Source organism: Arachis hypogaea, chromosome 20 (genome assembly GCF_003086295.3).
Source record: "Arachis hypogaea cultivar Tifrunner chromosome 20, arahy.Tifrunner.gnm2.J5K5, whole genome shotgun sequence".
Lineage (NCBI taxonomy): Eukaryota > Viridiplantae > Streptophyta > Magnoliopsida > Fabales > Fabaceae > Arachis > Arachis hypogaea.
The window spans coordinates 16,294,040-16,362,546 of record NC_092055.1 but is presented as its reverse complement, the minus strand read 5'-3'; the positions used below and the strand labels follow the sequence as shown (position 1 = coordinate 16,362,546).

General features: G+C 30.8%; 3 protein-coding genes and 1 pseudogene across 7 annotated transcripts; 1 reads left to right on the top strand and 3 right to left on the bottom strand.

Moving 5' to 3' along the window:
• Positions 1-11,461: 11,461 nt before the first annotated feature.
• On the bottom strand, positions 11,462-13,401 carry LOC112785514 (rhodanese-like domain-containing protein 10; annotated as a pseudogene).
• A 14,915-nt stretch (positions 13,402-28,316) lies between these two features.
• Positions 28,317-31,331, top strand: LOC112784117 (GDSL esterase/lipase At5g14450). Its single transcript, XM_025827235.3, has 5 exons — positions 28,317-28,708; positions 28,939-29,145; positions 29,228-29,403; positions 29,890-30,163; positions 30,919-31,331. Exons 1-5 carry the CDS (start codon positions 28,462-28,464, stop codon positions 31,164-31,166), a joined length of 1,152 nt encoding a protein of 383 aa, XP_025683020.1. The 5' UTR covers positions 28,317-28,461; the 3' UTR covers positions 31,167-31,331.
• Positions 31,332-33,654: 2,323 nt separating this feature from the next.
• On the bottom strand, positions 33,655-49,291 carry LOC140182969 (uncharacterized). The gene is made up of 6 exons (XM_072230955.1): positions 48,518-49,291; positions 47,772-48,422; positions 46,392-47,210; positions 36,237-36,293; positions 36,130-36,137; positions 33,655-33,745 (listed from the first exon to the last, which is right to left on the bottom strand). The coding sequence occupies exons 1-6, from the start codon at positions 49,289-49,291 to the stop codon at positions 33,655-33,657; spliced, it is 2,400 nt and encodes a 799-aa protein (XP_072087056.1).
• An 8,802-nt stretch (positions 49,292-58,093) lies between these two features.
• On the bottom strand, positions 58,094-62,381 carry LOC112784508 (ultraviolet-B receptor UVR8). Of its 5 annotated transcripts, none has more exons than XR_011879224.1 (7): positions 62,052-62,381; positions 61,128-61,167; positions 60,710-61,006; positions 59,910-60,259; positions 59,401-59,802; positions 58,698-59,260; positions 58,094-58,598 (listed from the first exon to the last, which is right to left on the bottom strand). XR_011879224.1 is itself a non-coding variant. In XM_025827745.3 (7 exons), the coding sequence occupies exons 3-7, from the start codon at positions 60,941-60,943 to the stop codon at positions 58,356-58,358; spliced, it is 1,614 nt and encodes a 537-aa protein (XP_025683530.1). In that variant the 5' UTR covers positions 60,944-61,006; positions 61,128-61,167; positions 62,052-62,381; the 3' UTR covers positions 58,094-58,355. The 5 variants fall into 5 exon arrangements, 2 of the variants coding, with proteins under 2 accessions (XP_025683530.1, XP_025683529.1); XM_025827745.3 differs by having other exon boundaries at positions 58,876-59,260; XR_011879225.1 differs by having other exon boundaries at positions 61,128-62,381.
• Positions 62,382-68,507: the final 6,126 nt, after the last annotated feature.

Genomic DNA, 68,507 nt, shown 5'->3' with positions numbered 1-68,507 from the left:
AGAAGGAACAACAACAAATAGAGTTAGCCTATTGACAGAACCAACCTCAATTGACAGCAGAACCACGCCTCTAACAGAAAAAGTCCTTCCATTAAAATTTGTTACCCAATGCTACTTTTAATCAGATATTTTTCAGTCTTTCCAAGCCTTCCCATCATTCTTTCAGGCGTGAGATTGACAGCAGCTCCCGCGTCGACCAAAATCTTATTGACTATCCTTCCATCAACACGAGCCTTGATATGCAGTGGACGCAAGTGTTCCTTGTCATTTTCAGCAGGCTTCTCAAACAATCCTCCACCACACATATTGTCATCTAGCAATAAGTATTCGCTTCCAGGAAAGACATCATAATAATCATCTTCTAATGACTCTACTTCCCGGACTTGACTATACTCCTCAGGCAGTATTGACACCACAGCTATAGGTTGCTTAATACCAAATATTACTTCTAAGCTGTCATCAAAACCAGTGTCAAAATTATCAATAATTAAATCTTCATCATTTTCTCCCTTGTTTTCAACCATTACCTTCTTTCTAGCAAGATTCTTCTTTACATTTTTATTGCATTTAGGGTGATTAGAAGAATTGCTTATTTTTGCAGACTTGGCCATGGTTGGCTAAGGAGAAAAATCTACACCGTGTCCCTTGTATGGATTTAAAGGAACATACTCAGGTATATTCTCTTTTTGCTCAAAAGTTGTAAAAGGAGAATACTTTGGAATATTTTGACAATTTGGCCAAGGAGAATAATTAGGAACCTGCTGCATGTTAGGAACTTAGGATTATAACAAGAATAAATTGGCTTTGAGAGAATAGGCACATTTTTTGGAATATATATACTACCTCCATCTTGTGCATGATTCAAGTTCCATAACTGAGACTCGTAGTACCTAGACCTAAAAGGTCTAGGCTTCACGCAATTGTTTTTTTCTCTTGCAAAAGCAGTAGGCTGATTCTGCATATTTCTCACATTCTGGACCCATTTATTGTTTGAAATTTTGGCGGGAGGAACTCATGTCTTTTAAGAAAATCCATCAGGTTTTCCAATCATGACTACCATCTTCATTTTCTGGTTGACAGGTTGTATCCCAGTATTGTTGACACACTTGTTCAAAGGAGCCTGAATGCCAACTTTTGTTTTTCCTCAGCTATCTTTCGCTTTAGCTCGTTAGTTTCATTTTCTTTTTCAGCAATCTTCTTTCTCAACTCAGCCTTTTCTTTCTCTTCAACTTTGTACTTTTCAAACTCTTTTGCAGCTTCCTTATCAAAAACAGCATTGCACTTTGGGCACATGGCGACGGTACTGTCAGATTCTTTAATTCTCAATAAAAAATCTAACAGATCCTCACCAGGATGAGGATAAACTGGCTTCTTGTCTTCCTCAAAGATCCTCAGGTCTTTATTTTCATCTTTAGCACTAACCATTGTGGCATCAACTTCTACCATGTTGACTGACAAATTGAATGGCTCAACATAATTTGAGTTAGCAGCAAATGGTTCAGTGTCCACCTTCATAGTAGTTTTATCCTCAAACTTCAACCTTCCCTCCTCAATTGCTTTTTTTATCAAGTCCCTGAAACGGATGCAATTATTAGTGGTGTGCGAAAATACTTGATGAAACTTAAAAAATTTCTTATTCTTTATTTCATCAGCTGTAGGCATCTTTTTTCCTTCTGGTAAAATAAACTGTTTATCTTTTAATAAAACCTCAAATATTTGATCTGCCTTAGAAATATCAAAAGAATAAGTATTATTTTCAACTTTAGAATAAGAAAAAACTTTTTCTTTTCCTTTAACAGACTTCAAAGATTTACATACATAAGGAGGACCCCTACGTAATTCGGCAATATAAATCTCTTTCTCATCTGAATCACTATTATCGAAAAAATAATCAACATATGCAACCTTTTTTTAACCCTTTTAAAAATTTTCTTTTTCTTTCTTAATTTGCTCTATCTGTCTTACTTTCTCAGCTAATTGGAAAAGATATAAAGTATGTTGATTAACAAGTTTCTTCCTAACTCCAAATTCTAGTCCATTAGTAGCCATTTTGACAACTTCAGATTCTAGAATCGGAGTAAAATATTTATTTCTCATGTTTCTAAACCGTGCTAAATAAGTATCAATGGATTCTCCCTCTACACGTTTGACAGAGAATAAATCTGTAAGACTAACTTTTAATTCACCTCGAAAAAATTGATCATGAAAATTTCTTTCTAACTATGCCCAAGAATGAATAGAATTTGGTCTCAAGTTGGAGAACCATGTAAATGTATTTTTTGTTAAAGAAAGAAAGTATCTCATCTTGAGATATTTATTAGAAGCTGCTTCCCCAATTTTAACAATATATCGAGCAATATGCTCTACTGTAAACTCATTTTCTTCTCCAAAAAATTTTGTAAGGAATTTTAGAATTTTCCAACATCTTGGAAGCTCTGCTTGTTGGACACATTCAGGAAAAGCGGACACGAAATATGGCCTATTTAAGCAACCAACATTAAATCCCAAACGGTTTAACACTTGTTCGACATTTCTAGCTAGATTATAATGCCCCCTAAGTTGTTTTACCTAAGTCTTTCCAACATATCATCAGCACTTTGACCATGTCTAGGCATATGAACATCATATTTAGGAATTGTTCCACCGTTCTGATTGACATTATTAAATCTTAAACCCTAGTTATCATTTTCTTCTAAATTTACCACAGTAGCAATCCTATTAACTTGCCTATTTAATTGTTCAATTCTAGTGTTTGTGTATTCTAAAAGAGGATTTAAAACTGTCACTATTTGATGAGTTACCATGTTTACTAGATCATGGTGGCTTTCATCCATCTGTTGCCTAATATTTGCTAAAGATCCCATGATTTGACTAGGTTGATTAACAGGCATTGCTTTTGACATGTCAGGAAACACAGGTCTGAAATTTTCTACCCTAGTGACAGTTGATGTAGTAGAATTAGATGCACTATTATTTCCTGTATTAATAGCATGTGAAAAATTTTGTTGTGATATGTGTGAACCTGACACCCCAGAAACAGGTACATTTGACATGCCATATGGATTTTGATAAAGAGGATTTTAAAATGTTGAGTAGAAAGGCACGGGCAATCCTTGGGTCACCATGGGGGAGGACATACCCCGGTGGCAAGCCATATGGCGACCACTCTACGGTATTTATGTGAGTTGTATTTAACCCTGTATGGGGATGGCCAACGCCATCATGCCTCACTGACAGCAGGGTAGGCTTTGCATTTGAAATCACAGGAGAATTTTCGAATTCATTTCCTCTAGTCTCATCACTGGAAGTAAAAGAAGATGTTGTAGAAGTATTTGACATGTCAACTGACGCTGATTTCTTTGCGTTTTGGACGCACGAACTTACCATTGCGCAACCACATGCAAATTCAAAACTCCTGATTTTCCTTTTGACAATTACAATCTATTGACAAGGTCCCACTGGGCGTGCCAATTTGTTTTACTCAAATTTTGTTTATGTTTAAAAGAAAACGTGGGTATCTCAATGTCGCAATTGTAACGTCAAATAAAATTAAAAGGAATAAAAGTAACAAATAAACATATAAATGCAAGGTGTCACTGGCGCAGTAAATTGCAGAAATTGAAACAAACAGGAAATTAAAAAGAAGATGAAGGAAGAAACATGAACGTAAAAGAGAAGAAGACGTAAAAGTAAAGGAATTTTATTAATAAAAACTGGGAAAAAGCAAAGTACAAGTGTTTGAGTTCAGAGGAATTACTTAAGATTCCCAATTTTACTCTGTGATGCCAAGGGGCTGAGAGCGTTTTGGGTTTCTAAGTATTTTCCAAGAAGAACTGAACTGCTTACAATGTGTTCCTAAAGCTTTATTTATAGACTAACCTAATGTCAGCTGACAGTTACCATTTGTACACCTGTTGCGGAAAATTTAGATTGGCCCGTAATCATTCCTGCACCTCTTGTAAATTTCAAAAATCAAATAGATAATCAACTATCAAATAATCTAATTTAATTTAAAATAGATATAAATATTATATATGGAGACATCACCATGTAACTAATTATTTTTTTTTTTATAATTTTCTTATAAAAATTTTATGTTGTCTAACAATGGTAAATCAGGTTAAACGGTAAAACTAGAGTACTTAGGGACATATTAGTAATTTTAGGCATAAAATCAAATTAAAAATAATTAATTAACTCAATCAAGGAAAAAAGGTCTATTAGGAAAAAAATATGAGAGTAAAATGGTAAAGTAATAACACTAGTGGTGAAAGCGTCACTAAAAGCCTAAAGAAAAGAAGAAAAACGAAGTTATGTACAAAAAGTGTAAAATTGGAAATGTACCAAAATTCCAAGGATAAGATATTTTAAAAAAAGATCAGACACAAATTTTATTTAAAAAGAAGGACAAAGAAGTCCTTTAGAGATAAAGTTTATTGAGATGTGCCACGGAAAAAGAAATGTAAACCCCAAGGTGCTAGAAGTTGTTTGGAGGCGGGTATTTACCCACTGATTGCTAAAACTATGTTTTTCCTTTGTGCGTAAATTATGGCGTCAAGCTTTGCGACGGTTGCCTATTGTTACAGAGTGGTGGTATGCTTAACCACATCGACATGTATACACGGACGGACGCAATTGGGAAACCATATCTAGGACTAGTTCCTAGGTAACGTCGGGTTGCGGGTAGTCAACCGACGCATGAGCTCATGGCCTGTATAAGACCAGGCATTCATCATACTCGATTGCTGCATTCTCTATGTTTGTGATTGCTTACTTGTACCTGTGTTTGTATTTTGTCTCTGCTTGTTGTATTTCGTGCTTGGTTACTATATACTTGTGCTTGTACTTGTTTGTGTGACTTACCGACCTAACTGCGCGAAATCTTAGACTTAGGCTGCAGAACCCCTTAGGTTTTCCTGTGTAGTACCCTGCTGGGAAGCTTAGGTTCTCACTCCTTACTTCCCCATTCTGCAGATGCAAACTGGCGAGACCTTCTTTGAGTTTCCAGCCTTGGGACTAGCGAGCAACAGTAGCATTACCAGAGGATCAAAGCGACTTCTCTTACTTCCACACAGTACTTCCGTGTTTCTTCAGCTACCAGTGATTGATGACCAGCAGTAGTTATAATAGTAGTAGTTGTCTTTACCCTCGCTTTGTATAGACTTTTAGAGGGCTAGGTGCTTTTGTAAATACCTATATAAACAAGTTAGAATAGGTCCCAGACTAGGGTGACTCTTGTGAGTTGAGGCCTGTTAGTATAAATATGGAGTCTGTAAATATTTTCATGAATAAGCAACGACGTAACTTGGTGTGAATTATGATGTACTAAATGAACCTTCGGGCATATATGTATGATATTACTATATATTATTTATTTATTTATCACCTATTTCGTTATATCTATATATCTGACACGCGATCTCGATTAGCGCTACAGGCTCATATGTATATATATATAATATAAGGTCTAGAGTCTCTAGAAAAACCCGTGTAGTAGCGCCTGGCAGCTAGCTTTAGTCATCACGTGCTAGAAGTTGGGTTGTTACAAGTATTCTTTTAATAAAATTGAAATTTAAATTGTTTGAAATTATATAAATATTGGTAACATTTTTTTTTAAATGTTATCTCACATCGGACAATGTGTTACTTTTTCAAAAATAATGCAATTTCTTATCTTTGGTAAAAAAAATTAAATTATTTGAATATAATAAAATAAAAATATTTTTATTAAATTACAATTATAAACATGGACAGGAGTCATTTCTAAAAATAAAATAGATTTAAAATTTATTAAGGTAAACTTTAAAAAAAATTAATATTTTTTTAGATTGAGATTGAGAGGATGAGAGAGAGAGAACGAGAGGTAGAGAAAATAGAAGAAAGAGACAGATAATAGAAAGAAAAAGAATAAAAAGAGTGAAGAGGAATAAGAGAAAATGAGCCAAGTCTACTGTCAACCCTTTTTATGGACTTGCGTCTTTTTTGTTTTTGTCTTAACTCTGCTGTCGATTGTTAGGAGTGGTTGGGTTACTACCATACTGAGGTAGGTGATGGTAGAAATTAAATAAAAGGTGACATTGGATAAAAAGAGGTACCAGGTGGGATTTGAGTTGTATGGTGATAGTAGCGGCCAGTGAATGTGATGGTGATGAAAACAAAATAGTAAAATCGTAGTTTTTTATCTCGTCCAGAAGACTAAAGTAAAATCGTAATTCGTAAAATCATTAAACAGAACGTAAATGTGTCTCGTAAATCATAAAAAATAAAAATATAAGAAATATAATATGAAATTAGTTTTATAAACAAGTCTCTAAACAAAATTACACATAGTTTAGCATAACACTAATTAGAGTAGATTCATTAAATCATTCGAAGAACATATTTATTTAACAATTCATAATATTATTACAATAGAGCGTATATATTCATAAAAAAAGAAGTTGCAAATTCAATCCCACACATTAACAAATTCACTAATTTAAATATTTCAAAATAAGAAATTTAAATAAAGGCGTAAAGCACTCAAGTTAGAAGTTTACAGCAAATTCAAGTTATGTGCCTTCTTGAACTAATATTCATGTGATGTTAGCACTAACATAGGCACGACTAGAGCAAAGTAGCAAAGAAGAGGCTAAGAGCACCGTTGCAGGTCCTGTCTCAACCAAGATAACCAGCTTTAGAAATGACAAGAGGAGAAGAGAATTGAGAGATTGACCAAGAGACTAAGGTCTCATTGTTTGAGAAAATCAAAGATTTAGAACCATCTCTACCTCTAGAGAGGGAGACTAAATCCTTGAGGGAGAGAAACACATAAATGGAATAACCTGGGGTTCTTTTACAGCTTTCTTCTCCACACGTTGGGCCTGAATTCGTGTCAAATTTCGAATTGGGCTAGGAAACATCGAAATACTGCTTATGAATCGATTTTCTTCCTCTCACACGGAGTTGCTGACAAAATCATGATTTCAGCGATTTTGTGACTTTTCTTGGCGATTCTACACGAACAGCACTGCTCTCACTTGAACAACAAAATCAGAATGGAGAAGGGCTGCAAAATCGCAAAAGCATGCAATTTTTGCGAGTTGAGTCGTGATTTTGACTATCTTGGATGGAAAGGAAAAAAAATAATAGAGAATTTGATGGTAGGATTTGAATAAAAGATGATAAAAATGATGATAAAAATGGGAGGAACAATAATGATATTTTTAACAAAATTAACACACAATTAATGTTTTGTTAGTTTTGTCGAACAAATGTTATTTTTTATGGGTATTTAGTGTTCAAATATTTAATAGTTAGAAATTATTATTTACTCTATATAATATACATAAAAGAATATCACTTTTTTTATAAATTAAATATAAATAATAGTAATAATTTGAGAGTTAAGATGCTAAATACGTTATACTAAAATAAAAAGTTACAAGCAATGTTTTAAAAATTGAACCGATCATTGAACCACTCTAATTACTGATTCATTAATTTAGAGATTAATCAGTTTAACCATAATTCAATCAAAATAATCGATTTATAATATAATAATATATAAAATTATAAATAAATACACAAAAATATAAATACATTCTAATATAAATATTAAAAATACATAAATTAAAAATACAACAGTAACTAAAGACTCATAATAATTCTATGTAAATAAGGTTTTAAAAACTAAATTAGATATTAGACCGTTGGAACTATTGATTGAGAAGTTTAGAGATTCAATTCATTTAACTAGAGTTTAATTGAAATATATTAAAATAAGTAATATATTTAATTTAATCTTTTAGTATACATACAAAAATATTTACATATTATATATTATGGAATAATAAAAAAATAAAAATTAATATTTTTTAATTAACAACAACAATAACAAACGATAGAAGATAGTTACAACAAAAATTAGAGAAAATATTCAGTTTGGTCCCTGAAGTTACACTCGAGTCTCAATTTAATCCTTGAAGTTTCAATTGCCTCAATTTAGTCCCTGAATTTTTCAAATTTTAATTACATTAGTCCCTGCGATAGTTTTCGTCGCAGAGTCAATTAAAAAGTTTAAAGACTAAATTGAGGCAATTGAAATTTTAAGGACTAAATTGAGACTTGAATATAATTTCAGGGACCAAATTAGATATTATTTCCAAAAATTAATATATCCTAGTGATTTTTTTTTTTGGGCCAAAATTATGTAATTTCATTACAAAAATTAGTTCAATTTGGACTAAAAAAAATATAATAAAGAGAATAGAAAATTTTAACTTTAATAAAATAACTTTAACATAAAAAAATAGAAAGGTAGAATAAAAATTAAGGGATTTCTTTTTCTTTCTGGCACATTTTTCCTTGCCATCTCCACCTTAGTTACTCAAAGAGGTAGTTCTACCTTTAAATATTTATGCATTTTTTACTAACTAAATTTGCCATATGAGATTTGCTGCTACTACTCTTTTATTGTTCGGATTTTTTTTTTCAATCTCAACTCTGCATCTAGCTGAATCCACCACTCTCATTGTTCTTGAGCTTGAATCATCCATAGCAAATTTGAGAATCTTCAAGCTTGAGTAACGTTTGAACACTCCCAAAAACAATGAAAATCATCCTAGTGTTTAAATTAATATATTCTAATATTTTGTTTTGTATTAAAAATTATAACTAACTTAACAAATTGTATAATTAAAACCCATTAATTTTGGGCTAGGCCCAATAGCTAACAAATAAGATGATATAGTTGTTCTAATTTCCATTTTTCATTCTTGAGGTTTCACGCCGTTCTCCTTTAAGTTGTACGCTAATCTGCTTTTAAGTATGGGCTCTAAGACTAAAAACCAAGAAAAATGTTATAAGTGATGGTTGTCTTCAATATTTTCACCACGTGCTCATGGAGCACATCCATTGTCTTCCTCAATGGAAGAGTCAACGGAGAAAAGTAGATGCGGAGGGCGCTGTAAGTGAATAAAGTGAGGTAGCATGGTTGACGAACAACACAGAAAAGGAGAGATGACTACACCAGTGTAGGGAAGGTGATGACGGTGGTTAGGTGCGACCAGCAAAACCATGCAGGCTGGGCCTGGCCTTTTAATTCTTTTTTCTTTTCTTTTTTTGTTTTTTATTCTGAATTAATTCTTTTAACAAATATTTTATACAGTAATCATATTTATTATTTTAAACGACTATTCACATTATTCACGTGATCAATAAAATATAATAGTTATTTTTGATAATTTACATTACATAATTGAATATACGTATAAAACTGTTTTATACACTTATCATATATTAAAATTAAATTCTTTTATTTTTTCCTCTGAAGATTCAGTTTGGAGCAAAATTCAAAAACCGGTCAGTTTCAATTCAGTCTTGCAGATCAAATTTTCGTCTGATTTAGTGGTTCACACGCCATTTTTAATTTGACAGTTTTCACTTATCAATCAAACCACAAAAGTAATCGGTTTTTAATTTATATGATTCGACCGGACAATTTAGTTCGGTTTTCAAATATTAGTTACGAGTATAATTTTGAGTTAATAAAATAATTTTTTTATAAATTATATAAGACAAAGGATATTTGGAAATAAAAAATTTTACATAAATTCTCTCACATAATTATATTACTATTACAAAGTTGTAGAGAATTACTTAAAAAAATTAGAGTATCAACTCAATCTTTGTCTTTTTTTTTTTTTTAATGACAATGCGACTTTTGACAAAAAGGTCCTTACAGATTACTGTCTTTGATCTTTATAAGACAACATGGCTCTTCTGTTAGTACTATCTTTATTTGTTAATGAAAGTCGCTGATGTGTCACGTTAAGTGTCAACAAAAAATGGATAAAAATTAATTTATCTCTAAATTTAAATTGATCATGAATATTTTTTTTTGTCCTTATTCATTCAAATAAAAGGATATCATTTTGATGTCAAATTAATCAAGGCTTATTTATTAGAGACATATTTATTTTAAAAAAAAAATTATACAATATTTTTTTAAATTAAGTTTTTTATGTTATAATATTCATCATATTATTATTTTTTTTTTCAATAAAATCTTGACTATATAGTTTAATAAATATAAACTAATTAATAATAATTTACTAGTATTGTGGAATTCTAATTAGAATTTGGAGACATTTTGTACTGCTGTGTAATAATTACATAATAATTGATACATTGGTAAATGTTGAACAAGTATATTTTTAATTATATAAAAAACTTAATTTTTTAATCTATTTATGGTACATATGCTAAAGTAATTTTATTATAAATATTCATTCATGATTTATTATTCAATAAATACAGTAAAAGTTATAATTAATTTACACTAAGAGCATCTAATTTATTATTCTTTATATTGTTAAATTTTTATCAATTTCTAATTTTATGACAATATATAATATTTATAAGATTAATCATATTATTAATCATATATATGCTTTCTAGTATCACATATGTCAAATTATGTGTTCTAATTTTTACTTTATTACATAAATTCACTAAATTGTACTACTAATAATATATTCCAGGATTTGATTGAAAATACAGAAATTATATATGAATTTAAAATAATCTCAAAAAAATTTCAATTATAAGTAGATTTAAATAGTTAAAATTATCCTTATATAATTATAATCTCGTACCCTATATAATCATATAAAAACGTAAATTAAAATACCTCAATTGATGATATGTTGTTTTATTTTCTTAGCTTCTGCTGAGTGCGAGTTTTGATATAAAAGCAAATGCTAATGACAATTATGCTACCTGAAAAACTAGCAAGAGTTTGACCTAAACTTACTGAATTTTTTAAAATTGTATTACTAATTTATTAATCGTGTTTCAATTTTTGTTATTTTTAATTAAAATCACACAAAAAATTATTTACTCAGTGTCATAATAAATAATATTTTTAAATTTAAATAATTTATTAATTAGTTTATATTTATTATTTTATATATTTAAAAATTTATTAAAAAATATTAATATAATTAATATTATAACAAAAAATTTTAATTTCAAAAAAATGTATAATTTTTTTTTAGAATAAATAGATCATTGACAAATAAATTTTTAACCAATTTTATGTTAAAATAATGTCGTTTTAATTAAATGAATAGTGATTTATAAATAAGTTTTAGACTAACTTGGATTTAAAGACAAATTAGTTCTTGTCTGTTGGATAGAAATTGATTTGATAGAAATTGATTTTTCGCGCTGTCATTAGGAGAAAAGGATATTGGTCGAGTTGGTACTTTACTCAAGAAGATTATGACGATTATTGCTAAGAAAAATATATGGAACCAACTCCAAATCAGTCAAGAATGGAATAACTTAATTAATTATAAATATAGTAATTAGTTTTATTTATTTATGATTTAAAATATTGGTTATTAAATGTTTCACCACATTCAAATTAGGAGGAGATATGTTCAGTATCATTACAACATGAATCACGAAAACTGATTCAATTAGCTTCTGTCTTTTCACCCTCCTTCACTTCAAATGCCTAAAACATAATAAATCAAAAAACAGATTCAGAACCATCTAATTTACAAAGAAAAGAAACATCCTAATACCTAACATAAGCATCATCCACGTAAAGATTTTGAATTCATCAAAAAACATTTGGCTAATTTTTTGCTAAAACCATCTTAGTTTCCTAGCATTATATGATGCAGTTGTATTAACAAGCGTAGCAATTGCGAGCACAATTTAAAACCACGAAATATCTACAAAACTACAAATTCATAATCCGAATGGATTAGCCTTACAAGATAAAAAAAATACAAGGTACAAATGCTTGATGTTGTATTAAAACATATATGCTAATGGTTTATCATCATTTACCCACTGCTTGCAACTTCTCTGTTCCTTCGATTGCAGGGAAGTCGTCGTCCTTTGATCGCCTCAAGTCCCCGGCTAACCATCCCAGATTTCTGTAGCCTCCATTCTACAACTTTGAAGCTGCTGCCATTCACCTGAATCACTCACCAAAACCAACAATGGTTTAGCTTCAATGCCATGATCAACTTGTTAGTTCTGCTTGTTGAGTTTTTCTTTTTTTTTTTTAAAGTGATTGTTCACGTAAAAAAATTTTCGTAAAAGATAATTTGATATATTAGACTAAAATATTTAATAATATGCATCAATAGATCTTAATTATATTTACATGAAGACATTTTATGTTAGTAGTCAACTAGTCATTATGTAGCTATAAATAAAAAGGAAAAAAAAGTTCTATGTCTAAGTCTAACTACACTGCTTAATACGATATATGTCAAAATTTCACCTATAATCTTCACACAATGATAATCACCATATTGTAAACCCAAGATACCAATCAATAATAGTCTATTATATTATAAAAAAAAATGTTGAGTACCATCAAATTTAGTAACAGATTTATTAAAAAAATTTGTCAATAACATGTTTATTATTGGAATAAAACCGACGACAATGATCACGTCAATTTTTTCTCTAATTATTACCACAAATTTATTGCCAGAAAACTTAATCTCATGATAATTTTATTATCCGACAATTTTATTGTCAAATTTACCGATAATTCCGTTGGTAAATTCACTGTCAATGTCCGACGCTAAATCCAACGATATTAAGCGTTTTATGGTGGTGTTAATAATTAGATTTATTACTATATAAACGGATACTAATTCTCAAAGTTACTAAATGAACAAAAAGTATTAATCACGAAATTAAATTAACATTAGCAAGTTCATCTAGCTAGATACACTAACCTTAATTCCTCGATCTCTACAAGCCACAAGAACCTTGGTACCGGAATAGCCACTTCAACTTGACCAAGAAACTCAGGCCGGGTTCAGCGTAGTTAGATGTTGACCAGTCCACAATCCAATATAACCAAAATGCACCATTTTAAGTAATGTTACAGGGCTGTTATCTGTGTCTTCAACAAATATTGGTGCGCGTGCACAGACCCAACAACACGTGCCTTCTCTGTCTCCCGTGTTGGCCTAACATCAAGGAGAAGAAACCTCTGTTCATGGCAACTGAAGCATCTTTGGGAAATATGGTTTTCACGGTAGCAGATTCTATGAGCTTCCTAGCACTTACAGAAGTGGTGGTTGAAAGTAAACCCGCTAAATTAATAAATATTTAGTTAATAAATTAATTATTATTTAAAAAAATTAAAAAAATTAATTTTTATAATTTAGAAGAGTAGAAATATTAAAAATACGAATTTTAACACTAATTTTAAAAATTTTAGTCCAAAATTAGACCAATAAACCGAATCAGACGAACCGGCCCACTCCCATAACTTAATCTATGTTTAAAAGCTTGATTCAGCATTTCCTCCCCTTTGAAATTTAAGAAAAACGCTGAGTGAGAGGAGAAGAGCTTCGATAAAAATACCGTAACCTTCATTCTAATTTTAATTTTACGTAACTTTCAATCCAGAATTTCGATTGACGAGCTGTTAGCGACTACGTATTCGTCTCAAATTTTTTTTTACTTCTATCGGAATAAAGTAGTAAGAAAGTGGCGTTTCTCTTCCAGTTCTCTCTCTCCCCAATTTCGTGATTTTAGGGTTTGGGTATTGAGGAACTGAATGGTTTTGATGGTTTAGGTGAACTCTAGCAGCGGATAATCACTGGGTTTTATCCAATAGAGTCGTGGGTAAGGTAAGGAACTGTTAAAACCTTCTGAATCATTGAATTAGTGAACTCTATGATGATTATAGTGATATTGTGTGAAATAGATTGTGTTCTGGTTAATTTGGAGTTCAATTGGGCAGTTTGGAACGAAATCCGAGTAATTAAGTTTAAAGAATTGACGTTTAGAGGCTTGGAGCTTGTGAAAGGAAAGGTTTTTGAGGTGTTCCGAGCCTAGAGAGGAATCGGCTAAGGTATGTTTTGATTTTTCGTAGTTAATATTTAATGTCACGTGAAAACTTAGGCTAGAAGACCTCAAGTTAGGAATGAATTGACGATGATATTGAGTCTATTTGTTGACCCTCTGTCGCAAGATGTGACCGGGTATTTTAACTCCTCAGATTCTCCCATGGGCATGCATATATATGTGGATATTGAATATTATATTTGAGATTGGAGTTTGACTTCTTGGAATATTATTGAGTTTAGAGTTTGACTCCATGGAATATTATATTATTAAGTTTGGAGTTTGACTCCATGGATATTATTTTTGAGCTTGGGGATGCGCGCACAGAGGGACTGTCCAATGGTTAACTACCAGGACATGTCGGGTTGGCTGTATAACCGACAGATGAGACTCATCAGCCGTAGGACAGGCATACATTATTTGCATTTTTTGTTTTGTTTGAGTGTGCATTGTTTTGGTTTGCTTAACTGCTTAACTATGCTTATCTGCTATTTATTCTACATGCTGTAATTGCTTCTCTATCTATGTTTTCCTTACTTGAATTGTATGTGCATATTTTCTAAGAGACCCCTCTTGGCGGAGGTGTGAGAGGGGGTTGCCCCACCGGTGATTTAGAAGATTGGAGGAGATAGAAAGCGAAGTATTAGGTTAAGGTTAGATTTAGAACTTGAATACTACTTTAGATAACTTACCTAATTTTCTGGTTTAGTTGGATCTTTAAGCTGAAATCTGAGTGTCGAAATTCTAGGAATGCCTCTGGCTTTTCCGAGGCCTTTTATATTAAATATGCAGGCACCTTTACCATGCTGAGAACATTCGGTTCTCATTCCATATATATTTTGTTGTTTTTCAGATGTAAGTCGAGAGGCACCTCGTTGAGCGTCTGGAGACCCTCCTTACAAGCAAAGAACTATCTTTTGGACTGTTATATTTTGTTTTAGGCTATGTATATATGTTTATAGAATCTTCGCATGTATATTTTGTGTTTTGTCCCTCTTAGAGGTTGACTTGGAGATATAGGTGTTTATTTTGTAGTTTGAGTTTTATTTCGGGTTATATATATAAAATTATATACTCTAGTTGGCCTTTGCTTCACAGGTCGAGTCTGGAGTTTGATATTTGTGTTTTGGAACTCTGATATGTATATATGTTTTTAGCTTTCTTTTGATTTTACCTATCCGTTCTACGAATATCTATGCGAGTGTGATACGATTTTCTGTTTATCGTTTTTGTTTAGCTAACTCTTCAAGGCTCCTAGATATGATTTCTTTCAACTATATTTATGTACGTATCTTTTCTTTTAGAGGCCGTAATACCTTGTCACCTCTACTTTACGACTTAAGCATAAGGCTCTGTGTGGTAAGATGTTACATTGAAAATGTTGTTGCATTGTTGAAGACATGGAACCTTGGTGTTCTTGGTGGTTGTGTCTTTGTGATTCTTCACCATGAATGTTTTGAACACGTGGTACAATTGATGAGTTGCCACGTTCTTCCTATTTCTATCTCTCTGATGAATCTTGAAGGTGTGTTTGTTATGTTGAAGCTTGAAGGATTTGATTTGGACATGATAACATTATTAATAATATGTAGAGGACCATTACCATGGCCATTGGCTTTCTAAGGTTTCTTTTTTGTCTCTTTGCAACTTGCATTTCTATCTTTCTATCATTAACTTGGATAAGAGTTGGAGATGTTTTCTCTACAAAGGCCATAAGAAAATAATAATTCTTAATGTTGTATATGTATATGAGTTTAATTTTGATAAAATCCTTCTTTTTCGACCATAATTTACGAGTTAATCTATCAAAAAGTTTTGATAAAAAGTTTTTAAGCTCACAACTAGAGGTATGTAGGTCGAGTAGGATCGGATTTTTTTTTATTGAAGAGAAATTTTATACGTAGAAAAATTTCAAATGAACTTAAACTTAGTTTGATAAAAAAAAATTTTTTTAAATAATTTTAAAAAAAAGCTAACTTTTGAAATATAGTTAAAAGTTATAGTATCTATATGTAATAAATCAAACTAAAAATAATTTTCAATAAGCACAAACAATAATAAGTATATTTGATAAAATAATTTTTAAAATTTAAAAGACCATAGATAAACATAAATATAAAAGAAAAAATATATATTTATTAATATACGATGTTATATTATATTACTTTTTAATTTTGATAACCATACTTCAATTTTAAAAAAGTCTCTTTAATAGTTTAGGTGTTTTTAAAATCACTCTTGATTTTTAAAAACTACAAGTACAGATACATAAAAAACGAGATGTTTTAGTTGTTGAAAAATATAAACACCTTTCTAAAAAATTTTACCAACCCAAATATTAAAAAAAAGTATTAGATCTAAATCTAAAAGTAAAAAAAGACCATCTTAACAATATGCTGATGAGAGTCCAAGTTTCGGTCATAATGAATCTTAACAAATATGGCATAGAGATATGAGTCTAAAACTCTTTATTTCTTTGATTTATACAGAAAATGCTGTAACAACGTGGGATATCTTTTCCTCTTCTTCGACTGTCTATTTTTCAAATCCAAAAAAAAAAAAAAAAAAAATACTTTCCTTTATTTATCTTCTTCTTGAATATTAAGAATGAATATGCACTATCATGTTCAAATCATTTATAATAGAGACACAAAATACCATAACAAGAACACAAATACTACAAAAGAGGAGAAATACACTACTAAGGGGTTATTAGATTTGAAACAATTAAATAGATAAAAAAACAGAATAGCAAACAAAAAATCAAAACGAAAAACAAAAAAATAGGAAGAGGGAGGAAGCAGAATGGGAGATAGAACGAGGAAGGAAGAGAGAGATGAGAACAAGAGAAAGGTGGGTTTAATTGGGTCAACTCCAACATATAGTATATATAATTTTATAAATTTTTTTATAATAAATTAATAAAATTTTATATTTAAAGATTAAATTTAATCACTATTATATAATATAAACCAAAATAATTATTTTAAAGCAAAAAGAACATAACATAATATAAAAATTGTTAATTGAATTATATAAATATAATATTTTATATTATTACTAATTTTACCATAAAGTATATATTTTAGTTATAAATAAATATAATTTTGGTGAATCTAGAGGGATAGGACCAAGAGACAAGAAGTCTTGGTGGTAGAATGCGAGTGTACAAGAAAAAATAAAGGCAAAAAGATAAGGCGGTTAAGAAAGAAACAAAAGTGGCTGTAAGCGAAGCAAGAACAAAAGCATATAAGGGTCTCTACCAGTCCTTAGGTACGAAAGAAGGAGAAAATGTATATATAGAATCGCAAAGAGCCATGAAAGAAGAACGAGAGACTTGGATCAAGTTAAGTGCATAAAGGATAAAGACGGGGAGGTGTTGACCCAAGAGGAGAAGATCGAAAGGTGGAAGAGCTACTTCTACGAGTTATTTAATGAAGGACAGAAGACTCTTCCGAGCCTTGGTCGGTTATGCACGAGGGAATAAGATCAAAACTTCGACTACTATCGAAAGATTCGAGACTTCAAAGTAAAAGAGGTTCTAAAGCGGATGAAAAATGGTAGGGCAGTAGGACCCAATAATATCCCGTTTGAAGTTTGGAAGGACCTTGGAGAGAAAGACGTCAATTAGTTAACCAAGTTTTTTAATGAGATTTTAAGGTCTAAGAAGATGTCAGATGAGTGGAGAAAGAACACCTTAGTACCTATCCACAAGAATAAATGGGATATACAAACTTGCGAAAACTATAGAGGGATCAAGTTCATGAGTCATACCATGAAGTTATGGAAAAGGGTGATAGAATGGAGGCTAAGACAAGATACATAAGTAACTGAGAATCAATTTAGTTTTATGCCAGACAATCCACCACTGAAGCGATATAACTGTTAAGAAGGATGATGGAGAGGCATCGTAGTAATAAAAATGATCTACATATGGTGTTTATTGATTTGGAAAAAGCATACGATAGGGTGTCAAGAGAGGTCTTATGGAAGGTTTTAGAAAAGAAGAGAGTAAGGATCTTATATATTCGTGCAATTAAAAACATGTATGATGGGGCTACAACTAGTGTGAAGACTCAAGATGGTGTGACAGAGAAATTTCCTATTGGTATAGGATTACACCAGGGATCATCTTTAAGTCCATTCCTTTTCATATTAGTCTTGGAGGTACTCACAGAGCATATCCAAGAGCCTGTACCATGGTGCATACTTTTTGCCAATGATATCATCCTTATAGAAGAGTCAAGGGAAGACCTAAATAAGAAGTTGGAGTTATGGAGAGAAGTTCTAGAAGTGTATGGTTTGCGCATAAGTCATAGCAAGACGGAATATATGGAATGTAAGTTTGGCCTGCGAAAGAAAAACCCTAATATAGAGCTGACAATTGGAGATAACATCCTACAAAAGGTGAAGAGTTTTAAGTATCTTGGGTGCATCATACAGGATAATGGATAGATTGAACATGACGTAAATCATAGGATCCAAGCAGGTTGGTCAAAATGGCGGAGTGCGTCTGGTTTTATATGTGACAAAAAGTACCTTTAAAACTTAAAGGTAAATTCTATCGCACTGCTATCAGACCGGCTATACTTTATGGTAGAGAATCTTGGGCAGCCAAAGAAGAGAACAAACATAAGCTAAGTGTGGCAAAGATGAAGATGTTGAGATGGACGAGTGGTCATACACGATTGGATAGAATAAGGAATGAAGATATAAGAGAGAGGGTTGGAGTAACATCTATAGTGGAAAAGATGGTAGAATCGCGTCTCAGTTGGTTTGGACATGTGAGAAGAAGACCGGCACCCAATCAAGATGGTGGATAAGATGGAAGATGGACAAAGAGTGAAAGGTAGAGAAAGACCTAAGAAGACCATCCATAAGATGGTCAAACGAGATCTACATGTAAACGGTCTCTTTATAGACATAATACATAATAGAGCTCAATGACATTGTTTGATTCATGTAGTTAACATCATTTAGTGGGATAAGGCTTTGTTATTATTATTATTGGTCCTAGCCATATTTATTCCAAACATGATTTAAATCTAACTCAAATTACATTGTGTAAACATAAAAAATTCAAAGCCAAAAAATATACTTTGAGTTTGTGCTGAATTTCAAGTCAAGACCGATATTAAACACTCTTATTTATAACATATCAAAATTAAAGTTAGCTATATTATATATCATCATCAATATTAAAATGTTATATAAATAAAAAAATTAATAATTATATATTTATGCATATTTATATGTATTTTATAATTTTTAAAATAATAATTAATTACTAAAATAATTAAATATTTTGTAATAAAACAAATAAACGTTTCAAAACAAAATAATCATATATTTTATGAATATAAAGAGATCATACATTAATTAGCAACCAGGTTATAATAAGCTCATACAAAACCTTTTTAAATTATGTTATTTTGAGACTATGTTATTAGGTGTTGTGTTTTAGTTTTGGGAAATTTAATTATCATTGATGATACTTTAGACATCATTTTTAATGTATTATAGCAGTTAATATTACTGCTACTTAAATACTATGATTAATTACTATGACTTTTAGTTAATATGTTTATGATGGTTTATCAGTAATTAAAAGAAGGGGGTTGAATCTTAGTCCCTTTTTGTTGTATACTACTTGCTGCTTTTTTAAAATGCTTTAGGAGATTTTTCTACTTTTTGTCTCGTCACAAGTCAAGAGATATTTTCTTTTTGTCTCGTAACCAATGAGGAGATATTTTTTATTTTTGTCTCCTATGAACAGAACCAGAAATTGAGTAGAAGAGAGAGAGAGGATCACACCCAGAAGTATCTTGGTTCAGCTGCTAAGTGCAGTGCAGCCTACATTCAGTCTTCATCACAATAATGATAGAATTTCACTATAATCAAACACATTACAGACACCAATTCTTCCTAGGAACTACCCTTCCTATCCGGGACAAGTCCAGAATCTATCCCCAATCCTGAACTTGACTTGGTCACCTACCAAGCTTTCAACTGCTAAGTGCTAACCCAACTTGTAAGGGGATTCCCACAGAAAGAGGACCTCTAGGACATCTATGACTTTTTCTTTTAATTTTGTATACTCTGTCCAGGGACGGACCCAAGCATAACAATGAGGGGGCACTTGCCCCCATGATGTTTTTAATTTTTGTTTTAAAAAATATAGTTATATATAATATACTCCCACTTCAAATTTTAAATGACCCCACTACAAATAAAATAAATTCAATTAGCTAAAGTTTTAAATTTATTTTTTTATTTTTTTTTATTATTTTGACTATTATTTAACCTAATCAAATATAATTATTGTACCGTCAATTCTTTATTCTCTTAAATCCTCTTCTTATTTTTATATTTTTAACCTTCTTTTTCTATTCCTTGTCTAATGGTCATCTTCTCTTCATCAAAAAGTAAATTTTAAATTCTCCAATTTTTTATATAGTTCTCCATGACTCTATGTATCTTTCAATTTTATTATTTTTCTTTTTGATATTTTCAATTGCAATTTTTAATTCAAACAATTATAGTTTAGGTATCAATCTAATATTTTATTTTTTTTGTGACTTTATATATTTTATTTTATTCTCGATTTATTCATTCTTATTATTTATTTTTTATCTTTTGTTCTATTATATGTACCTATGTTACATATAAAATTTTAAAATAAACTGATTAATTTACTAATTTAGAATATATTTTTTATTTTAAAAATAATGATAAAAAATATTTTAATTATAATATATAATTAAACAGATACATAAAATATTTTATCTAACATTATATTAAAATTAAATTAAAAATATATAACAAATTTAATTATTTAAAAAAAATAAAAAAATTGTAAAAATTATGTTTTTATTATTTTATATAAACATATTTTTCATATAAAGACTTAATTTTTCTAGTATTTATATATAATTCTAATTTCAAATTATAAATACTAATGTATCATTAAGCTCTAATATGCCAGTTAATTCAGTCTTTTATTATTAAATGTGTATAAAAAGATTAGTTAGGATAATAAGTTATCTATAATTTAATTAAAATATTTTAATTTTAAATTTTAGAAATAAAAAAATATTTTTTTATAAATTATATATAATACATAGTATTTTAAGAATAAAAGTGTTCACTAATTCTTTTTAATTTTTATATCTCCATATAATTAATAATATTTAACAAAATTTATTATATATATATATATATATATATTTATTTTTTTTTTTGCTCCCACTCCTACAATTTTCTAGGTCCGTCACTGACTCTGCCTTTTTCCGCTCTATGGCTTTTTCATACAAACCTCACTGTTTGCCTTTTTCCATGAGATTCAAGACAGACAAAACTAAACAGAAAAATACAACATGAAACACATTGAAGGAGAAGAACTTCTGTTAGCTTGGGTAGCTATGAGAACTCTGTGCTTTACACTCTTTTCTCCTTACTTCAAACCCTGACTGTTCTCCCTTATTTATAGAAGGGGAAGCCTCCAAGGTTGAAACTGTTGAACCGAGTCAACTTCTTCTTCTTCATGCAAAAATCGGTTCAGCCAAAGAGAAGAGAGAGAGAACCGAATGTCAAAACCAACATGCAATTACCTCAGCTTCATCCATTCTCATCAAACTTCATCAATCCGGGCCTTTCATCTTGACTTGCTCCCCAAGAAGGATTCCTGGGCCTTGATGCTTGACAGCTCCTCCTACTCTTATCTTCTGCCTCTTCCTCCACGTAGCTACAGTAGCTACCTCCTGCAGTGGTTGAGCAAAAGTAGAGATGAGCCATGCTTCCAAGGGATCTTCTTCTCTGGACGAAATGGATTTCTTCCATTTCTGGGTATGGAGAGTTTGAGACTTCCTCACCGCTTCTTACCATAAGTGGCAAAGATCTCAACCACACCCTACTGTGGATCTTCTTTTTCCTAATGCCATCATCATAATGGCATCTTCCTTGCAACTAGCTTCTCTGTACTTTTTACTGATAGCTTGCTTCATCCCTCTTTTCCTGCTAGACAAGACCAAAAGAGAGAGGAGAGAGAACATAGAAAAGCTTGCAATGTAATTAAAGAAGAAAATGAAAATGAGTTAAGTTTACTTACACATGCCTAGTTTCTGCTTTTTTCTTCTGATTACTTGCTTCTACCATCTCCTTCTCTGATAGTGAGGTGACCGAATGCAAAGAGAGAGAAGAGAGAGAAGAGTGAAAAAGCTTTCAAAGGAAATAAAGAAGGAAATTAAAATCAATTACATTCAATTAAAAACCCACTTCCCTTTCCCATGCCTTGTAAGGTGTAGAGCATTAAAAGCAATCAAATCAATGTATCATTTCTCTCTCATATTACTAAGGCACTTAATTAAATTTGAATTCCATCACCCATAGAGAATGACATCCGTGGAAAGCATGCTTTCAATTAGAATTTGGATTCCACTAAAGTAAATGGGTAACGAAGCATGCTTGAGATCCTTAGACTTCATTCTTTGATTTATCAACTTTGGTTTATGGGCTTTTGATTTGGACTTAACTCAATCTCAAAATTTAGCTACTTATATTTGAATTAATTTTGCCCAAGACTGAATTTTCTTTAATGATCTATTTGGGCTTGTGATTTGGACCAATTTAGTTTTTTTTTTTATTTCAAAGTACACTCACTTATATTAATTTTGCACATGACTTGATTAATAACAAGTGGGACTCATATTGCCTTTTGACCCAATATAAAATCTGTACACTAACAAACACATTAAACAACTTATTGAAAGTAAATAACAATTTAATAATTTAATAATATTTGATCATCAAATTAGATATTAGTTTTCTAAACTCATCAATTTAAAGTTTGTTTCAGTTTAATTATTTTAGTATATTACAACAGTTAATTTATTACAGTGATTAATATGTATAGCCAATGAGTTAACATATTTTATAATATGCATATTTCATTTTCTAATTTAAAAGCACAGCTTCTACAATAGATATAGTTCATCATTTCATTGCAAATAAATATATCTCACTTTACATATTATCTCATATTTTAATTACTACTTTCTCTCCAATAGATCATAATCTACACATACAAGGTCAATTAGAACAACAACGATAGATAAAACAAGATTCTACATTTTTAAAATTCTAATTTTAACTTTAGCTGTATTAATTTTTTATTCCAGATTGATCTTCCAATGCTCTTCATTGAGTAGTTTCATTTTTTTCAATTATGTCATCATCTTCACTTATGTCTCTCCATAAAAATAAACCACATTATTTCTTTCTAACAATCTGAAACAAAAAAAAAATCATAAAAAAAAATTAAGAGAAAGAACAATGCAAAATTAAGAATGGACATTCAACTAACTTACATTATAATTAGGACATCTATAAAATGATTTTTCTAAATTTGTATTTGTACGAGACCAACGAAAAATGAGTCGTATCCCACAACCACACCATTGCAAAATTTTTTTTCTGTCATGATATGCGTTCTTCACCCAGTTGCTATGTGAACGAGATCTACTAGAGCTTTGAAAAGCTTCGCTGTTGCTCCTCAACATCCTCCCTAACTCACCAAAAACGGTTCACTTTGGGAGATTTGGAGCACTTTCTAGATTTTAAAGTTCAAATTCAACATTCATAAGGGGCTAAATTGATGCATATAAGAATTTTGCCACGTCTTTAAAAGTGTCAGATGTCAATTAAACGTGACACGACACGTCAGCGTTTTGGTGCCCGAGATGGACGGAAGGTTTAATTACTAAATTGTGTCAGAGGTCAAATTTTAAGAGTCATTTTGAGTATTAACTCTACTTTCTACACCTATATCAAAGCAAATAAAACACCTTCTTCTTTTGTTCATAAATTAAAACATAATACGGTAATTCATAATATGAGTGTCTACTCTTCTTACTCGTGATTTCTAATATAAATAGACAAGTCAATCTATTTAGGCCGAACATATTTAAGTCTATAGATTAATCGAGTTAAGTTAAAATATATGTTAAGTCATAAATCCCAAAAAAAAAATGTGTAGTTCAAAATATGTAGTTAATTTGTGTCTTAGTGACACATTTAAAATATATAATAATAATTTTTTTAAAAAATTAATGTATTTAATATATTAAAATATAAAAAAATATTTTTTAATAATTTTTATAAAATATTTTTTAATAGTATTTTTAATTTATATTTTTAAAACACAAATTAAAATAAACCCAAGTCCAAAATATATAGTTAACAAGTATGTATGTCATTGTCCGTATAAAGTAGGTTGAGTTCTAGTTGATAGGCAGGGACGGGTGAGTAGTGGCCTCGACCTCCCAAAATTTTAAAAAGTTATACTTATATATGAGATATGTGTTTAAAAAATAAAAAAAATATTATCTAATTTAGTAATTTTATATGTATTATTTTTTATTATGTGATAGATTTATGTCTTAATTATTAAATTCACTAATATTTTTTATTTGACTAATTTAATATCATACCCTCAAATCTTTATACCTTTTAAATTAGTTTTTATATAATAATCTCTATATTTATTTAAAAAAATCATTTATTTTTTATATTAATAATGACTTACGTAGTTATATTTTAGTAATCACATTATGTATTTTAAATATTCTTTTTTTTAAAAAAAAATACTCATTTTTCTTCTAAATTTCTGTTGTTAAAATTTTTTTATAAAAATATCTTATATCTTGTATTCTATAAGGGTACTGTGTCTTTCAAACAATTAATCATTTATAATTTATTTTTAAATTTTTTAAAATTTTTAAAAGAATTTATTTTAATTCATATGTGATAATTTTTAACTAAATACGCTATAACTTATTAGTATTTTATAATTTTATAATGTACTATTGATATTGTTATATTTTTTTATGTAATATTAAAAATAAAGTTATGAAAAAAATTTATAATTATATATATTTATATTTTTTGATAAATCTTTTACAAAATTAACTCTAATAATTATATATTAATTATTTTTATAAAATAAAAAAAATTATCTAAAATTCAACCCCTTTATATTAAATTTTTTGGATCCATCCCCACGGGGTTTCGATTTTTCTCCCAAGAAGAGAGCTTGCATGCGTTTCTGCCAAATTTGGGGAGCAATCTTCGCCCACTAGAGCCGTCATCAACTTTCATTCTCTTCTAACCATCATTGTTTCTATTTTATATTTAAAAAAAAAAAAACATTGTCTCAAAATTTATGCCATTAGCTTGCCATAGTTAAGCTGCTACTAGAGCCGATATCATCAAGGACCTCATCAGTTCAGCTTTATCAACCCAAGACCAGGTTTCTGCATTGAGATCCCGGCAGCTATCAACTCTCATGACTGACAAATATAATTTGTAGCAGTTTTTAATTTGCTTAGTGGCCTCATTATAGTTAAAGGTATCTTTTTTTTTTTGTGTCTACTATAGTTAGAGGTATTTGAACATACCATGATTGATTATTGGTTGCACCTTTTTACAAACATTAATTAATTGCGCAAAAAATATGAAATAATTAATATAATTCATTATGAGCATGGAAAACGGGCATTTATAGCTTTTTTTTCTAGGACAGCTCAGCCGCATTTGCTTCGATTTTATTGTATAATAATCTTCTAATTATTAATTAATTAGTTTTGAATATGAATAAATACTTAATCTGATCTTTGTCTATTTAAAAAAAAAGATAATTTTTATTTAAAAAAAGATATTTTAACAAAATTATTTTAAGATAATATAATTTTTTTGTTGAAAATTTTATTAAATAATAATAAAAATAAAATTTATGAAAATTTTATTTATAATTTGTGGAAGGTTTTAAACTTCTACAACTATTAATAAGTTGGATTTTAAAAAATGTTTTTATTAGTGATAATTGAATGGAAAATGACCATTACCAAAAATAATATCACAAGAAGAAAAAATAATTAATACACACAAAAAAAGAAAAAAGAATTGTGATGTTGATGGGGTTAATTTTTTTTTTACCCAAGATATGAGACTCGAATCTGCAACCTCTTAATTGAGTATGAGGAGTCTATGCTATTTGAGCTATTACTCATTGGCTTGTTGTTAGTGTTAATACTAGTAAAAAGATAACAATAACTGAAATAATAGAAATAAAAATTATAACTAAGATATAAGAAAAATGATAATATTAGTAATGGTAGTTGGTCTTATTATAAAAAAAACTTAATAAAAATTTTATAATACTAATTTCTGTTACTATTTAATAATTATTTTAATAAAAAAATTATACTATTTTAATATAATATAATTATATTATATTATCTCAAAATAATTTTATTAAGAATAGAAATATTATTTTTTTTAATAGAAATCACTTTTTGTTCTTAAAAAAAACAACAACCGGTTTGATTGTTTACTCTTTGATCAGTGCATCTAACCATTGAGAATGAGCAATTATTAAAAGTAATTTGATATTTTTCTTTGATCAATGCTTTGTTTAATTATAGTTTGGGACAAAACAGAGACAACTAAAAAAAAAAAAAAAAGAAAGAAAGAAGAGTACTTCTGGAATACATAAAAAAAAAAAGTGCTTCTGGACAAAATTTTTTTTTTAAACAAGGTTATTTTTAAGTGATTATTTTTAGATATTCGTAAGAAAAATAAATTAATATTTAAATATCATATATAATTTTTTTACTAATATAACGAGATATAATAATATTAAAATATTTTTAAAAGTAAAAAAATTTAAAAATAATAATGAAAATTTAAAAATGAATTTTTTTAATATTTTCACTTTTATTTAAAATAAATTTTAAACATGCTAAAAGCCTCAAAAACAATTACTAAAAGAATAGTTTTTCTTATATACTGCCCAAACATACACTTTTTTTTAGGGGTATATCTAAAACGAGCACAACAATTATGTATTTATTGAATGTACCACATTTATATAAACCATTAGATTTGATTAGTTGAAAATCAAAGACTAATATGAAAGAAGAACATTGATGAACTCTAATAAATACAGAATATCCTAGTACATAAATAAATGTTTTAAATGACAATACTTTAAATGGTAACAGAATCTTTTATTGTTAAATAATTAAATATAAAAATATAAATACAAAAATATGAGTATTCTTTATTCAATAAAATTAATTATTATGCAAAAAAACTTTATGATATTAAAAAATTATATTAAAATAAAATTTTAAATTATAACATAAAAATATAAAATAATTAAAATTTTATTTTATATTACTTAACAAATAATTAGATTATTATATTCAAAATGATATTATTATATAAAATAGTTTTTCATTAAAATATTTTAAAAATATAATTTATTTAAAATATTATATATAATACATGAAAATATTAACCTTTTTTATATTTTTCAATTTTTTTAGAAAAACAGAATAGAAATAATATAATTCTAAATACATGCCTATCACATTATATATTTACTTATATTAGTAAGACATAAACTAATTAAACTTACGTATATAAATACAAAAAATAAATATTTTTTGTTTATTAAAATTAACATTTAAAGTTTCATATATATATAATATTTAAAATTATATATTTATAATAGGAATATTTTTTATTTTTATTATTTTCAAGTATTTTTTATGGTTTTAGTTAAATTTTTTATTCTCTAACTCGACTAAATTTATATATATATGAAAAATTAGTGTACAAATGTCATAATATTTTTAAAATAATTTTATTCTTTTTGTATATTTATGTTTTATATTTTTAATTACGTAAGTTTAAATAGTTTAGGTCTTACTAATATAAGTAAATATGTAATATGATAGGCATATTTTTAGAATTATATTATTTATTTTATTTTTTAAAAAAAATTGAAAAAAATAAAAAGGTTAATATTTTCATGTATTATATATAATATTTTAAATAAATTATATTTTTGAAATATTTTGATAAAAAATTATATTATATAATAATATCTTTAATAAAATTAGTTAGTTAATAAATTTTGAATATAATAATCTAATTATTTGTCAAGTAATATAAAATAAAATTTTAATTCTTTTATATTTTTATGTTACAATTTAAAATTTTATTTTAATGAGTTTTTAATATCATAAAAATTTCTTGCATAATAATTAATTTTATTGAATAAAGAATACTCATATTTTTTTATTTATATGTTTTATATTTAATTATTTAAGAATAAAAGATTCTGTTACTATTTAAAGTATTGTGTATTAAAATATTATCATTTAAAATATTTATTTATATATTAGAATATTCTGTATTTATTAAAATCAATACTCTTCTTTTATATTATTTCATTTAATCAAATCTAAATATAAATGTGGTACATCCAATAAACACATAATTATTGTGCCCGATTTAGACATATTTTTTTTAGTACATAAATATAAATTTTCTCTTCTCAGATGATTTTATCATTTAAGATGCTCCACCGACAAAATATTAACATTTCCACATTCCACAATGTGGGAGTGTGGGCTATCTTATAACATTTTGCTTCTCACTCACACTCGCACTTTATATCATTGTGTTCAAGGTAAATCAAAGAGCATGATACATTCATTAGTAGTCTAAGCATCTTTAAAGATGACAATGGGGTTAGGGTTATTGCTTCTTATCTTCTTGCTACCTTGTTACTACTGTGTGAGGGGTGTGGAGCCGGCAAACTCAGCTGCGTGTGCCTTTTCAGCTGTCTATAATTTTGGTGACTCAAACTCTGACACTGGTGGTATATCAGCTGTATTTGTTCCAATCCCACCGCCTTATGGTGAGGGTTTCTTCCATAAGCCTTCAGGAAGAGATTGTGATGGCCGTCTCATCATCGATTTTATTGGTAACTAAACGCTTCTCTTGATTCTAATCTAATTTAATCAAATCAAAGTTTGCAATGTCATGCTTGTTTTGAAACAAGAGGAGTTTTGCTTTTAAGTGATAAGCAAGTTGAGTAAATGTCTTTGGACGAAAACATGAGGCACTGATAAGCAACTTGAGTAAATGGCATTTACCCAATCCAACTTTATAAGTTTAGATTTGTGTTGATTGTACTTGTACTCTACTGTACAGCTGAAAAGCTAAACTTGCCATACTTAAGTGCTTATCTGAACTCCCTTGGAACCAATTATCGGCACGGTGCAAATTTCGCCACCGGTGGATCCACCATTAGAAGGCAGAACGAGACCATATTTCAATATGGGATAAGTCCATTCTCGCTTGATATGCAGATTGTGCAATTCGATCAGTTCAAAGAACGTACCAAACAAATGTATCAAGGTGAAGGAGTGTGAAACTTTTTTATGGGATTTTTTATGATGGCTCATTAGCTTACACTGTTCTTATTTTCTTGAAAATTTAGACAATATCAACTCAGTTGACAAGAGCAGGATTCCGGTACCTGAGGAATTTAGTAAGGCTTTGTACACTTTTGACATTGGCCAAAATGATCTCTCTGTTGGATTTAGGACGATGAACTTCGACCAAATGCGTGCAACCATGCCAGATATAGTCAATCAGTTAGCCAATGCAGTCAAAGTAAGTAGCACCTATTCGAGCTTTTGAGATTTCCTGGTACTCCAACCAACCAACTATAGATAGGTGCTTAACAATTTTGAAAAACAAATTCATACTCTATTATACTCTTAGATAAATATCGTCAATGTGTATGGAATTTTGAATACAATTTTTTACCCTTTGTATAGATATAATGGTTAATATATAAAGAAGTTATCCACCAATCCCCAGTGAGTGGGAAAGAATGACAGAGGATTATAGAAATGCAGTAGAGTACATGGTAGTTGTAGATAGAGTTACTTGTTTGGCCTTTACCCTTTGTTAGTTTATTTTTAGCTCTTGTCATAAGCTTCACTTTTTGTGTTGAACTCTTTCTTCAAACAAAATATATATGTTTTATTAAACTGACAATTATTTTCCGGGGAAAGGAATTACATAACCCCAAGAAATAGATCCTTTTGTTTAATCTGAATGAGTTTTAGGATCTGATTAATAATTATTTTGCAGAATATATATGAAAGAGGAGGGAGGTCGTTTTGGGTACATAACACTGGTCCAATTGGGTGCTTACCAGTGAACCTATTTTATAAGCACAATGTGCCACCTGGCTATTTCGACAAGTATCAATGCGTAAATGATCAAAATCTGATGGCTCAGGAATTCAACAAGCAGCTTAAGGACAGAGTTATCAAGCTCAGGATAGAGCTCCCAGAGGCTGCAATCACATATGTTGATGTCTATGCTGCAAAGTATGGACTAATCAGCAATACCAAAAATGAAGGTATAAAGTCTAATATTTAATAAGAAAGACGCTTTCTAAGTAAATATTTTTCCTTTTTACCTCCCCAACATATCAAGTTGTGGCTAAAACCAGAAATGTTGGCTTTTCCTAAACTTTAGGTAGTAAAGATAAGAATATAATTGATAAAAAAAGAAAGAACTTTTTAATGGTTTTCTACTAGTAGTCATTTTGGATACAACAATGTTATTTGAACAATCAAAAGCTGTCCAGCAATTTCCAGTCAAATTATGATACTAGTTCTCATTCTTCTCTTTTCAGAAGTTATCCATTGTTTTAGAAGTTATTGAAATGAGTAAATACCCAAATTTATCTTCAAGAAATTTCTGATTGAACACTTAGTCCCTTCGTCACTTTCGGTCAAACTTTATACATGTTGGACAAATAAGTTCGTAACAAATTTTATTATATAACAATTAAGTCCCAAAAAAATCACTACAAGACATTAATTCTCTTTCAAAACGACGAAGGGATCGATCTATTCGATAGGTGTAATTCTCAAAAACTTGTAGAGAATAAAAATTTATTGGGAACCAAAACATTCGATTTAGAATTCTTTAAGCACTAATTTGACTATTTATTCTTTTGAAATTTTAAATGAAAAGTAAAAATTATTTGCAAAAAGTTACCAATTAAAGTTAAAGAGAGGAAGAAAACTTGATAATCGTAAAAGTAACATTCCTAATTTGTTGGGTAAATCTATTTCACACAAAATATTTTGTTTTTCTTATTTGCAGGGTTTGATGATCCAATGAAGATTTGTTGTGGGTATCATGTGAATGACACCCACATTTGGTGTGGAAATTTAGGAACAGCAAATGGGAAAGACCTGTATGGAACTGCTTGTGAGAAGCCTTCAGCAGCTGTAAGTTGGGATGGCGTTCATTATGCTGAAGCTGCCAACCATTGGGTTGCTAATCGCATACTTAATGGTTCCTTCACTGACCCACCAATTCCAATTACCCAAGCATGTTACAGGCAGTAGAAGCTTTACTATTTATATATGTTGCCATGTTTGAGTTATTGTTCATTTTGGCAATAATCCATCTATTTATGTTATGAGCATATTCTTATGGGAAAATCATCACATTAGAAATTGCAATAATGTATGAAATAATCTATTCTTGTAATACTAGTAACATTGCAACCAGACTTGGAGATTCTTGAATGTCAAAATGTAGAATGCTCAAATAATAAACGGAATGAAAAAAACTTAGTATAGGAAGATAGCAAAAAATTATTTCAATCTCCACCAAATGTAGAGTCAAGATATGGACTTTGTGATATGGAAAAAACATATAAGGCCTTAGCTATTTTAATTTAGGTAGAAAGATGCAGTTAATTTAATGTGAAGTATTCAATTTGGGTTGACTGAGTACTCAATTCATTCGTTCGTTTAAATAAATGTCGAGATAAAACCTTTAATTGAAAGAGAAATATTATTTTTTACTTGTATGTTTTAGACTTTTAATACACTTTAAAGTATATTTTTCTTTTTTTTAAATATTATTTTAATGCATATTAATTGTATTTGATTCTTCTTCTTAAATTTATTTTTATATAAAAGGAAGTTTGATAATTCGTGTTATGTATGGAATAAAATTGAAATTTAGAATTTAAAATTTGTTAAATTAAAAGAGTGAAATAATTTTAATATATTATGAGTACATTAATAATAATAATCAAAAGAGTGACAATTTACATAACATGTGCTAAAAAGTTATAATCAATAAACTAATTTTAATTTGACAAATTATAAATTTTATTTTACTGTGTACAGTGAGTAATGGATTATTAAATTTATAACTTCTAAATAAATACAAAAAATAAAATATAAAATACATGTATAATTACTTAATTAATAGAAAATGATGATAATTTTTTCTTTCGGTTGTCTATGGTATCTTCCAACCCAACACACCAAAGATTAGTCTGTCGTATATCTTAGTTTTATTTAAGGGTCTATCATTGATAAATGAATTGTTGTATACACAAAGTATAATTTGAACTTCTAATATTTGTTTAAACAAAGTCACCAAAAAAAAATATTTGTTTAAACAAATAAGTATTGTACTCATAGTTGTCAGAATTGAACGATAGTCGCACTGATTTACTGGTTCAATCGATAAATTATTGGTTGAATCAGTTGATTCGATCCCATGTAAATGAAAAATATAAAATAGTCAAAAATTTAAAATTAAAATTTAAAATACATATATTCACTAACATTTTAATATATAAATCTTTAAAATATTTAATATTTATTTTAATAATTATATAAATTCTAACAAAATAAATATATAAATTATAATAAAATAAAAATATTAATAATAAAAATAACAAACACAATATGATTATTGAAAGAAAAAATCTAATATTTCATATAACTTAAATTTAACTTAAGTAAATTATATATAAACTATAATGTTATATGAGTTTTTATACAATATATATTATATAAACAAATATATATATAACAAAAAAAATCTTTCTTTTAAGTCACACCAGATTGTAAAGAGGAATGCTAGGGGCCAGTAATTTTGTGATTTGTAGCCATCAAATAACCATCAATGATGGTTTTAATAGTGTGAGATGGGTGTGAAATTTCATCTAATGTCTCACTTTTTTTGCTGGTTACATGTTGGACAGAATTTAACAAAAGTTGTTGGCCCCTAGACTTTTCCTTTAATATATAAAATTATAAACACATTGTATATTAGAAAAACAACTGCTTAGTGGTATAGAAAGGCATGTGTGCAAGGTTTGAATTCTTGTTGCAACATTTTTGTAAAATAACTATATATGCGCTTACATCATGATGATGTCATCAGCGCACAGTTGATTGCAGGTTGATCGATCCGGTTTAGCTACGGTTTACACGAATTTTGACTAATTCAATCGTGCGGTTTACACAAATTTTGACTGATTCAAGCGTGTATGATCGATTTTCCATCTTAAACGATCAGAACATCTAACCAAATTGGATAAAAGCAATTGGTATAATAGATAGATATAGAATGTGGTTGGCTAAATTAATTAGTTAGTGTAGTTTGTTATGAATTATGATTGCCACCTTGGCTTATATACTATGTGAAAATAATTGTACAGTAGTTAGTTAGAATTGGAGAATATTTCAATAGCAAAAGTGTGTATATATACAGAAATACTATTTCCTTTATCCAACCAAGGGCACTGGGTATCACACAAACAACCTTGCCACTCACAACTCAAAACTATGATTCATGATCCCAATCCGTGTGGATCTCTTTGAAGATAAAGAACAAAGTGAAGTTCATCGATGGGAAAAAGGGGATCTGACCTTTGAGGCTTGGGAGTTGGGATGGTGCAACACTTTTGTTCTCTACTGGTTACATGGACCCAAGCATTGAAATCTTGCACATCGTGCTCTCATGTGATAATGGTTGCGATTTTTGGCATGAATTAAAGCATCACTACTACAAGGGGGGACATATTCAAAATTCCCAAGCTTCAGGTTGAGCTGCACACCTATCACTTTCTACTACGCTAAACTCAAGAATTGGATGAGTTTCAGCCAATCCCCAACTGCCATTGACAAAAAGAATGTTCATGTGGTTTACAAGTAGTAAGGGAATATAAGATTTGTTTTCTTAGAGGAATGAATGAACCAATATTATACATTACAGAGGCATAGATTGCATCCATTTCACCAAAAGATGATGATGTATGGCACTACAGATTGGGATACCTCTCTCCTGCCAGATTAAATAAAATGCACAATACTTTTTCTTTTATCAAAATTCCTAAAATAAATTTCCCTTGTGACTATTGCCATTTGGCTAAACAAGAATGGCCCCCTTTTTTCTGATAGTAACACTAAAATTATAGATTTTTTTTTATCTCATTCATATTTATATATATTTTTAGTCGTAAATACTTACTTACAGTGGTTGAAGATACTTGGCTATATTTTATGAAAACTAAAACTGAAACAAGGAATTTGTTGCAAAATTTCATTAAAATGATTGAAACACAAATGTCAAGAGTTATTAAATGTGTGAGGTCTGAAAAGAGACAAGAAAACATTTTGAATATGGCTAGAGCGCTGATTTTCACATCCAACATACCAAATTGTTTTTGGCCTTATGCAAATGGATATGTCATTCATGTGATTAATAGAGTACCTAGCTCAACTTTACATGATTGCAGTCCATATCACTCATTGTTTCAAAAGTTACTAGACATTAGTCATTTTAGAGTCTTTGGTTGTTTGGTTTATGCCTCTTCTCTTCCTTCATTCACACACAAAGAAATTTGACAAGAGATAGAGCTTGGAGGTGCGCATTTTTGGGTTATAAAAATGGCGCAAAAGGTTACATTTTAATGGACACTCACACTAAAGAAGTGATAATTTCTAGACATGTCATATTTTATGGAACTTTATTTCCATTTCATACCAGTACCAATGCTGACTCTCAAGTTACTAATAATAAAATGGAAGCTGATGCAATGTCTAATTTTCACAATATTTCTAATATTTTTTATGATCACAATAAATCTAACTTCCCTCCAACACAATCTGATTGATTCTAAAATGGATTCAATTGTTCCATCAATTGAGCACAATTTTGACTACACCAGGCAATCAATGAATTGTACAGGAGTCTCATTCTACTTACTCGCTCATGCATCTCATCAATCTTCAATATTGTTTAACTAGTCCTCCTACTCAACTTTTCCATATTCCATCTCATTCTTCATCATTTCCTAATCATTATGCATCCTTAAGAAGATCAACTGGGGAGAAAAGAACACCGAAATACCTCCAAGACTTCCAATGTATGCAGCTTACTTCTGATGTCTAATAGCCTCTATCATCTTCAAATAAATTATACCCTATCTCCAATTATGCGTCTTATGACAAGTTTGTTATGTTTCTAAAGTTTGTGTTTATTTTAAGAGGAAGTATAGGGAGCCAATAGAGTATATGTACAATGTGTACAATGGGGGTTTAGGGATGTTCGATTCAGTAGGATATCAGATGTTTATTATCCCTGGTACCCGGATGGTTATTCTGGATAGTATGGGTGTATTGTGTTTGAAGTAGTATTTTATCCTGAATGTTTATTTTTTAACTCATATTGGGCCAAATAAACAGCCAAAACAATCCATTATATACATTATACAAATATTTCATTGGCTCCCTAGCGGGATTCTTATTTAAAACCTAGTCCCACATAAAAGGGAGTTGTAAAACTTTAAGTGTTTATATATTAGAATTGAATACTTATAGGTAAATGAAATTCAATCAAAATAATGGGCCTTCACAAGAATATGCACGTCTAGCTCGATGGCGATGAGCATTTAGTCATCGATGGAGACCAGAATTTTATGCATGTCTAACTCGACACGCCTGCTGGTACTAGTCCCAATACTCCTATGTAGGCCCATCTCTGAATAATGATCCTATGGCCCTCCTCAAACCGGGTACTCCTGAAGACAAGTGGGCCACCACATGTCCTCTTTCTGTCCTGTGTTGGGTCTCCAGGCACTGGATGCTCCCCTCCGAACTGGCGTTTCACCCGACAGCATGGTGAAACTCCACAATATTAAAACAGACAAGGAGGACAACAGACATCTACTCTTTAATTTATATTCTGATGGACTAAGTATCTTTCATAAGAAATCGAAGAAAAATACAACAATTTTTTCGTTCCCCACTTTGTCTCTGCCGTCAACCAGTTCGGAGTAATAGCCTACAATGCGAGGTCATGGTACGGCGTCTACAGAAACTGCATATCAAAGTGTAATGGACTCGTTAGAAGCAGTTCATTACGTATGAGAGGCAAATATTTATAGTCAACTAAATAAAACAAATTGGCGTACCTCATTCAAAGGCAATCGATCTAACGCCGTACACCATCAGAAGACTCTCTGTTTGTATTGGTCTCTACTCTGCTGGGACATACCTATCAACCTGTTCACATATGCAACCAATCACGTTATCACACTCTATGGAAGAAAAAGTTTAGTCACATAAATAGAAAAAACAAAAAACGTAAATGTAAATTGTTACCTCACTGCTAGGGGAAACATCGGGATCTGCCTCTCGGGTGGACACCACTAATAAAACCTGTGGTATATCCACGACACTAGGAGCAGAGTGGATCCAGCTATGTCCGTGGTATCACGATATGCTGCATGGCATAAGAAGTGGTACATCCATGCAAACACTGCAGATCCCCACGACATACCGCTGCACCTCCCAAAGTCGTCCAACAGTGACAACCATATGATATTCACCTAATTGTTTGACTTGTCAGTCATCAGGTAACCACCAATCAGCAGCATGATGTAACACATAGTGTATTGTTGGAAGGTGGCTGGATCAGCTGCAGCTGGCATGTGCCAGACTCAGTCTCGAAGCCATGTCATCTTGATGCTAAACAACTCCTTCTTCTAGGCACCCTGCTGTTGACCATGAGGGAGTCTGGCACCTAGGAGCTCCTCTATGTACTCACATGTCGGATGGCAGTACCAAGTCTGAAAGTCACGCAAGCACCCACCCACTAGCTCTCTGTTTGTGTGTAATCCCGTAACGTCTTGCAGGGTGATGGTGCACTCACTCTATGGTAGGTGAAAAGTGTGGGTCTCCAGATGCCAGTGTTCCACAAATACAGTGATCAGGAAATTGTTAAACACGAAGTCCCTGAGTTATACCGTGTAGTCGAACCCAGCCTCCCTTAGGTAAGGGACAATGGCATCTGGTAGTGCAATAGTGAGACTCACCTACCTAGGTAGTAGTAAGCGAGGCCTCTGTTTAAAAATAAAACTTTTTAAAAACTTGGATTTTAAACTTAGTTCTCTAGCATATTCAAATTTAAAATTAAAAATATAAAATTTGACTCAAAAAAATAGTGTAACGTAATAAACAGGGATAAGCAGTAATTCATACATTTTTTTTATTTATTTAAAAAAAATTTAAAACCGTTAATAAATAAATTAAATTAAGTTAATTAGTAAATTAACTTTTACTATAAGTAAATTCGACACATAATAAATGTTCATAAGTTGTCTACTAACCTATTTTATGTAACTTAAAGATAATCCATTCTACTCACATGCAAAAACACTAAATAAATCTATAAAAGTACCATAACTATAATCACATACGTTTATTAATTTAAAAAATAAAAACAACACTAATCTCAAAGTCGATTGCTCTTGTAATGTACCAACTATTATTCAGGCGGTTGATGTCAGGATCTCATGCATCGGCACACGGCATAACGTCCGGACAACTCAAAAATATCAAGAAAATATTTAAAAAAGTAAGAAATGATGGTTAAAGGAGATGGAAAGTAGGCCAGAAAGCTTTGTGAACACGTATAGTCTGTAAATAAAATAAGGTCCGTGTCATAACACGTATGCACACATGATACATGGACTTGGATTTGTGTCTTTTCTAATTTACAGTGTAAACGAGACACTGTAAATAAAATAAAATATGTTATGAAAATCGATAAAAACTGTTCAAATTACCTATTTCAGTAATTAAAATATTTATTTTATTTATTTAAAATATTGAGAAAAAAGGTACATTAAAAAAAATATATTCACATCATAATTAAGAAGAAATGAAGTTATTTTAATATATTATGTGCAAAAAATATTAACAAATGCTAATACATTTTAAATAAAAAAAAACATTCAAAATCCTAAATTTTAATTGCTAAAATTTTAACTTTAAATTCTAAATTTTATATCTAATTAAAATCATTGTTATAAAATATAATAAATATAAAATTATAAGTTATTTAATTAATAAAAGACTCAGAACCTTTATAATACTAAAAGTGAGTGGTTCTCTCATATTACTCCCACTCTTTTTAGTCATACATCTCCGGTAGGAATGTTGGAATGGAGCATGTGTGCATATACTATGCACATATTTTTTAAGGTGAAGGCCCATTTCGATCTCGATAATTTTTTCATAGGATTTTGAGTCTTCTGACAAAAATAAATATTCTTTTTAATTTTTAATATTTAATTTTACGAGACTAATTAATTTTTCACTGTTTTAGTAATGAATTTTTTTTAAAATATATTTATATGACATATTAATTATTAATATATTTTTTATTTAATTTTTATAATTAAAAATAATTTAAAAATTATTAATATTTTTTAATTTTATATCGCAAATTTAGCTAATATATTTAAAAAAATAACAAAAAATTAAAAGAAAATAGTCATGATAATTATTTTTAAAAGACAATGAGACTTTCAACAAAATAAAATTTATTAATTTTAGTTAGTTCTTAATAAATAAATCAACTGTTTAACATATTATGTAAGTTCATTCTATTAATATAGAAAAAAAATATTGATAAAAATCTCATAAAAATAAAAATTAAGGACTAAAATAATTTTTTTTTATTAAAAACTTCATTATCTTTCGAGATAATGATCAAAAACCTTTTAAAAAATTTTCTCTATTTTTTACCAACTTAAATCTTCTCGCTAAACACTTTTTCATTCATTACTGTCATCTTTGCACCGTGTGAATGTGAACCACATAATCACAAAACCTTTGAGCAAAGCTTTTAATAATTTTCTGTTAAAATAGGGGTTTTTTTTTTTATAGATTTTTTATACAAAATAATTGCAATGCAAGTAAAGAGACAATTTTGGACATACGATTATTCGGTACATCTATTGGGAAATATAGTTAAAAAATGTTAGAGGAGAAATAGTTAACTTTTAACAAATATTTCAAAGTTATTTATCATTCTATAACATATTCTTTCGGAATTTAGTAATGATTAGAGTTAAATAATTTTTATAATATGACTTTTAAGTTATAAATTCTAATTTGATGGAATTAGACAATTTTTGTTATTCCATAAATATTTTTCAAATTAATATTTACGATGTAATAACTCACAATATAAGTAAACATAGTTAAAATAGTAGTTTATTTAAAGCTCATTTGTCAACTTTTGAAAAGGTTAATTTGATTATTAAAATGTTATGAAATAAGAAATTTTTTTTTTGTGACTGAAATAAATTAAACAAAGAAAAACAAAACAAACAAAATAAGGAACTGCTTAAATAGAGGGACAGTCCCGTTTAAGACTACTCTTAAACTCCTCCCAAGGTGAAAGAAGCTCCACATGCGAAAGTTGTAACTTCATCGCCATCTTTGCCATAGTATCTGCCACCGTGTTTGCATCTCTCATAATCAAACGAAAGTCAACCCGCCAATTCCAATGCATGATATCTCTTATTTTGAGCACCAGTGGATCAATAAATCCAAAACCATCTTGAGTAACAAGATTAAATGCTTCCACACAATCCGTCTCACAAATAACATCTCGTTGACCCACATCCCAAGCTAACAGATATCCTCTCCAAATAGCAAACAATTCCCCTTGAAGAATACTATTACTCTCAATCATTCCCAAACACCCCCTTTGCCAGCTCCCATTACAATCTCTAATAACACAAGCAAAACCAACACTATCACCCGAACCAAAATAACTAGCATCACAATTAATCTTAAAAGTACCAATAGATGGAGATTCCAAAAACTATTTAGAGTAGAGGGAAGGGACATACGTTGTAGTTCAAAAATATTACTAAGCTCCTTTTCTGAAGTTAATGCCAGACAAATCACTTTTTTCGGAGGCCAAGTTTCATGGGAATTAAAGATGTCATTATTCCTTGCTCGCTATATCCACCAAAGTCCCGAAAAGAACTTGAACGGATGCTCTCTGCTATGATACAAGAACCAGTTCTTCAAATCCAAAGGATGACAAGAAATATCCAACCTATGCCAGACAAGCTGAGCTTTTGGGCAATCCCGAATACAATGTAAAACCGATTCTTGGCTAGAAAGACATCTTGGACACCTATCCGATGACGACATCCCTCTTCTAAAGCGAAAACTTGCAGTAGGAAGAGCCTCCTTAAGACACAACCAAGCCAAAAACTTATGCTTTTCCGAACAAGCTGACGCCAAAGCCAAAGCCAATTCCCCCGCTCCTCCCAACCAAACAACTGCTTACACAACCACAAGTAACCATTGCGTGAGTCATAGACTTTGGCAGCAGACCCACTCCAATACCAACCCACTTCCGGACCTGCTTGTTTATCTGGATTGTAAGAGAGAATATTATCTTTCAAATTTTGAGATAAAGGAGAATAAAGATTATCCAAATGCCACCTACCAACTGACCAAATATCCTGTATCCGGAGATTCGAATCAGAAATGTGAACATAATCCATCTCATTAGATAACCGTCCTTCTCTTCTCCAGCTAGAAAACCAAAAATTCTGGTTCAAATCTCCAATACACCAAGCAAACCCATTCTTCAACACTTCCCAAGCCTTGCAAAGACACCTCCAAATGGGAGAGTCCTTATTCTTAGGATAACTAAAACAGTCATATAGAGATGATCGGTATTTGGCATCCAACAATTGGACCCATAGCTTGTTTGGCTGCTGGAAAAAAGTCCAAACTAGCTTTCCAAGAAGAACAATATTTACACAATAAGGATCTCTAATCCCCAAACCTCCATATTTTTTTGGAGTAACCAGTACCTTCCAACTAACAAGATTCAATCCTCTTCCATCAACTTGTCCTTTCCAAAGAAAATTCCTCATCATAGACTCCAATTTACTAATGATTCCTTTGGGAAAAATAGAGACATGCATCTGGTACGTGGGAATAGCAGCAGCAACAGAATTAACCAAGCAGAGCCTACCAGCCCGATTGAGTAAACTTCCTTTCCAGCTTGCTAGCCTACTCCGAATCTTATCCAAGACACCATTGAAAGCTGAACGAGTCACCCTAGAATGGCTAAGGGTAACTCCAAGATACTTGCCCAAGTCCTGGACAAATCTGATAGAGGATACCCTAGTAAAAACCTCTTTCCTTGTTGCAGAGACATTTTTGGAGCAAAGTGCTTTAGACTTCTCGACATTAATCTTCATCCCAGATGCTTTGCAAAAAGTCTCTAAAACTAACATCACATTTTGCACTTGTCTCTTTGTAGCTTTACAGAACAGAAGCAAGTCATCCGCAAACATTAAGTGGGATATTCTTGGTCCCCCTCTAGAAATAGCAACCAGCTCCCACAAGCCCAAATCAACCTGATGACTAATAAAGCATGCCAATCGCTCCATACACAACACAAAAAGATAGGGTGGCATAGGGTCTCCTTGTCTAAGACCTCGGCTAGAAGTAAAGCCATTCAGACGACTCCCATTCCAAAGAATAGATAAGGAAGAAGCAGTGACACAATTCATAATCAAATTAAGTGTAGGAATAGGAAAACCAAAGCTTTTAAGGGTATGAGCTAAAAACCTCCAGTCAACTCTGTCATAAGCTTTCTCCAGATCAATCTTAAAGGCCAGTGTGCCTTTCTTTGATTTAGTCTTCTTCATAAAGTGGAGGACTTCTTGAGCAATAATGATGTTGTCAGGAGTTCCTCGTCCCGGAATAAATCCTCCTTGAAGAGGGCCAACAATCTCCACAAAATGAGGACGAAGCCTATTAACAAGGACCTTCGTGATGATCTTGTAAACTACATTGCAGAGACTAATCGGCCTGAAATTTTTCATAGATACCGGTGATTCAACCTTTGGAATGAGAACCAGTAAAGTCTCCAACATTCTCAGATCAAGAGGAACACCAGAGAATGCCTGCTTAACCATCTTCCAAACATCAAGACCAATGATCTCCCAATATTCTTTGAAGAAGAAAGCTTGAAACCCATCAGGATCCGGAGCTTTAAAAGAGTTCATTATGAAATAAGGAATTATGAGTTTGTGTTGTCACAATATTTTTTTTCTCTCTTTTTTTTTCTTTTTTTTTTTTTAAGCTCAGAAAGTTCACCATATATGTTTTATTAAAATTTTACAAATTTAGGTATAATAACTTTTGAATTTTGATACATTTTTTATATGATCATCTTTAATGTCAATATAATTTTAACTAAGTCGACAAATTTAATTTTTATGGTGTAATTAATATTTATATTTTAACTAAAATTATTTTGGTTAGCATTTATGGTATAGTAATATAATATATCAGTTTTAAAGGATACTATTTTACAATTATTAGGATGTTACTATATATGATTTACTATGCAGAGAAGTTCCCAAAGTATTTATTATTTCACAATTATATATAACTGACTTTTATTCTTTAATTAAAAAGGTATCCATCAATGTATATTTAATTTTTTTTGTTTGTCTTGAAAATATTTTTTTATAATAAATTTCTAATACATTTTTTGTCTTCAATTTTCTTATATAGTTCTAAGATATTTTAAAATAATATATTTATGAATTATAACTTTATAAAGAGATATATAGCACTGACGATAATTGAATCAAATAAACAATATTGTAAAAGTAATATTTTAATAAAATGTTACTTCACAAGAAAATAATATTTTAAAATAAATATAATTATATTTAAATATTATTTAATTTAAACTGAAAGTTTCAACTCTAAATATAAATGTTAAAATTTAAAATTTTATATGGTTTGATTTAGATCTATTTAATTAAATTTTAAAAAAGTTAGAATTTTAAAATTATATTTATTTTAAATATAACTTCTCAATGTAAAATAGATTTTTTTTCCTTAAAAATTGAATTTTTTTTGTAGTTATACATTTCTTCAAATTGATCAAACTTTATTTAAAACTAAATAAAATGACAAAATCAAATCATAATATTTTTTAATGTTAAATTTTAAATTTTAAATTAAATAGTGTTTGATTCAATTTATAATTTTTTATTCTGAATTATTTTTTGGTTTATAGGAAGGATTTATAATTTAAGATTTAAATGTTAGAGTTTAAATTTTAATATATTTATTCAAACATCACTAACGAATGGATATCAATATTTACGGTGTTGGCTTTTTCATAACATTGTTAGTTTGATAAGAGGAATTTAGGGTTCATGGTTTGTTTTTTTCGTTTCATTATTAATGTTTACGGTGTTAAGCATTTCATGATATTTTTTTATTTATAGGAGGGATTTATAGTTTAGGTTTTCGTTTTTATTTGAATTAGTAGTGTTTACGGTGTTGACCACCCCTTGGTATTTTTGAGTTTATAAGAGGGATTTAAGATTTAGGGTTTAAAGTTTAGATTTTTTTTTTAATTTTAATACATATGTTCAAACATCATTAACTAATATAAATTAATATTTTCATGACATTATTGGATTGATGGGAGGAATTTAGGGTTTATAGTTTGTTTTTTTTTTTCTTCATTATTAGTGTTTATGATGTTGAACACCCATGATATTTTTGGGTTGATAGGAAGGATTTAGAGTTTAGAATTTTGTTTATGTTTAAATTATTAGTGTTCATAATAGATGTTGACCACCTTATCAGCGGCGGAGCTTGAATCAAAATTTGGGGGGGGACAAATAGAAAATAATTGTCAAGATGCTTTTAATATGGACCCATTAGAAATAAGTTTGTCTAACCTCATCTTTCTGATTTGGGTGATATTGCCAAATTTAGAGCTATTTTCCAGGGTCTCGTTCCAAAGAATTAAGGTCAAACTCATCGGATGCAACTCTTTAAACTTTTGAAGGTTATATCTTGCTTTTTTCGTGATTCATTAAAGTAGAAGAACTATCTACAGGTGTTGATATTGTAAAAGTTATATGTTCTCCTTCTTGAATATTAGCCTTCCTCTTAAAAAATACATCAATTCTTTGATTTTTCACGATTATTTTATATAAAAATTTGAATATATATCCTATAAAATATGTAAAAAAGAAATTAGAAGCACAAATATTAAAATTTATAATATTTATTGATTTTTTATTAATTTATACAAATACAATAATATCAATACTTATTGAATATTCTAATTTTTTTATCATATAAAAAATAAATTAAATAAACAGTAAAATATAAAATAATATTAAATTACATAAATAAAAAATACCTAATTTTTATATTTGAACTCGAAGATAGAAAGAGTGTTGCTTATTGAATAGAGAGTTGTAAAATACAAATACACTCGGTTCAGTCCAAATCCAGCATGTTTTAAATGTTTAAAACTAAAAACTATTGTGTAATAAAAGTAAGAGATGAAGATTAAACTTTGGTATTTTAAGTCATAGTAAAGTATTTGAGCCAGTTGAACTATTTTTTATTTTTTAAAAAAATACTACTAATTTTTTTAACAAAAGTTTAGGGAGCCATGGCCCCTTGTCTCAACTAAACTCTGTCACTGCACCTTATGGCATTTTTTGGTTTATACGTGGGATTTAGGGTAGAGTTTAAAATTTTTAGTTTTAATATATCTGTTCAAATATTATTAATTTGTGAATTTTAATGTTTACAGTATTAGATTCTTCATACCATTGTTGGGTTAATAGGAGGAATTTAGGATTTAGGGTTTTTTTTTCCTTAATTTAGGGTTGAATATTAATAGTGTTGAGTACCCCATGACCTTTTTGGGTTAACAAGAGGGAATTAGTCTTTAGGGTTTTGTTTATATTTGAATTATTAGTGTTCACGGTATTGATATCCGTGATATTTTTTGGTTTACATTAGGGACTTAAGATTTAGGATTTAGAATTTAAATTTTTTAATTTTGATACATTTGTTCAAATATCATCACTAACAAATAGATGTTAATATTTATGATGTTGGATTGTTCATGATAGTTGAATTGATAGGAAAAATGTAGGTTTTATGGTTTGTTTTTCCTGAATTATTAGCGTTTATGGTATTAAGCACACCATGACTTTAGTGCTCACGGTATTGACTATTTCATGATTTTTTTTTTTTTTGGTTTTTAAGAGGAATTTAGGATTTAAGGTTTAGAGTTTATCGTTTTTAATTGTAATACAATGTTTTAAATATCACTAACTAATGAATATTAATGTTTACGCTGATGAATTTTTTATGACATTGTTGGGTTGATAGGATAAATTTAGGGTTTATAGTTTGTTTTTCCCTTAATTATTAGTGTTTACAGTATTGAGCATCTTATGCCATTTTTGTATTTACAGGAAGGAATTAGGGTTTATGATTTTATCATTTTTCTTAATTATTAGTATTTACAGTGTTGAGCATCTTATGTTATTTTTCGTTTGTAGGAAGGATTTAAGATTTAGTGTTTAAAGTTTTACAGTTTTTAATTTTAATACTTTTGTTCAAAGATCACTAATTAATAGATATTATTGTATATGTTGTTGGGTTCTTCATGACACTGTTGGTTTGATAAGAGGGATTTAGAGTTTAGAATTTTTTTTTAACTATTAGTGTATACGATGTTGAACACCTCATAACATTTTTTAATTTATAGGAGGAATTTAGATTTTAAAATTTGTTTTATATTTATTTTTTTTCAAAGATAAATATTATTTTATTAATATAAAATAAAAGTGTTTCCATAAGGAAGTACAAGAGAATTGGGTATTCCCATTTATCATCAGCTGTGACTGAAAGACTAAGAGCTTAAATAAGAGTAAAGTAAGAGTAAAGAAAAAGTAGCATCTATCAGGTATGGTTCACGAGTTCACGCACTAAATTGCTAGCTTCTTTCACTATCTCTGGTGCTGGGCTTATTACCTTCTCAAAAACACACCGATTCCTCGCTTTCCAAGTGCTCCAACACAGCGCCGCTATGAGCAGGGTCTTTTGTCTACCGTCGAATTGAGCCGCTGCCCAGGATAAGACTCGTTGCCACCAATTGAAAAAAGGTTCTTCTTCTCTCATCCATAGGTCAGGGGTTATTAAGCTTAGGCTCCATATTATTGAAGACAGGGGGCATTGGAACAAAGCATGAGAAATTGATTCAGCCTTCAAGATGCATCTTGGACAAGTGGCAGGAGTGGATGCGAACCGGCTGTGAACTTGTTGCAACACCGGAAGCTTTTCATGAAGACTTTTCCATAGAAAAATCTTAATTTTATGTGATAATTTCAACTCCCAAATGCTATTCCAGACTCTGTTGTGTATGTTCTGGGACCTCAATGAAGTAGGAGAATGAAAGAATCCATAAGCAATTTTGTATCTTGACCCAACTTCATATATACCAGATTTTGTCCAGCACCAATTAACTTCATCCTCCTCCTCTGTTGGTTTGATTGAAAAAATTTTATTGCATATATCAACTGAAAAAATCGACTCAATCAGATTTTTATTCCAACTTCTATCAGGATTTAGTAATGCACTAACGTAATACACTTGCATATTTGGCGGGATTGTGAGTGCATTTTGAGGGACATTAAGGGGCACTGGTGGTGGGAGCCAGGGGTCATGGAAGATGCGAACATTAGTGCCAGAGCCTATTTTCCATAACAAGCCTTTCTCGATCACCTTGCGCCCTTCAAGAACACTTCTCCAACCCCACGACGGTACGCTTCCTATCTCTGCATGTAGGAAATCTGTATATCTGAAATATTTAGCTTTGAGCATTCTTGATAAAGTAGAATTAGGGTATTTCATTAGACGCCAACATTGCTTGCCCAATAAAGCCAAATTTTGCGCCCTTAGATCCTTGATCCCCAGCCCTCCATCTTTCTTTGGTCTCGTCATTGTGTCCCATTTAATCCAAACCATTCTTCGTTCTGCGCCTTTTTGACCCCACCAAAATTGTGAGAGCATGCTATGAATCTCAGTCAACAGCGTGTCTGGGAGCTTGAAACAAGAGAGTGTATAAATAGGAATCGCCTCCCCTACCGCTCTTAATAGCGTGTGCCTGCCACCTGATGACAATATACTTCTTTTCCAACTCATAATCCTCTTCTGAACTTTATCCTTGATAGCTCCAAAGGTTGCTTTCTTTGATTTTTGAACTATAGAGGGCAGTCCCAGGTATTTGTCTTGTGCTCCGATATGTTCAATATTTAGTATTTGAGCAACTGCTAGTCTTGTGTTCTGAGGAGTGTTGTGACTGAAAAAGATAGCCGACTTATTCAAATTGACTTTTTGCCCACTAAAACCCTCATAGGTCTCTAGCAATTCTAGAATTCTTTGGCTTGTATTAGGTGCACTCTTGCAAAAAAGGATTGAATCATCAGAAAACAAAAGGTGATTAATTGTTTGACATCTCCGATTAACTTGAACTCCTTGAATTAATATGTTTTGCTCTGCCTTGTGTAGCAAGAAGGAAAGTCCTTCTGCACAAAAAAGAAAGAGATATGGAGATAGGGGGTCACCCTGTCGAATGCCCCTATTTGGCCTAAAATAGCCAAATGGTTGACCTTCCACAACAATAGAGTAAGAAACAGTCGTTACCAATTCCTTAGTCCAGTTAATCCATTTAGCATCAAACCCCAACTTATCCATAATATACCATAAAAAATTCCATTCAACCCTATCATAAGCCTTGCTCATGTCTAGTTTAATAGCCATCTCATGCTCTGCCCCACTTCTCTTATTTTTCAAATAGTGCATACATCCGTGGGCAATTAGAATATTATCTGAAATGAGTCTTCCTTTGAGAAACGCACTCTGATTTGGACTTATAATTTTATTCATAATACCTTGTAATTGGTGCACCATAACTTTAGAAATAATTTTATACATAACTGAAGACAAACTGATCGGTCGTACCTGAGTCATGTCACTAGCATCTGTCACCTTTGGAATCAAATAAATTTGAGTATGATTGAAGCTTTTTAAAATTCTGCCACTGTGAAAGAAACTTCTCACTACCTTAAAAACGTCACCTCCAACTATATCCCAGAAAAAGTGAAAAAACTTAGCTGTAAACCCGTCATCACCAGGAGCACTCTGAGCATGAACACTAAATGTAGCTCTTTTGACCTCGTCCATAGTTACTGGCCTTTGGAGCCTACGGTTCATGGAAGCTGTAACCTTAGACTCCAAATCCTCTAAGTATGGATTCGGATCAGCCGAACAAGAAGAAGTAAAAATATCGCAAAAGTAGTCCTCAGCTACCTTTGCAATATCCTCCGGTTTCGATGCAATCTCATTGTCCCTCCCCACTAATCTCCAAATTCTGTTCCTTCGCATCCTTGATTGAAATTTCTGGTGAAAGAATCTAGTGTTCTGATCTCCTTCTTTTAGCCACTTGATTCTAGATTTTTCTCGCCAATAGCTCTCTTCTTTCAAATATGCCAGCTCTAACTTCTCTTCCAAACTGGTAACCTCCTCTCCCCCATTGATTCCAGCCACCCGCAACTCCTCTAGTTTAGCTTGAAGATCCTCAATTTCTTTCCGGGAGTTTGCTTTGTGAGTTTTCTGCCATTGAACTAGTCTATGTCTACAAACTTCAACTTTTGGGCCAAGGAGAACATAGCCGAGCCTACAACTTCCATTCTCCACACTTCACTGACAATTCTCTTGACATCCTCTTCTCCACACCAACGTTCCTGGTATTTAAACCGCCTTTTACTATGCCAGGATTGAGGTTCGGTTTCCATCAAAATTGGAGCATGATCCGAGCCTGACTCTGTGAGCCTGTGCACCACTGCATTCGGAAACTTCATCTTCCATTCCATCCCAACTAAATAGCGGTCAAGCCTTTCCTTCACCAAATCCTCTCCTTGTCTTCGATTTGTCCACGTGAAAGGGTGTCCCACCATTCCAATATCCACCAATTCGTTACTGTCAATAAAATTAGTGAATGTTGCAATGGTGGTTGCTGATTTTTGGCCTCCACCCTCCTTTTCCGCTTGGCTTGTTATAGCATTAAAATCGCCTGCTATTACCACTTTTCCTTCCATGTGTTGGCTCATTGTTATAAGCTCCTCAAACTGTAAGGATCGAATTTGTTCTGAACAACTCAAATGGACACCAATGAACGCCCATACCTCACTGCTTCCGACTTCCTTAATTTCGGCTGCCACAAAGAATTCTCCACTGCTAATAATTTGAACACTGATGCTGTCCTTCCAAGCTAGCACAAGTCCTCCTGCCACTCCTGCCGGGTTAACAATATGCCAGTTTTCGTAGCCGCATACCCGAAGTTTTGCTTTCACCTGTCGAGATTGGTTCTTTGTTTCACTTATAAACACAATCTCGGGGGAGTGGGATTTACAGATCCCTTTTAAGGTGTGAATTGTCAGGGGTCTCCCCAAACCCCGACAATTCCAAACTATAGTTCTCATGGCGCCTTGGGTGCCATTTGTAGGCTGGCACCCTCCACCATCTGTTCAACTGCATTTTCATCCTCTGTTCTTGCTTTCTTTGTAGTTACTTCAGCTATACCACTCATCAACCTTTTTTTGGGTTCACTTTTAGTATCTGACTCTGCAGCACCTTGTCTTGCTAACCTTTTCCACTTCCTACCTTTTTCTGTGGTGAGACACTCCCCAATAGCGAATTGCATAAGCTGCCCTTCATTCTCCTTGGTATTGGACTGACCAGCTATGATAACCTCCATGCATTCTGTTCTAGAATTGGCTGATTGAGGTGACTCAGGTGCTGCCCTGTTACCAGTGTCTTGTGGTTTCAAACTTTGTTTCCCTTCTTGCATTGACATCCCTGCAAATTCTTCCAATAAGCAGTTTAAGACCGGTTTTTTCTTACGTTGAGTGGCCTTATTCTGGTTTTGGATTGAGTTGTTGAATGTTCTTTCTCCTTCAGAGTAGATTCGCGTTCCCACTTGGCTAGCTTTAACCCATTCGCCAATGTCATCCTCTTTTACCATCTCACTCTCTGTGTCCTTCAGCAGATCATGGCAGTTTTTCACCTCGTGCCCCAATTTTGCGCAATAGGTACAGAACTTTCCAAGTCTCTCATAGCGCAGTGCCACTTCTACCTCCTTTTTATTAGGTCCTGCCACTATTAACTGATCTCTCACTTGCCTGGCAGCATCGATATTGATTTTGGCTTTCACAATCCTAGTTTCTCTGCCTCGCATCTGAAATTTACCTACCTCCAACACTGTGCCCAGATTCTCTCCCAATTTACGTCCAACTTCGAGGGTTTTAAACGATTCTGGCAAACCCCAAAATTGAACCCAAACTGGAAAATTGGAAATAATCTCTTCATCACAGTTCTGATCTTCCTTCCATCTCTTGACATGGAGCACATAATCTTTGAATAGCCATGGAGAACCACGTTCAACACGCAAGACATCCACTTCTTTATTAAAAAAGAATTGGAAGGAATTATCCCCTTTGTCACTCACGCTAAATCCTTCCGGGTTTCCCCATATAGCCTTTAAAGCATTCCCCATGGTTCCAATTGAGAAGGTTTTGGAAGCAAAGAGTCTGCCATAGAGACTATTAGAGCAAGCGTTAATACCTTTTGATATGTCTGCCTCTTCCAGTAGAATCACATTCCTACCTCCTTTCAGGTTGTCTTCCTCGATCCGATCTTCATCCCTCGTTGTCTCAGCCATGCAGATTACGTAGACTTGTATTGAGATTTAATTGATCTTGACAATGTAGCCTTGACGGCACTAGGAACTCCGTTAAGAAACCCTAACAGAGCACTAAAAAATCCTAACAGAGCACTCTATAAATTTGTTTTATATTTAAAACATTAGTATTTAAGGTATTGAATATCCATGACATTATTGGGGTAAGGGGGAGGATTTAGAATTTATTAAGATTTAAAATATAAAATTATTAATTATTTGAATCCTTTTAATCTATCTTTGTAGTAATAAATATGTCTTTCTATAATAAATTTTCAATGCATTTTTTGTCTTCACTTTTCTTTTCATATAGTGCAAATATATTTTTAAATAATGTATTATAAATTAAAATTTTATAAAAAGATATCTAATGTTTATGGTTTGAATCATGTAAGCAATATTGTAAGAACCATATTTAATAAAGTTTTACTTCACAAGAAAATGATTATTTAAAATAAGTATAATTATATGCCCTTTTTTATCGTTTGTGTTTTGTTTTAAAGAAACTGTGATATCATTGAACAAATCAAATTAACTTTGTGAATTACTTGAATTACATAATTTAATAGTTTAATTTTCTATATTACCTCAAAGATTCACTCAAATTGAAGGACGTAAACACTATTCAATGAACAGTATTATATTTTTTACAAGAAGTTTTGCTTTCATATTTCAGTAATCGCTGCATTAATTAAAAAGATATATCATTTTTACAAGGAATATTATATTTTAATATTGAATAGTGATTGAATTGAAAAATTTTTTGAGTACTATATAGTCATTTTCTAGAATTATATTAGGTGTAATTTGAGAATATTATTACATTGTTGTTACATCTATTAATTAAAGTTATTTAATTTTTAATAAAGAAATATGTGATTCCATTTAAAACTAATTGAATCTTATATACATATATCATACACTTTTTTTAATAAATAAAACAGAAAAATATTACTTACAAATAATTTTAAACATATTTAAAATTGAGAAATACTATATATATATATATATATATATATATATATATATATGTAAAAGGGCAAATTACTTAAACAAATTGATTGGATCACAAAATTATATGAATCCCCTAATATGAAAAACGTTACGTGCATGTTTTCATACACACTTTTATGTAAATCGAATTAATCAAATTCAAACTATTAGGAATTTGTATAAATTGAATGTATATGATTCGATTTACTATTGAACTCCATCCATTGTAAATCAAAACCACTGGTTTCGAATTATAACCATGGTTTTCGCCCCTAGTAATCCGAATTGACTGGATTCGAATTCATGACTAGTACATTGAATGGAGTTAGTTCGATTTACCTTGAACGAAAGCTAGTGGTAAATCAAATCTACTAGCTTCAATTTTGTGCTTCTATGCCTATATAAGGAATTTGAATCCAGTTGCTTCGAATTACATTTCAACCACCAAAAAATCAAATTTAGAGAACATTTGCGCCAAAAAAAAGCTAGGATTGAAAATGTGAAAATAGAAGATGATCACAATCGTATCTATTGGTTAGGAGGCGTCGTCCACATTGCTGGTTCGATCCACAAAGAGGTTAGCTTTTGAAATTGAATATCAATAATAGTTTGTGATGTTAAGTGACTTAGAATTTTGTTATATGCGCTATTGTGATTAAACTACAAATGATAGTTAGATTAGTTGTTTACTGATTAATAATGCTTAGTTGGAATAGTGATTAACTAGATTAGTAGTTTTTCAGGAGTTTAGGTAGGTTTCTAATGTTAGGTTAAATAGGTAGTAAAAATAAGGCAAGGATGTAAATTAGTTTAATTTTAGATTTAAATAATTCCTAAGCTTTAGGTTAACGACCTAGTAATTTAGTTAAAAAGCTAAGTCTTTCAAAATTTATTTAGTTTAGATTGGTTAAAATTTTTAATAATTTAATTCAGTTTAATTTATTTGAAATTAATATATTTAGGTTTATTTAGGATTAAATTATTTAGGATTAATTTATCAAATTATTTAATGTAGTTAAATTATCCTTGTCCGCTTTAGGTGATTCTTGATATAACCTGGATATGATTTTGTTGAAAAGGGTCTTGCACTATTTACTCGTCTTTTGGTGAATTAGTTTGTTACTTGTGATGATTCTAAAAGAAATTTTTTCATCATACTGCAGCCACATCGATGTATCACTAACATGAGGAGACAGCATGGTATGCTCCTGGATGACAGGATCATACTATACCTGTACATGGCCAGCTTATCCCACCTTACAAGGCTCAACGACCACTAGTTTAAGTTGGATGAACCGCTGGTCTGTGCATTTGTGGAGCGGTGGCGGCCCGAGACTCACACTTTTCATATGCCATTCGAAGAGTGCACGATTACGCTTTAGGATGATGGACACGGCCGCATCAGCTCTGATCATAGGAAGGATGTAAGCAGATATCACATGATAGTCAAGCTTCTTGTGAGATCGAGGTGGCCAAACATGTATGAGGTCCGTTATACCGTCTGACCTCCCAGATACCCTTCTGCCGCCGTAGCGTGATCCAAATCAACCATCTACAACAATTTCCGAACTCCTGGCACTTGGCGTAGTACTTGTCATGGTTCGATTCCATCATTTTGTACTCAACCCCACGACAGATGCTATAAGTCTTCACACATAAAACAACTTTTTCTTTATTTTGAAATTGCTGACCGACTTGGAACTTAGCTAGACCTGCGGTGTCTTGTGAATCTCTCACGCCAAAACCGGATTGTACATTCAGTAACCCCTCTGGTCTCATCGCATCCAAGTCTAGAGTTGAAAAGTGTTACGGGTACTGCTGAGTTTCCGAGCTCGATGCTCCACCAGACCCGACAAAAATACTCCTCCCTATATCATCATCACTGTCATCAGCAATCGTGGCGGGCTCTACATCATCGTCCTCCCTTAGGACATCTTCCACCGCATCCGGTTCTCCAACCGCCCTAGACATTGGAATCATAACAGGAGTATTCATGTTAGCACCTTGTTTTGCAATCTCGTCGCGGTGCAGATCAGCTGCAAAAGATGGAGATGCCACCATATCTCCCGTAGATGCAATTACAGGTACAGATGAAGACGCAACAACGGGGTTGAACTAGAGGCTGCTGCCATAGGTACTGATTGATGATTCTGATTCAATCCTTCTGAGTTAGAAACTACATCCACAAGCTTCGTCAATAGTTCAGGGATTCTCACCTCTGGAAACTGGCTATGGTAGTGAAATAAAAGTTGCAAATTTCCTCGTCACTGCCTATCATGAACGAGTCAGACTTCACCCCATCTCGAACAACAGAAATCAAAATTCGGTAATATAACTTCTCAATCTATTTCATTCCATGCAGATCCAATTTTTGTAGTACGGTATTATGAAAATCAACGAGGCTCATAGAAGGCCTGATAAAGACGCTCAACGGGTCTTTATCAGTAAACTTAACTCCCGATCGCATTTTTTTTTAATCGTGTCTTTGTAGTGCACAAGAACTAGAAAGCTATTTTTTATAGCCATGTTGAGTGTCACTCTAATGAGGATTCAATATGTTGTTGGTATTTATATAGGTTGGACGTCTAGTTTAAATTAAATTAAATTAATTCGATTTAATATGGTTGTTTGTAAAGGGTGAATCGAATTTATTAGAGTCGATTTACCCTATGATCTTGTTTCTTAAGTAAATCTAATTCACTTCATTCGATTTATTTTAGTGCACTCATCATATTAGATAAATCGAATCTAATAAGGTCAATTTATTATCATGATCCTAAATCGAATGTATTCTATTCGATTTAAATATGCAGGCCTAAATTGACGTAAATGAATTTGATTTACATTAAAATAGATTACCTACGTAACATATCTTAGTTTAGGAGATTCATGTAAATTTAGTTTTCATTTCATTTGTTTAAGTGGTTGTTTAAGTGGTTTGCCCTAAAAATAAAGGGCATGATTAATGGATTATATTAGGTGTAATTTGAGAATACTATTAAGCTTGTTTCTTACTTAATAAAGGGTAAATCACTTATTTAAACTTAAACTAAGGGGATCAAAAAAATTACATGAATAAGCCAAATCAAAAATTGGTTCATGAATCAACTAGTTTACATTTTTATATAGTTTGAATCACTCTAATTCGAACTCCATTTACATGTAACTGATTCGAATTACCTACACATGCACACACCCACTAATTCGAATTAGGGTGATTCGAATTACACACAGACACGTGCACAAAGTAATTCGAATTGGGCAGATTCGAATTACTCAATTTAAAAAATTTTTTAAAAAAAATTTAAAAATAAATATTTTATTTCATACATTAAAAAAATTAACAAAATATTTAATTATAAGACTTCTTTAAAATATTAATGAGCTATTAATTCGAATTCCATACAATACTCTGTTGGTCATTTTTAATAGCTCATGAATATTTTTTAATAAATTTTTTTAATAAATTTATTTTAATTATATGGTGAGATATTACATGATTCGAATTACGCATGGGGAAGTTCGAATCACTCTGATCTAAATTATATGGTGAGCAATTCGAATTCTATACAATACTCTTCTGCTCATTCTTGATATTTCATGAATATTTTTTAATAAATTTATTTAAATTTATTTAATATTTTTCTATACAATACATCTTTTAAGCCTTTTTTAAAAATAATTTGTATGGAATAAAATATATTTTTTAATTATTTTGTATGAAATAAAATATTTTTTTAATTTCTAAATTATTATTGACTATGTAGAGTATTTTATTTAAAATTTGAGTACATGCATGTATTTACCTAAGTCATTAGAACATTACAAATTTTTATAGTACTCCTAACATTTTTTAAGTCATTTTTTAAAAATTATTTTGCATAGAATAAAATATTTTTTGTAGTATAATTGAAAAAAAAATTTATTAAAAAATATTCATGAGCTATTAAAAATAGACAACAGAGTATTGTATTGTATGGAATTCGAATTGATAGCTCATTAATATTTTAAAGAAGTCTCGTAATTAAATATTTTGTTAGCTTTTTTTTAATGCATGAAATAAAATATATTTTTTTTATTTTTAAATTATTAATTTTTTAATAAATTTTTTTAATAAAATTTTTTAAATTATTACTCGATAAATATATATTTTTAATTTTTTAATAATTTTTTTTAAATTGAGTAATTCGAATCTGCCCAATTCGAATTATTATATGCACGTGTCTGTGTGTAATTCGAATCACCCATCAGGTTTATTTGAATTAGTGGGTGTGTGCGTGTGTAGGTAATTCGAGTCAGTATGATTCGAATTACATGTAGATGAAGTTCGAATTAGACTGATTCGAACTATATAGAAATGTGAACTGGTTGATTCATGAAAAATTTTTTGATTTGGCTTATTCGTGTAATTTTTTGATCCCCTTGGTTTATTTTAGTAATTTACCCTTAAAAAAATATATATTTTATTTCATGCATTAAAAAAAGCTAACAAAATATTTAATTACGAAACTTCTTTAAAATATTAATGAGCTATCAGTTCGAATTTCATACAATACAATACTCTGTTGCCCATTTTTAATAGCTCATGAATATTTTTTAATAAATTTTTTTAATAAATTTATTTCAATTATACTATAAAAAATATTTTATTCTATGCAAAATAATTTTAAAAAAATGACTTAAAAAATGTTAGGAGTACTATAAAAATTTGTAATGTTCTAATGACTTAGGTAAATACATGCATGTACTCAAATTTTAAATAAAATACTCTGCATAGTCAATAATAATTTAGAAATTAAAGAAAATATTTTATTCCATACAAAATAATTAAAAAATATATTTTATTCCATACAAAGTAATTAAAAAATATATGTTATTCCATACAAAATAATTTAAAAAAATGGCTTAAAAGATATATTGTATAGAAAAATATTAAATAAATTTATTAAAAAATATTCATGAACTATCAAGAATGAGCATAAGAGTATTGTATAGAATTCGAATTGCTCACCATATAATTCGAATCATTCGAATTGCTCACCATATAATTCGAATCAGAGTGATTCGAATTTCCCCATGCGTAATTCGAATCATGTAATATCTCACCATATAATTGAAATAAATTTATTAAAAAAATTTATTAAAAAATATTCATGAACTATTAAAAATGGGCAACAGAATATTGTATGGAATTCGAATTGGTAGCTCATTAATATTTTAAAAAAGTATCGTAATTAAATATTTTGTTAGCTTTTTTTTAATGTATGAAATAAAATATATATTTTTTAATTTTTAAATTATTAATTTTTTTAATAAATTTTTTTTGATAAATTTTTTTAAGTTATTACTCGAGAAATATATATTTTTAAATTTTTTTAAAATATTTTTTTAAATTGAGTAATTCGAATATGCCCAATTCGAATTACTTTGTGCACGTGTAATTTAAATCACTCTGATTCGAATTAGTGTGGGGTGTGTGCATGTGTAGGTAATTGGAATCAGTATGATTCGAATTACATGTAAATGGAGTTCGAATTAGGGTGATTCTGGTTGATTCATGAACCAATTTTTGATTTGGCTTATTCATGTAATTTTTTTATCCCCTTGATTTAAATAAGTGATTTGCCCTTTTTTTAATAAAATTTTTTAAATTATTACTCGAGAAATATATATTATTAATTTTTTAATAATTTTTTTTAAATTGAGTAATTTAAATCTGTCCAATTCGAATTACTATGTGCACGTGTCTGTGTATAATTTGAATCACCCTGATTCGAATTGGTGGGTGTGTGCGTGTGGAGGTAATTTGAATCAGTATGATTCGAATTACATGTAGATGAAATTCGAATTAGGCTGATTCGAATTATATAGAAATGTGAACTGGTTGATTCATGAAAAATTTTTTGATTTGACTTATTCGTATACTTTTTTTATCCCCTTTGTTTATTTTAGTGATTTACCCTAATAATAATGCAAATAACACAATTTATCCTTGGGGTTTTCTTAAAGATAACATGCTTTTTTTTGGGGTCCTGATAACACTGCATCTTAAAGCAGCAAATTGGAGCAAAAATTTCCTTTTGGCAGTTTTGGCTTAATCCCATTTCAGCATTCACGTTAATTTTAGAATAAATCTAAAAGAGAAAGAAAAAAGATATTACTTTGTGCACTAAATTTTAGTAAGAATATCCAAATTTAATAAGTCACTTAACCAAGTGATGGAGATTCGAAATCTATCCGCATCTCATAACCAACACTTACCCGCAAAGAGAGCTCCATTAATGGAAGAGGACTAGTCACTGCTCCCACAACGGAGACATTGGTTTCACTCCGGAAAAAAGAAAACAAATAATAATAATAATAATAATAATAATAATAATAATAATAAAAATAATAAATATATATCATCCTAGTATTACCTTCCCCAGAAGATAATCACTTGCAACTAGTTTCAAATACTTAAAAGTAGATAAATCCAAACCATGAGTCCTTTCATGATGCATGAATGCTGAACTTGACAAATGAGCTATGAGAAACAATTAAAGACAACAACTAACACTGAAAATAAACCTTCACAAATGTATCATCTATCAACGTGCAGAACAATCCTACGAGAAATATCAACAACCCATAAAACATAAGTTAAAGGCCCTTGTTAGTTGTTTACCTACTTTGGACCTTCTGAGTGCATTCTTTGATTATATTTACAAAGTAGAAACTGAAACTTAAACACTAAACCTGTGCATGGTTACCATAAATTAGAGAATGGCATGATTCAAAAGAATTTGAAAACTAGTGGTGCAGGCACAAACAATTTAACCAAGATCAATGTCGACCCTTTCCGGATTTCCCCTTTCGGTTTGGTTTGCAACAAGCTCAATTCCTAGCTGTCCTTTGTCTCCGGCCCCAAATGCGTACAGCTTTCCAGATTCGGTTAGGGCAAAGGTGTGAGCATTCCAATATATGGAATTCGTCAAGCTAATTTGTACCACCCTTTCATTGATCTGTTTCAGCGATGTTACGAGCTCTGGACTCAACACATTTGCATGTCTGTTGCCCTGCACACAAACAAACATAAATTAATTTTGTTTTTCTTTTTGAGAGAAATGTCTAGTCATTGTTCGACAGATAAAGATTATCCTAAAATTGAATGTTACCAATTGCTATTACTCGCGGCTTTGTTTTAAGGCATCAGAGAGGCACATGTGTAACTAAGAGTGAGGTCCATTGCTTACATTGGAAAAACTATGCAACTATTGGGGAAGGAAGAAATGTGAAACACATTTGAAAGCAACCTTCTTTCAATTTTCAAATAAGAAAACATAGCAGACCGACCTGTTCGTCGATTCCAGCATTGTGTCCAAGACTAGCAGATTCCCCACAGCCAAATGAATACACATCACCATCATCAGACACTACAAAGGTTGTGTAATCTCCTGTTGCAACATGAACAGCTTTGACATTACTCAATGCTTCCACAACCTTAGGTGCTGATTCACATTCTTCATTCCCATGCCCCAAGCAACCATAACGGCCCCATCCCCATGTGCACACTCGGCCATCCCGTCCTACAACAGCAGCATGCCATGCACCAGCAGCAACCACCATTGGTTGAAGGTTTAACAACTGGAACTGTTCGATCAACCGAGGGTACTTCTCATCAGTTCTTGAACCGTGTCCAAGCTTGCCTCCCAGGCCACAACCAACCGAGTATACAGACCTGTAAATTCCCGAAAAAGTGCTTTAAAATTTGAGCATGAAACAAAGCCCGAATTGGATCACATAACTACCAAAACTATTTTTCTTCTTGTCAAACAAAATATGCAACATGTTAAGAAAAGAAATGTAGTTGGAGCTCACATTCCACTAGGTTGACAAGCCAGACAAAGAAGGTAGCAATATCCAGCAGCAATTTGCACCACTGGAATATCTTCCAGAGCTCCTAATAAAGGATGGGGTTCCACATCACTTTGATCGGTGTGGTGTCCAAGTTTTCCATCACTACCCCAAGAAAACGTATAAACCCTTCCTTCTCTTGATAACACAGCTGTGAAGAAATTCCCAATTGCAGCCTGTACAACAAATATGTTTCTCAAAGACTCTACTAATTGTGGAGCTGTAACCATTTTAGACCCTTGACCTCCATACTCAGCTTCCCCAAAAGAATCTTTGCCACATGCATAAACTTGCCCCGAATCGCTTATCAACATGGTCCTCCCAGCACCAGCAGCAGCTTGTATAATTCGAATGCCTTGCAAGGTTCTGAAACACAATGGGAGTTCTGTTAACTTTAAATCAACTAGTTCACTTTCCGGTTATCCTTACAGGATATACTGTAAGGATAAAGGAATGTCCAAATGTTTTCCAACCTTATCGGCCGAGGCCGCCATTCCTCCTCAGTGGTGCCATGCCCTAGTTGTCCTGAACTGTTGGAACCGAATGAATAAACAACTCCATTTGACGTCACAGCAATGCTATGACCAGGACCTGCTATTGCCTGTGACTTCTCCCTCCGGCAACATGCTTCTCCGGCTTGCAAATACCTCAGCACCAACTTCCATGAGCCTCCACATCTTCGCTTCAAATCTTCCCTTTGTTCTGTGGACATTGGCTTAAATATGGCTCTCTTTTGACACATGTCCAGCGCAGCAATCTCCGACAAGGACAAATCGAAATCAGGGGCAAAGTTTGCTGGCTGCCTGAAGAAAGAGCATGTTGCCTATAGCAGCAAAATCAGAACCAAAGGCAGAATTATTGGCATTTGGTCCATAATTCAATAACAGCTTCGTAATGGCGGATAATTCAACTCTACAATGAGACAAATATCTCTAAAGTGTGAAAGTGAGAGAGTATCCACCCTCAGACCAATAAAACAATTCACAATCATTAAATGATCAAAGGCCCTATACAACCTCATTTCGTCACTTTAGAAAGAAGTCCACTCCAGAGAAGCAATTTTCAAGCTTCTGTTAATATTAGAAGGGTTTTGCTAAATAGTAGGGCACTTTTCAAATAGTTAAAAGTGGAAAATTTTTTGAAATTTTTAATGAATTCAGTGCAATGGAAAATTAAAAGCTTTAGTTTTCTATCAAACACATTCCATTTTTGGCTACTTAATAATAATAATAATAATAATAATAATAATAATAATAATAAGCATAGGACTTGCCTCTAGTTTGGCAAGGTCTTGAGGGTCCAAATTACATGCTGTGAGGACATGAAGGACAATGGAGGGGTTAGCAGACAAGGGAAACTCCCCCGGGGACGCGTCCCCGAAGCAATGGCGTTGCTGCCTTTGAAATGTTGGAATTGGTGTGGCAACAACAATGGCAGTTGTGATTGGCTGGTCAGGGATGTTATGATGGTATTGTATAGTTGGGGTTCCGCTTGTTGTGGCATCCATTGGGCACTGCCAAGAAACCTTTTGCAGTGCCCAAACTTTTGGCAGTGGAAATGATCTAAACTTCTGATAATTATGGAACAAAAAAACACAAACACAAGAAAGAATATGTGCAAATTTATTATTAATGCCACTACATTAGTTAACTTTAATTTAATTTCTCTGTTTCTCTAACTAAAGTGTGTACCTCAAAAATATAATTGACTAGCAAATCTCAGGTCTCAAACCTACAAAGAGAAAACATACTTGCATAAACTCATTATGTGACACAGTTTAAGAAAAATAAAATAAAAATTCTTAAAAAAAAAAAGAAAAATTCTGAATCATGGGACCAACTACTTCCATTTGGTAAAAAACTATCAATTACAAGCACCAGAGGCCATGCAATTGGTTTAGACACTTAGAATCATGAAACTGGTTTTTTATCTCCTATGATCAGAAACACAGAAAATCACTTCAAAAAAATTAATTGAAAAAATAAAAAAGGTAATAAATCATCACCGATCGTTTCATGAAACAGATGATTCGGATTTTAGATGACTCAGGTGAAGAGAAAAAGCATTAAATAAGGGGATGTATATGTGAAGCTGAATTGAAAGACGAAAACTTTGAGGAGAAGTAACAGTAATCATTCCCCTTAATGAAAGGTATATTCCAAAACAAAAAGTAAAAGGAAAATTTACAAATTTGCAACCAAATTTGTGAAACCCCTCCTTCACGTGAACTCATCATGATTCATCAAAGTGAGATCATAGCAATCAAAACGAAGGAACATATCATAATCTCCCTCCATAGCTAGCAAAAACCCAGAAACAGGGGACTTGCAAATTAGAACCAATTTGTTTCAACAATTACTCATCGGTAAGCGTAAAAATATTTTCTTTTTATAACTATTCTTCTTTTTTAGGTGTGTTGTTCAAAGATCAGAGTAACCAAATTTGACAAGTGCAGTTGCCCTGAATACGCAACCAAAAATTGGGGGAAAAACGGAATAAAGAGGAAAAAAAACAGAGAATCCAGAACAAAATTCACATGCTCAATAAGTTTGCGATTAGTGGCATTACGATCGCCACCGATCGATTAAGAGACAAAGGGAAGAAATGGTGATTACGTATCAGAGACACCAACGATTCCTGAGACTCAATCAGCACCATCGGTGGAAAGAGAAATGCAGAGGGAGAAAGGGGGAGAGAGAGAGGGAGAGAGAAAGAGAGTTTCAACGCTTCTGGATGAAGGAAAAGTTAAGAGCTTTGGGATGAAACAAAAGTGAACAGAGGTTGGTTTTTTTTTTTTTCTTTTGTCGATTGATGAATTAACGAAGGAGTGTGTGGTGGGGTGCTTGCAATGTGATGAGGAGAGAATTGGGAGAGGAGAGAGATTTTTGAGAGTGAGAATGAATGAAACGGAATGAACTATTTTAGCCTTTTATCTTTCTCTCTCTGTTTTTCTTTCTCCTTCTCATCTTATATAGTGTGTGGAATTTTTTAAAAGAGTATATATCCAATCAATAAAATTTTACATTCAAATTATTTAACCAAGTTGTTACAACCTAATTCAACTTCACGTGCTATTATTTCTAACAACCTTTTGACTTAAGGCGTGACTATATATAATTATATTTTTTATGCAGATTTCTTCTTCTTCTTTTTTTTCAAATTTTCTTAACGTTACTTCTCTACTTTTTCTGTGTTCTCTTCATTCATGATAATTGTTCTTTGATCTGATTTGAATATTAGGATCAATTTTTTTTAAATCAAATTGTGAAATTAGGTTTGAATAGATATTTCGTTTTCGAAGACAATGAATGATGCAAGTTCACATTATCAGTTGAACCAGGGCGAATCGGATTATTGTTTTGAAACAAATCAAGTGGGTGAAGTTTGGTTCGAACCTCGTTAATGTAGTTCGTTTGTAGTTCATGTTGGTATAGTTATTTTGTCTACGAGTTGAATAATTTCGTTTTTCTTTGTAAAAATCAGTGTTTATGGTTTGAATTTGAATGGAATGTTGGAGTTTTGAATTTTTGTTTCGATAAATCTATTTATGTTACGTTTGATGGTCGATACATTTTTTAAAGCTTATAGAATTGTTTTTGGTGTCTTGCTTATAAGTTTTCGATTTTTTTTGTGTCCGTTTGTTTCAAAGGTTTGGATGACTTTTAACAATCTTGAAGAAGACGCTGCTGCTGTTGCTTTTTTCTTCTCCTTCTCCTTTTTTCTTATTTTTCTCTTTCATTATCGTTATTGCCATTATGGTTGTCTTCTTTTTATAAGTATAACAGTTTAAATCCAAAATGCACCGAAATTTCTTAATGATGACGACACACAAATAAACTCAGTTTAAAACAAGTTCAGACTACAAGTACACCTTATTTAAATCCAGAATGCACCATAATTACTTAATGATGACGACAAACAAATAAACTCAGTTCAAAACAAATTCAGACCACAAATGCACCTTATCTAAATCCAAAATGTACCAAATTCAAATCCAAATGTACCGAAATTACTTAATGACGATGACATACAAACAAACTCAATTCAAAACAAGTACAAACCAAAATTTTATCTTATTCCAGAATGCACCAAAATTACTTAATAATAACTCAAAACTTCTCCTCTTCCTTCGTCTTTTTTTGTTCATTTTTTTCTTCTTGTTTTACCTTCTCATTTACTATCTTAACAAGAATAAAAACAAGAAAAAATTAAATAAAGAAAAAAAATGCATAATGATGCAAAATCACTAGAAAGAGGAGGAGAAAAAGAAAAAAATGCAACAAAACAATAAAAGAACAATGATGAGAAGGAAACGCGCGAAGAAGAAGGAGAAAAAGAAGAAGGAGGAGGAGAAACGCGAAAAAGAAGGAGAAGAAGGAAAGGAATGTGGGAACTGTTTCACGTAGTTAGAGCATGTATTCATGCTCCACTAATGAAACTGATTTTTGTTGAGTTTGGACCAACTTGGTTAAACTTGGTTACCAAAAAGACTTGTATGTGTAGCATAACTCCAAATAGGTCCTTAAGAAATTTTGCATCGAATGTTTTTATTCCCAAAAAAATTTTATTATGTTGAGATCCTTGAATTTTACAAAAATAAGACATATAAGTCTTTATTACACTTTTAAGAATCTATTTGTCCAAATAAAAATAATAAATATGGTTAAGGTAGAGATTTATATGTCTTACTCTTGTAAAGTTCATAAAACTCAATATAATAAAATTTTCTTAGAGACAAAAATATCCGACACAAAATTTTTTAGGACTTATTTAAGTATATACTCTTTTAAAATAAATAGAATAAATATATTATTTATGAATATAGAAATAAGTAAAAAAAATTCTCTACTTTACATACTTCGTTTGCAAAGAAACTGGGATACTTATGAATGCATCACATCTTCAATAAAATCTAATAATGTATCATACTTGCATATGAGATAAATTCAAAGATGCAAACCTTGTATATCTCGTTGTCACTTCAGTACTATTTTGTGCTTATTGAGGCTGAGATATGTTTATAAATACTCTGTAATCTGTGCACATGTGATAGGAACATGACATAAAAATTTTGAATATATAAAGAGCTCATTCATGCCTATTGTAATATAGAATTTGAGTCATTTCAATTCTTTTTTGATATTCTTTCAATATATCTAGTATTGAGTATATTATTGTGAGTGTTTATCTATATGGTTGTATTAGAAATACTGACGAAAGAATTGTGTTCAAATTTCTTGACCTTGTGTTGTTTCGAACTCTTCGTATTGATATCCTTGAGGCTGGGTTTCTGGGTCAAAAGAAGGTTAGGAAGACATGGTATAAATTCCCTGCAGTCTTGGCAAACTGAAACTTCATATTCATGCTTTTTTTAGATTATAGGCAATAACCATGCGTGTGTGATGTTCGAGATTCGTGGGAGAATCTTAGCACATCAGGTCATGGAGTTGTATGTTGAGGTCGATGAGACTAGTGGCAATGTTTCCAGTCCGTCTACCTCCACAGTATTAGATCCACGGATAATAGCATTTCCATTCCATTACGCTACACCAAGCGAACACATGGACGATGACTCTAAGCTGGATGAGGAATACATTGCTGAGACTAAAAAGTCCTAAAAAAATCTCTCAAAATAAAAAATTGCTAAAAAAGTGTACTAAAAGACAAAATAGAGGCTTCTAACTCGTCTCCACATGGACACTTATATAGGTACTACACTATACTTACCTCATTTGCAGTGAGGACATCATAGTTATGAACGTATGTCGTCCTCAACGCAAACGAGATATATATAATGTAATGTTCGTGTCTTATCTCGTTTGCAGACATGATATGCTTTTAGCGTGTACTTACTTATCTTGTCCTCAATGCCGATGAGATACATTTAGAACTTTTCTTGTTTTCTATGCAAACGAGATATGTAACGCAGCAAAAAAAAAATCCCTACCCATATCTATATCCGTATATATTATATTTATTTAATTTATTTTAAAAAAAATCTATATATGTGCCTTTCATTTTCAATATTTTTTAAGAAAAGAATTTTAATAAGATTAGCTTCGATTTATTTTCATGCTTGGTGACTAAGTCGTTTTGCTAATCAATTCCAACTAAATTATCCACCTGAGTGAAAGTTACTTATACAACTTGTGGGGTGAATTACACGCTTCTCATTCTTTTGTTGCTATGTGTTTCTTCATCTTCTTCTTCTAAATGTTGTTGATTTTTTGTTTGTTTCTTCTTTTTGTTTGCATTTTCTCTTTTTTTTTGTTTCACAATTTTTTGAGAGGGTGAACTAATTTAGATCTAATCTACAATATCTATGGTATTTATCTATATCCGATCCGAATTTTATGGATATGCTTCGACCCAATCCATAGATAAATAGGATCAGGCATCAGAGTTTAGAATTATATACATGTGTCTAATCCGCATATCCTGTTAAACAATAAAAATATTATATCATGTGAATTTTATTACATTACAATGTTTAAGTGTTCCTTTTTATTTGGTTTAGTTTCCAATTTATATTCATTCTTGAAATATTGGTATATTAAAATTTGCATTATTACTTATTATTGTTGGAAGGTTGATAATTAGATCCCATTGTTTTATTTCTATTATCATTCATATAAGTTTGGTTGTTTTCTTTTTATTATTTAAGAAAATATTTTTTGATAATATTTTGAAAGTAAACACATTTACATGAGTGAACATAATTTTTCTTTTCACTTTTTTATAAAGAAACGTTAAAATTTATTTATTTTTGCTCTTTTACCACTAACATCTAATATCCAATATCCGATATGATCTGTAAATTTGTAAATCAGATTAGATCTAGCCTAACAAATGCAAATATTCAATCCGATATTTTGACTATGAATCTGATCAAGATTTTGGCAATAATATCTGATATCTGATCTAATTTATATACATCCCTAGTTTTCTTCCTTTGTTTCTCTTCAAAAAATTATATTTTACACTAAAAAAATTATGTGTTTATTGTCATAAAGTTTCTGTGTTTTTTTTATGTGTTTTCTTCTTATGTTACTATTCAAAAAATTGTATTTACCTTCAAATAATATATATGTTTATCACCAGACAATTTATGTTTTTACGTCAATGAATTTCTAATTTTTATTTTTCTTCAAAAGATTGTATATTTACCGTCAAAAAATTTATGTGTTTATTATCGTAAGATTTATGTATTTTCATATTTTATTTCTCTTTAAAATTGTGTTTACCTTAAAATGTTAATGTTTTTCTTAGTAAATTTTTGTATTTTTCATCAATAATATTCTATATTTTCTTCCTAAGTTTCTCTTCAAAAAATTATGACTATCTTTAAACGATTTTTGTGTTTATCATCACAAAATTTCAGTATTTTGTATAGTGAATTTTTTTGTTTTTTTTTCTTCTTCTTTGTCATAAAATATTTATGTATTTATTATCACAAAATGTTTGTGTTTCATGTAATGGATTTTAGTATTTTTTATACATTTTTTTCCTTTTATTTCTTTTTTTTATTCTTCTTCTTCATAAAATTCTCAAAATAACAAAGAAACAAACAAACAAATAAATAGAGAAGGAAAGCATATTTAGAATTCTAGTGCAAAGGTTGTGGGCGAGAAGAATTTGAACTTGGCTGAGGTTGGAGCAGTTTAGAGGGCATCCTTTGTATGTCAGGAGATGAACTTTTCAAAATTCCACAAATCCTTAGAGAAAGCCGTTGGTAAATTTTGAAGGTTGTAATAAAAAAATAGAATTTGAGTGTTTCATTTGTGTTGTTTACAGGTCACATATACACAAGGGATACAGTAAATAGATTTTGGGGAGATTTAGTAGAATTATCCAACAATCAATGGATTGGTGATTTGGTGTGTAATTTGTTGACAAAAACCTGAAATTGTCTGTTGTTGTTGTTGTTGTTGTTCTTGTGTGAAAGTGTAAAAACTGTATAGAAAGTTAATAAAATGATGGAAAATCAATTGTGTATGTCATGAGACAACAAAGGAGTGATTTGAACTATGGATGTGAATTAGTGAATGAAGGTATCGAGACAGATTAGAGAAGATTGGGTATCAATATTTTTTAGTAATCTATTACATTTAGAATGCAAGAAACGAAAAAATATTCAAGAAGAAGGAATTTAGGACAAACAAAGTGAAATAATTGATTAAGTCCCTAATTGAATCATGGAGAAAAAAATGGGAAGTGGCTACATTAAATGGCTTCAAAGTGTATAGCTAACATTGTCAAGAATGAAGAATTCAAAATGGAAAAGGTGAGATAAGAAAGTACGAGCATAAAAGAATATAGTGAAGAAATAAAGATGAGAAGAAATTGGAATAGCAGTGATGTTGACCTAGTTGAGCACCAAGCTGTTATAGGAGTTAGTTTTAAAGGGATGAGTATGAATATGAATACGACGGTAGTTGATTTGGTTTAGGTTGATTGCTTTCTGTGTTTGACTTGTTTGTTTGAACTCCATTGGTTGGTTTGTTATTTCGGCTACAGATTTTATGCCACTTCCCTCACCTCCCTTTATCAGGACTTTGTGAGTGGTTACCTATAAAAAAATTTTAAAAAAAGAGAGAAAAAGAGAAAACATAGAAGAAGAATGGAGAATTAGAATAGAAGAAGGAAAATACATAAAAGAAGATGATAACGACATAGAAGAAAAATGACAAGAAGAGCATGAGAAAAAGAAGAAGCTGAAAGTTGAATGCGTGAATAAGATAAATGGAAAATGCATTTTGAGGTATTTTGTTAGACTTGGTTACAAAACGTGAGAGTGTTTATATTTTTAACTCACATTATACATCTTATTTATGAAAATTACATCGAATGGACAGAGATCATAAAGGAGGACATGAACGTCTTTATAATGATTAATTTTTTGATGAGTCAATGTATCATGCTAACATATTCCAAAGAAGGTTTCCAATGGGAAGGAATATCTTTCTTTATATTATGAAACTGTTGTCAAATATTAGTCCATATTTCGAGCAACAAGTGATATTGTGGGGAAGAAAGGATTTTGTCCACTACAGAATATACAACAATGTGTA

Excerpts from the sequence above, each read along its gene's own strand:
- LOC140182969 (XM_072230955.1), bottom strand. The coding sequence starts at position 49,291 with ATGAGAACTATAGTTTGGAATTGTCGGGGTTTGGGGAGACCCCTGACA. Across the intron at positions 48,423-48,517 it reads AAGAGGATGTCAAGAGAATT|AAAACTCACAAAGCAAACTC; the intron begins GTCAGTGAAGTG and ends GTTCAATGGCAG. Across the intron at positions 36,294-46,391 it reads CAAATATGCAAGTGTATTAC|GTTTTATTAGTGGTGTCCAC; the intron begins GTTAGTGCATTA and ends GATATACCACAG.
- LOC112784508 (XM_025827744.3), bottom strand. The coding sequence starts at position 60,943 with ATGGATGCCACAACAAGCGGAACCCCAACTATACAATACCATCATAAC. Across the intron at positions 60,260-60,709 it reads AAGACCTTGCCAAACTAGAG|GCAACATGCTCTTTCTTCAG; the intron begins GCAAGTCCTATG and ends TTGCTGCTATAG. Across the intron at positions 59,803-59,909 it reads TGGCGGCCTCGGCCGATAAG|AACCTTGCAAGGCATTCGAA; the intron begins GTTGGAAAACAT and ends ATTGTGTTTCAG.
- LOC112784117 (XM_025827235.3), top strand. The coding sequence starts at position 28,462 with ATGACAATGGGGTTAGGGTTATTGCTTCTTATCTTCTTGCTACCTTGT. Across the intron at positions 29,146-29,227 it reads TACCAAACAAATGTATCAAG|ACAATATCAACTCAGTTGAC; the intron begins GTGAAGGAGTGT and ends TTGAAAATTTAG. Across the intron at positions 29,404-29,889 it reads AGTTAGCCAATGCAGTCAAA|AATATATATGAAAGAGGAGG; the intron begins GTAAGTAGCACC and ends ATTATTTTGCAG.